General features: G+C 43.4%; 2 protein-coding genes across 5 annotated transcripts; one reads left to right on the top strand and one right to left on the bottom strand.

The window, feature by feature from the left end:
- Window positions 1-21,223: 21,223 nt before the first annotated feature.
- Window positions 21,224-50,536, bottom strand: ftcdnl1 (formiminotransferase cyclodeaminase N-terminal like 1). Of its 4 annotated transcripts, none has more exons than XM_055637726.1 (7): window positions 50,434-50,536; window positions 36,627-36,768; window positions 33,808-33,903; window positions 30,674-30,829; window positions 26,387-26,578; window positions 22,635-23,070; window positions 21,224-21,609 (listed from the first exon to the last, which is right to left on the bottom strand). In XM_055637726.1, the coding sequence occupies exons 2-7, from the start codon at window positions 36,739-36,741 to the stop codon at window positions 21,525-21,527; spliced, it is 1,080 nt and encodes a 359-aa protein (XP_055493701.1). In that variant the 5' UTR covers window positions 36,742-36,768; window positions 50,434-50,536; the 3' UTR covers window positions 21,224-21,524. The 4 variants fall into 4 exon arrangements, with proteins under 4 accessions (XP_055493701.1, XP_055493699.1, XP_055493702.1 ...); XM_055637724.1 differs by lacking the exon at window positions 50,434-50,536 and adding an exon at window positions 43,928-44,439; XM_055637727.1 differs by lacking the exon at window positions 50,434-50,536 and adding an exon at window positions 42,992-43,863.
- Window positions 50,347-59,067, top strand: c7h2orf69 (chromosome 7 C2orf69 homolog). Its single transcript, XM_055637729.1, has 2 exons — window positions 50,347-50,849; window positions 58,018-59,067. Exons 1-2 carry the CDS (start codon window positions 50,676-50,678, stop codon window positions 58,858-58,860), a joined length of 1,017 nt encoding a protein of 338 aa, XP_055493704.1. The 5' UTR covers window positions 50,347-50,675; the 3' UTR covers window positions 58,861-59,067.
- Window positions 59,068-72,089: the final 13,022 nt, after the last annotated feature.

Below are 72,089 nucleotides of genomic sequence, written 5' to 3'. Positions count from 1 at the left end.
TCATGGCTGTTCGTCCCAGATTAATAACCCGTGCCTGCCTTCTCCCCATATTCCTTGATTCCTTGAGTCATGGCCAAAAGTTACATAGAGTAGCAACCATTGATTTAATTATCCAAGCAAGAATTGATCTTCAAACCACTTACAAATGTAACTTACATGCAGGAATCAATGTTGAGATTTCAAGAATGGTACAATAATAAATAGCATTGCCTGTGAAGGGAGCAAGCTATCTTCTCAGAACAGGATGGCACTTTAGACCAATGCTAGAGAAACAGAAAGGAGTTGTATCTCAAGCATCTCCATGGGAAGATGAAGGGAGGCGGGGGGGGGGGGGGGGGGGGGGGGGGGGGGGGGGGGGTTTGTTAGTGAAGAGGAAGGAGTGAGTTCGATATCACCAGAGGAACAGGATCTGTCACAGAGAACCCAGGGGAACCACTGATTGTGGAAGGTTGAGAGCAGAAATTCAGGAAATCGAAGAAAGGGCAAGGCACATCAGAGACCTTCATTCCTAATACCAGTGGAGGGAGTGGAGCCCGCAGATCTCTGGTACGCACTCCATGACAACGTGAAGAGGAGAAGGAATAACACCTTTTATCTTTTGAGTCTGAAGAAGGGTCCTGACCCAAAATGTCACATCCATGTTCTCCAGAGATGCTGCTTGAGTTCCTCCAGCAGACTGTTTGTTGTTCCACATTCCAGCATCTGCAGTCTCTTATGGCTCCATGTCTATAACTTATTGATATTCCTGGGTAATTTCTTCTCTCCTCCTGATCAATACATGGTGGAATGCTGCGTTTCCAGACCCGAGACAAAATTCCTGCTACCTGCTCCATGATAAATCTGTGCTTCCTAGTTGTTGCCTCCAAAATCAGCTCAGACCAATTTTTAGACACCATTAATGCCGGTCGCTCTATCATTAGGTGAGCGGACCAGTGTGGAGTTCACTGGTTCAAAACATGTCTCTCGAAAAAATTATCCGACAAGAAGCCTGAAGCGTCAAGCAACATCTGCTTTGTTCAGCTGGACACAGCATGCCAGGGTAGAGTCCACATACTCAATTCATTTTAAGCCCTTAGGTGTTACATGGCTGTGTGTGAAGACATTCCTTTGATTCAATCTTTGCACGTGGCAAAATTCTCAATCTGGAGAGGAAATATAACAGACGGCGAGAGTCAGATCATGTTTTCCTATCCGCTGAGAGATTCAGAGTTCAATTTCCCTTCTTTCCACCCGAAGCATCGGAACAGAAAGCACCGCATAACCTACATGCACTCAAATATGGTCATTACTTCTCTGTGTATATTTCACCCTGGTGCAGTAATGCCAACAGTATAACCTCTGCCAAAACATACTTATAAAGTAATTGAACATATAATCCAAATTGTTTTGATTTCTACTTCATTTATTTTTCATGTAAATGTAAAACTGCATTGTAGAGATAAATCACCAGTTGTGTGTCAATGCTTGTGTGCATATGTGTGTCGACATATCCATATGCATGTCTGTGCGTGTATAGAAACATAGAAAATACGTGCAGGAGTAGGCCATTTGGCCCTTCGAGCCTGCACCGCCATTCGATATGATCATGGCTGATCATCCAACTCAGTATCCCATTCCTGCCTTCTCTCCATACCCCCTGATCCCTTTAGCCACAAGGGCCACATCTAACTCCCTCTTAAATATAGCCAATGAACTGGCCTCAACTACCTTCTGTGGCAGATCATTCCACAGATTCACCACTCTCTGTGTAAAAAGTGATTTTCTCATCTCGGTCCTAAAAGACTTCCCTCTTATCCTTAAACTGTGACCCCTAGTTCTGGACTTCCCCAACATCGGGAATAATCTTCCTGCATCTAGCCTGTCCAACCCCTTAAGAATTTTGTAAGTTTCTATAATATCCCCCCTCAATCTTCTGAATTCCAGCGTGTACAAACCGAGTCTATCCAGTCTTTCTCCATATGAAAGTCCTGCCATCCCAGGAATCAGTCTGATGAACCTTCTCTGTACTCCCTCTATGGCAAGAATGTCTTTCCTCAGATTAGGAGACCAAAACAGTACGCAATACTCCAGGTGTGGTCTCACCTCAAGACCCTGTATAACTGCAGTAGAACCTCCCTGCTCCTATACTCAAATCCTTTTGCTATGAACTGTGTGGTTGTGTGTGTTTATATGTGTCTGTGTGTGTGTGTGTGTCTGCATGTGACTCTGTGTATGTGTGTGTCAGGACTTGAATGTTTGCACACACACACTTACATCTGCATGTGCTATATGTGTGTGTGTGCATGTATGTCTGTGCCTGTGCAAGTGTATTTGCCTGTGCAAGTATATGCATCTGTAGAAACGCTCCGGTCAAGAATGATCCCAGGAATGAGTGGGTTAACCTATGACGAGCGTTTGTCGGCACTGGGCCTGTACTCGCTGGAGTTGAACCGAATGAGGTGGGCCTCATTGAAACGTACAGAATAGTGAAAGGCTTGGATAGAGTGGATGTGGAGAGGATGTTTCTACTAGTGGGAGAGTCGAGGACTAGATGTCATAGCCTTAGAATTAAAGGACGTTCTTTTAGGAAGGAGATGAGGTAAACTTTCTTTAGTCAGATGGTGGTGAATCTGTGGAATTCTTTGCCACAGAGGGCTGGTAGAGACCAAGTCAGTGAATATTTTTAAGGCAGAGATAGATGGATTTTTGATTAGAATGGGTGTCAGAGGTTATGTGGAGAAGGCAGAAGAATGGGTTTTGGAAGGAGAGATTGATCGCCCAGATCTTCTTCAGACTGATGTAGGAAGGGGAAATTGATCAGACTTATGTGTGCGTGCGTAGACTTGATAGGCCAAAGGGCCTAATTCTACTCCTATCACCTTTGACATGATCTACTATTAGATGGATAACTCACCCAATTATTCTTTTCGTCTTTTATTTTGATTTAAAAGGATAATTTACCTGGTATATTCATATTAAAGTATCTTCCAATTAAATATAAGGATGGATCCAATAGAAACAAAGGTAATGTGCAACATTTTACATTGTGGAGACTGCTGACTATGAGCCATTTTCATCACTTGATGGATGGCAAGATGGTGAGACAAAAGGGGATGAAAATGGGTTTACTTTCCAGCAGGATAATGTTCACAAGTTCACAAGTTCCAGGAGTAGACTTAGGCCATTCAGCCCGTCGAGTTTACTCCTCCATTCAATCATGGCTGATCTCTTCCTCCTAATCTCATTTCCCTGCCTTCTCCCCAATACCCTTGACAACCGTTCCAATCAATAAGGTTGCTCTGATAATGATCAGCGATGCTGCCAACTGGTGGATCACACTGCCTGGGCAGCTTACAACCCAGCGGTATGAATATTGATTTCTCCAGCTTCAAATAACCCTTGCTTTCCCTCTCTCGCTCTCGTCCCCCCCCCCCCACACACCCTAGTTCTCCAACTAGTTTCACTGTCCTCCTGATAAATGTTATTGTTTGTATGCCTCGTTGTCACCTTCATCTCTGCCAACATTCTCCATTTCCTTGATCATCGTCTGCTTTGATCTGTCGTTTTCACACCTTACATTTTCTGTGTTCCCTTCCATATCTCTCGTTTTACTCTCCCCGGACTTTCAGTCTGAAGAAGGGTCTCGACCCGAAACGTCACCCATTCTTTCTCTCCGGAGATGCTGCCTGTCCCGCTGAGTTACTCCAGCATTTTGTATCTACCTTTGTTTTTGGCTTTCATGAGTCAGGTGAAACTACTTCCCTGGTGATTTGGAGCCATTGTAATCACTTCTCACCACGCCCACAACACAATATCAATCCACAAATAAATTTGTCTGAGCTCATTCTAAAATAATACGTCATTTTATTCGAATATTCGGATTCTTGTTGATTAGTTTTAAATACTAAATGGTGGTTTTGATACAGATCCTGTAGCATTCTCCAAAGGATTAACATTGGGTTAGAGAGGATGGGATTTGTTTCCGATTTCACAAGATAATTTCTGCCATACAACTTCCTGTTTAGTTTAGTTTAATTTAGAGATACAGCGTGGAAACAGGCTCTTCGGCCCACCGAGACTGCACCGACCAGCGATCCCCACACATTAACACTATCTTACACACACTGAGGCCAATTTATAACTGTACCAAGCCAACTAGCCTACAGACCTGTGTCTTTTGAGTGTGGGAGGAAACCAGATATCCCATGCAAGTCACAGGGAGAAAGCACAAACTCCATATAGCCAGCACCCGCAGTCAGGGTCAAACAGGGTCTTTGGTGCTGAAAGGCAGTAACTCCAGAGTTGTGTCACCATACCGCCCTGTTATAAAGCTTTGGTGTAATATTTTATCCACACTGGATAGGATTATGATAATACCTCTAATCAGACAATTGATTTCCTTTGCTCTCTATCCTGCTCATGGTGGGAGCCAAAGACCAACCTTAACTTACTGGGATTAATACATCCTGAAGTCTACCCTCTTCAGAGACTGTGCAACAATGTTTGGAGATGCTTGTGGAACTGCCTTGTGTAGCAGTGAAGTCCAATTCTCAATTATCCATTTACAGATATAAGTTGTTGTTTCCATTGGAAATCTAAACCAACACAATTCAATGTTCATCTCAAGAAGAAAAAAAAGAAATATTTGTAAATCTTTGCAAAAATAGGAAAAGCTGGAATTGCTAAAGCAGATTTGTAAAAATCTGAAGAGAGACAATTTAATGTGCCAGGTGCAGGCTTTTCAATCATTTTTGATGAAAGGTCCAAGACTGAAATATTAACTTATTTTGTTACTGTACAGATGCTGACATGTGTGTTGTGTATTTCCAGCACTTTCTGCTATTTCATTCTGGGTGCAATTCAATCATTTCTGTATTTCTTTTTGACCTGAACAAATGTTATTAACACACAATATGTGCCTACCAGAGCTAATTACTTCAACATGAGGCGAGGAAGAGACATAAGGAATAGGTTTGGTTTCTGTTTTATCATGTATTGGAAATGTACTTCCAACTTTTGAAATCGCTCATAATACAAACAAAATGTCTAAATACATAAAGGCAAACCAGTCTAAGCATAGTGTGATTAGTAATAGGTCGCACTAGCAAGAAACCTACACAGCTTCCATTAATTGAATAATGCCTGGTTCTGCAAACATCTATGGCTCTTCAGTCTTAATTCAATACAATGTGCTTCCTCAATTAAGCAACTAATGTTCAATGGTCAGCATTAATTTGGCGATCAAAGTATGAATATAATGGGAGGTATATCAAATTATTTATCTAGATGTCAGCTGATCTACATCGGTGAGACCAAGCGTAGGTTTGGCGATCGTTTCGCCGAACACCTCCGCTCAGTCCGCATTAACCAACCTGATCTCCCGGTGGCTCAGCACTTCAACTCCCCCTCCCATTCCGTATCTGACCTTTCTGTCCTGGGCCTCCTCCATGGCCAGAGTGAGCACCACCAAAAATTGGAGGAGCAGCACCTCATATTCCGCTTGAGCAGTCTGCACCCCAGTGGCTTGAACATTGACTTCTCCAATTGCAGTCTCCTCCCCTTCTCAGCTCTCCATCAGCCCTCTGGCTCCTCCTCTTCCTTTCTTCTCCCTCAGCCCTCTGGCTCCTCCTCTTCCTTTCTTCTTCCCACCCCCCCATACTACATCAGTCTGAAGAAGGGTTTTGGCCCGAAATGTTGCCTATTTCCTTCGCTCCGCAGATGCTGCCGTACCCGCTGAGTTTCTCCAGCAGTTTTGTCTACCTTCAAATTATTTATCTCTTTCATCTGATCAATTAAGACAACTGCATCGAGTTTAAAAAATATAACAACAAACAGACCAATATTATCTCCTGTAAACGGACGGAATCGGATCCACTCAGAATAGTGACTGTAATAAATAGATATGGTCATTGGTATCTGAAACTCCAATTGCAAATGAACCTGTCACTGGATTGAAATAAAACAAGAACATTTTTTTCAGCATTAATGGTTGATAGAGGTACTAATGTGATAATGGTATGAATGAATACAAGGATAGGGCAACACGGTGGCGCAGCGGTGTTGCTGCTTTATAGCGCCAGAGTGCGGTGCTGTCTGTGTGGAATTTGTACATCCTCCCCGTGTAGTGCGTGGGTTTTCTCTGGATGCTTCAGTTTCCTCCCACACTCCAAAGACGTGCAGGCTTGGAGGTTAATTGCCTTTGGCAACATTGTAAATTGTCCCTAGTGTGTCCCTGGTCAGCACGGACTCAGTGGGTCGAAGGGCCTGTTTCCGCCCGGTATCTCTAAAACTAAAAAAACAAAATAAAAATCATTTTAGCCTTAAATACATATCTGAATGGATAATTACCTATCAACTTTCATAACCGAACCTCCCGTACACACAGGATCTATTGAATGTGCATCCCGAACGTATCTAAAACTGTATTAAACACCTTAAAAATGATACAACGTTGATCTAATTTCTAGTTTTAAACTGAACTATTCCACTGCCGTTGTAACCCGTGAATATCAACCATACAATATGATTATCATTTTGTTGGGATTTTTATGGGGCTTAATTAGAGAATGTTGTTTTTGTAAGTGGGTAGGATCGGGGAAGGACTCAAACATTGCTGGATGTGTATTTTTCAACTAAAATAAAAAGCAAACACCAGTGGAAAAATAAGAGGATGCAGCACATATTAATTAGCATACCTAAATCTGGGATGAAAATTATAACCATGGATAGAAATAAATACATTTCCTTGACCATATATTCGTGCTAGGCTACATTTGTGTCCATCAAAACATTATTTAAAAAATAAGAAGTATGTTACTGACCAAAAAAAACCCATTTAATTGTCCATTGTGGTTGTAGATCTTTTCTGGTTAACCCAACGTGTAGTTAGTGGCAAAGAGGAGGATAATGGTCTAACTAACCAACATATAGCATTCTGATGAAAGGTCGTCAACTTGATGCATCAACTCTACTTTTCTCTCGAAGATAGATAGATACAAAATGCTGGAGTGACTCAGCGGGACAGGCAGCATCTCTGGAGAGAAGGAATGGGTGGCGTTTCAGGTCGAGACCCTTATTCGGACTGAGAGTCAGGGGAGAGGGAGACTGTGGGATATGGAGGAGACCCTTGTGAGGGCATCATCTATGATGGAAACGAGGAACCCCCGTTTCCCTAAAGAATGAAGACATCACAGATATCCACTTCTCTCCACTGATACTGCCCGAACAGCTGCATATTTCCAGCACCTATTTCAAATTTCTGGCATTTTGCGTTTGGTGTCATCAATATAAATTCCTGTTTGCCGGGTGCAGCATTAATAGGACGAAGGAAAGGAGACCTTTTTCCAGCATCAGTCATCTCCTCTCCTACTGTATCTTCAGTCAATTAGTAGGTCAACGCGACAATCATACCACTACCTCAATCTGTCATGGTGAACTGACTTCAGCACAACAGCAGCATAGAAACATAGAAAATAGGTGCAGGAGTAGGCCATTCAGCCCTTCGAGCCTGCACCGCCATTCAATATGATCATGGCTGATCATCCAACTCAGTATCCCGTTCCTGCCTTCTCTCCATACCCCCTGTTCCCTTTAGCCACAAGGGCCACAGCTAACTCCCTCTTAAATATAGTCAATGAACTGGCTTCAACTACCTTCTGTGGCAGAGAATTCCAGAGATTAACCACTCTCTGTGTGAAAAATGGTTTTCTCATCTCGGTCCTAAAAGATTTCCCCCTTATCCTTAAACTGTGACCCCTTGATCTGGACTTCCCCAACATCGGGAACAATCTTCCTGCATCTAGCCTGTCCAACCCCTTAAGAATTTTGTAAGTTTCTATGAGATCCTCCCTCAATCTTCTAAATTCTAGCGAGTACAAGCCAAGTCTATCCAGTCTTTCTTCATATGAACGCCTGACATCCCAGGAATCAGTCTGGTGAACCTTCTCTGCACTCCCTCTATGGCAATAATGTCCTTCCTCAGATTTGGAGACCAAAACTGCACGCAATACTCCAGGTGTGGTCTCACCAAAACCCTGTACAACTGCAGTAGAACCTCCCTGCTCCTATACTCAAATCCTTTTGCTATGAATGCTAACATACCATTCGCTTTCTTTACTGCCTGCTGCACCTGCATGCCTACTTTCAATGACTGGTGTACCATGACACCCAGGTCTCGTTGCATCTCTCCTTTTCCTAATCAGCCACCATTCAGATAATAACCTACTTTCCTGTTTTTGCCACCAAAGTGGATAACCTCACATTTATCCACATTATAATTCTTCTGCCATGCATTTGCCCACTCACCCAGCCTATCCAAGTCACCTTGCAGTCTCCTAGCATCCTCCTCACAGCTAACACTGCCCCCCAGCTTCATGTGTCATCTGCAAACTTGGAGATATTGCCTTCAATTCCCACGTCCAAATCATTAATATATATTGTAAATAGCTGGGATCCCAGCACTGAGCCTTGCGGTACCCCACAGTCACTGCCTGCCATTCTGAAAAGGACTTGTTTACTCCTACACTTTGCTTCCTGTCTGCCAGCCAGTTCTCTATCCACATCAATACTGAACCCCCAATACCGTGTACTTTAAGTTTGTATACTAATCTCTTATGTGGGACCTTGTCGAAAGCCTTCTGAAAGTCCAGATATAACACATCCACTGGTTCTCCCTTATCCACTCTACTAGTTACATCTTCGAAAAATTCTATAAGATTCGTCAGACATGATTTACCTTTCATAAATCCATGCTGACTTTGTCCAATGATTTCACCACTTTCCAAATGTGCTGCTATCCCATCTTTAATAACTGACTCTAGCAGTTTCCCCACTACCGATGTTAGACTAACTGGTCTGTAATCCCCCGTTTTCTCTCTCCCTCCCTTTTTAAAAAGTGGGGTTACATTAGCTACCCTCCAATCCTCAGGAACTACTCCAGAATCTAAAGAGTTTTGAAAAATTATCACTAATGCATCCACTATTTCTGGGGCTACTTCCTTAAGTACTCTGGGATGCAGCCTATCTGGCCCTGGGGATTTATCGGCCTTTAATCCATTCAATTTACCTAACACCACTTCCCGGCTAACCTGGATTTCACTCAGTTCCTCCATCTCATTTGACCCCCGGTCCCCTGCTATTTCCGGCAGATTATTTATGTCTTCCTTAGTGAAGACAGAACCAAAGTAGTTATTCAATTGGTCTGCCATGTCCTTGTTCCCCATGATCAATTCACCTGTTTCTGACTGCAAGGGACCTACATTTGTTTTAACTAATCTTTTTCTCTTCACATATCTATAAAAACTTTTGCAGTCAGTTTTTATGTTCCCTGCCAGTTTTCCTTCGTAATCTATTTTCCCTTTCCTGATTAACCCCACCTCCTCTGCTGGACTGAATTTCTCCCAGTCCTCTGGTAGGCTGCTTTTTCTGGCTAATTTGTATGCTTCATCTTTTGTTTTGATACTATCCCTGATTTCCCTTATTATCCACGGATGCACTACCTTCCCTGATTTATTATTTTGCCAAACTGGGATGAACAATTGTTGTAGTTCATCCATGCAGTCTTTAAATGCCTTCCATTGCATATCCGCCGTCAACCCTTTAAGAATTAATTGCCAGTCTATCTTGGCCAATTCACGTCTCATACCCTCAAAGTTACCTTTCTTTAAGTTCAGAACCCTTGTTTCTGAATTAATTATGTCACTCTCCATCCTAATGAAGAACTCAACCATATTATGGTCACTCTTGCCCAAGGGGCCACGCACAACAAGACTGCTAACTAACCCTTCCTCATTACTCAATACCCAGTCTAGAATAGCCTGCTCTCTCGTTGGTTCCTCCACATGTTGGTTTAGAAAACTATCCCGCATACATTCCAAGAAATCCTCTTCCTCAACACCCCTGCCAATTTGATTCACCCAATCTATATGTAGATTGAAGTCATCCCATGATAACTGTTTTACCTTTGTTGCACGCATTTCTAATTTCCTGTTTGATGCCATCCCCAACTTCACTACTACTGTTAGGTGGCCTGTACACCACTCCCATTAGCGTTTTCTGCCCCTTAGTGTTTCGCAGCTCTACCCATACCGATTCCACATCCTCCAAGCTAATGTCCTTCCTTTCCATTGCGTTAATCTCCTCTCTAATCAGCAACGCTACCCCACCTCCTTTTCCTTTCTGTCTATCCCTCCTGAATATTGAATATCCCTGGATGTTCAGTTTCCAGCCTTGGTCACCCTGGAGCCATGTCTCCGTGATCCCAACTGTATCATAGTCATTAATAGCTATCTGCACATTCAACTCATCCACCTTATTACAAATGCTCCTTGCATTGAGACACAAAGCCTTCAGGTTTGTTTTAACAACACTCTTACAATTATGTTGAAAAGTGGCCCTTATTGATTTTTCCCCTGGTTTTGTCTGCCTGCCACATTTCACCTTACTACCTATTGCTTCTACCCTCATTTTACACCCCTCTGTCTCTCCGCTCAGACATTTAAGAAACACTGTCCCTTTAACTCCATCCTCCACTATCCCATTCGACACCCCACCCCCCTTATTCAGTTTAAAACCACCTGTGTAGCAATGGCAAACCTGCCTGCCAGAATGCTGGTCCCACACCTGTTAAGATGCAATCCGTCCCTTTTGTACAGTTCCCCCTTACTCCAAAACAAATCCCAGTGATCTAAGAATCTAAATCCCTGCCCCGTGCACCAGTTCCTCAGCCAGACGTTCAGGTCCCGTATCTCCCTGTTCCTGATCTCGCCAGCACGGGGAACTGGAAGCAAACCGGAGATAACAACCCTGGAGGTCCTGCTTTTCAACATTTTTCCGAGCTCTCTAAAGTCACGCTGCAGAATATTCATCCTCTTCTTTCCAACATCGTTTGTGCCGACATGCACTACCACTTCCGGATGTTCACCTTCGCCCTTGAGGATTTTCTGCACTCTGTCCGTGAGATCCTGGCACCAGGAAGGCAGCACACCATCCTCGAATCCCGTCTGTTGCCGCAGAAACCCCTGTCCGTACCTCTCACAATGGAGTCTCCCACTACAATGGCCTTGCCTGCCTTAGGCCTATTTGGTTTTGGCTCAACAGCCCTATTCGCATCGCAAGCCAGTCCGCCGCTCAGTGTAAACACGTCTTCTGTCCCAACAGCTTCTAAGTGGGTGAACCTGTTTACAAGAGGTACACGACCCGGGGACGTTGGCATTCCATGCTTCCCTCCCTTTCTCACTGTCTCCCACCTTCTCTCTTCCAGTACCTTAGGTGTAACAATCGTACTGTAGGACTTGTCGAGGAACGACTCCGTTTCTCGGACGAACCTGAGGTCATCCACTTGCTTCTCCAGTTCCCCAACACGGTCCTTCAGGAGCTCTACCTGGATGCACTTGTCACATTTGTAGCAGCCAGAGGCACCAGCAGTGTCCTTGACCTCCCACATACTGCTAGCATCACACTGAATCAGTTTGCCAGACATCTCCTTCTTTCGTCTCTCTATCTCCAGCATTTTGTGTAGCCTCCTCTCCTCAGCCCCCTCGCTGAAGACTCTCGAGCCAAAGACTCATACATTTCTCACAGTGTACTTCCCTCACAAGGCCACTCCCTCACTGCCACTCCCTAAGAACAGTCTTGTTTATATTGACTGATTTACCAATTTACAAACCAAATTCTTGTTTTCAACTGTTTTCCCCCCCTCTGACTCACTTCTAACTCTCCTCCCACTTGGGCTAGAGCCAATCAGTATTTTCTCTTGCTGCTCTTTGTTGCTGTTGCTTCCAAATTCACAGGAGCATGGAGTCATAGTGATAAAGTGTGGAAACGGGCCCTGCAGCCCAACTTGCCCACACCGGCAAATATATCCCAGCTACATTAGTCCCACTTGCCTGCATTTGGTTCATATCCCTCCAAACCTGTCCTATCCAAGTACCTGTCTAACTGTTTGTTAAATGTTGGGACAGTCCCAGCCTCAACTACCTCCTCTGGCAGCTTGTTCCAGCTTTGTGTGAAAAAGTTACCCCTCAGATGCCTATTAAATCTTTCCTGCTTGACCTTAAACCTATGTCCTCTGGCCCTCGATTCACCTACTCTGGGCAAGAGACTCTGTGCATCTACCTGACCCTCTCAGCAGCAATAGATCTTTGGACTTAAGTTGATATACTGACTCCAACTGCACTAAAGATAATAAGTGTAAGACCACTTACCATCGTGGAGCGTGCAATCCCTTCGCCAGGGGTCGACTGTGGAGAGCTCCAACCGCGGGCCTGTGGACTTTAACATTGTGGAGACATCATTCCCGGATTTGAGACCGATTCGGGAGCTCCAAGCCGTGGAAAGTTTCAACCACCCCGACGCGGGAGTTTCGATCACCCTGACACGAGGGCTTCGGATCGCCGGCTGCGGCAGCTTTCCTCGCCCTGACTGTGGATGGTTCGACAGCCATGACCGCGGGAAAATAAATAGGGAGAAGATTGGGCTTTATTACCATCCATCACAGTGAGGAATGTGGGGACCCGCTGTGGTGGATGTTTATGTTAACTTTTATTTGATGTGGCTCTGTGTCTTGCTTTTCACTTAGTATGGCTGTATGGTAACTCATATTATTAATGTTTAATGTTTTATGTGTCATTCCTAATTGTCACTGTATGTCAGGTTGTCACTTGCGGGCGGAGCACCAAGGCAAATTCTTTGTATGTGAATTCATTCAAATTTCACTGTACCTTAGTGGTACATGTGAAAATAAACAGACCGTGAAACCATGATCCAGTCAAAATGTTTGTTATGCATACTATCCAGGCAAACCTTATCAAAAATGATATTGTAAAAAGTAAAAGGAAACAGAGTACAGAACATATTGTTACAGCTACAAAGAAAGTGCAGATAAAAGAAGCGCGAGGACTCCAACAATGTAGATTGGGAGATAAGTAAAGGGCCTTCCCACTTGGCCGTTATTTGCGCGTAATTTACACAACATCATTTACGCGTCATGACACGCATGTGATGCGTGCACGGTGCGCATTATACACGCATGGTGCGTGGTGACATAGGCAGTGACGCGCAGTGACACGCGGCGTCCCAGGATTTTGTGATGTACAAAATCTTTGCGCGCCGTCTGCGTGACAGGCAAACGATAGCCATGTGGAATAGGCCCTTAATACATCCTTAGCATATGAGAGGTCTGGTCAAGTGTCTTATCACAGCAGGGAAAAAGCTCTTCTTCAATCTGGCAGTACCTGCTTTAAAACAGCAGCGACGTCCTTGTAACACCAATGAAATAATAATCAGATCATCTTCTGACACCGGTGAAGGAACCAGAACATTGAAGGAGAGCAAGGGTTTCCACCCCCCCCCCCCCAAATTAATAGCTAGAAATTGTTTGCACATCACCAAAACAAAACATTGCAGATTTGACACAAATAGCTGAAGTAACTCAGAGGGTCAGACAGCATCTCTGGAGAAAAGGAATATGTAACGTTTCGGGTCGAGACCTTCCTTCAGGTCTGAAGAAGGGTCTGGACCAGAAATGGGTCTGAAGAAGGGTCTCGACCTGAAATGTCATCCTTTTCTCCGGAGATGCTGTCTGACCCGCTGAGTTACTCCAGCTTTTTGTGTCTAACTTCGGTTAAACCAGCATCAGCAGTTCCTTCAAGATTCAAGAGAGTTTATTGTCATGTATCCCTGATAGGACAATGAAATTCTTGCTTTGCTTCAGCACAACAGAATATAGTAGGCATAAATAAATACAGAACAGATCAGTGTGTCCATATACCATTGAATATATATACGCACATAAATAAATCAACAGATAAAGTGCATTGGGCTATTAATGTTCAGAGTTTTGTTTGAGTTGAGTTTAATAGCCTGATGGTTGTGGGGAATAAGCTATTCCTGAACCTGGATGTTTCAGATTTCAGGCTCCTGTACCTTCTACCTGAAGGTAGCGGGGAGATGAGAGTGTGGCCAGGATGGTGTGGGTCCTTGACGATGCTGCCAGCCTTTTTGAGGCAGCGACTGCGATAGATCCCCTCGATGGTAGGGAGGTCAGAGCCGATGATGGACTGGGCAGTGTTTACAACTTTTTGTAGTCTTTTCCTCTCCTGGGGGCTCAAGTTGCCGAACCAAGCCACGATGCAACCGGTCAGCATGCTCTCCACTGTGCACCTGTAGAAGTTAGAGAGTCCTCCTTGATATTCCTGCAAATTGCTGAGTTGATGCTTTTCCCCCACACACACACATTTCCAATGGCTAATTGGTCCCATTTGGTCAAGATATTTGTGTTCACCCGTACAGTTTTTCCACCATCAGAGGATGTCAACAGTAGCTCTATGTCATTGACAGTGAAAGCTTTCAACCACATTAGCCTAAATAAGAATAGTTGCCAATCACCTGCAAACACATCAACACTGACTTGAAGGGGAACAGTATTTAAAGATCCAATCACAGCAGACTTCATCCACAGCTGGACTATTACATCCGACCGCACAAATACACAGTTCACTGCTCATGCAGCAGATTGGCCTATGCTAGACAAGGGGCAATTACAGTAGCCATGAACCTACCAACTGAGCTGGCAACTATGTATGCATCTGCTGTTGCTCATTTGCTGCCCTATTTTTGCCATGTATTCTGATTGTAAATATCTGAAAGATATTGAGGGTTATGGGTTACTGGTGCAGAAGAGGAACTGTGGGCAGCATAGAGCAGCCAGGATTACATAAGGCAGGACAACCTTGAGGGACCTGGTGCCTACTCCTGCTCCTATATTGTTTAAGAAGGAACTGCAGATGCTGGAAAATCAAAGGTAGACAAAAATGCTGGAGAAACACTGCAGGTGAGGCAGCATCTATGGAGCGAAGGAATTTGGTAACGTTTCGTGTCGAAACCCTTCTTCAGACTATATCCTTCGCTCCATAGATGCTGCCTCATCTGCTCCTATATTCTTGTGTTGTGGCTATTGATAGAGTTGGCATGGGACCAAATTCCAAGAGAAATACCAAACAAAGCTAAAACAAGGAAGGATTAACACAGTTCTTTAAAACTCAATGCCCTTGTTTAAGGAAGGTTACAGATCGAAGATAGATATGAACCACCTGATGGTAACACACACACACACCATAAATTCAGTTAATTATTATTAGCTTCAAGGAAGTAGTTAAACTTGCTTTAACCCAGGATGTACCCTATGCATCTAATAATGAGTTCAACAGATACTGTATTTTTCAGATTACAATCATATATAACTTTATAGACCAGAAATATGCAATATAATTTCAGTAAGTAGTCCTGCAGATCGATGGGATTAGGGGACCATTATACTTCAGTGATCAGATTTGGACCAGAACATGCAAAAAATAAAGTAAGATTTCAAGGTCTTATTACAACTCTGCTCACTGCAGGCAGAAACATGCATGTTAAAGCAGAGTTCCTCTCAACAACATGTACATTTGCACAGCAGCCTTGCTATGCCATGATTCTGCTAATATTAAAATATAAGTTTGCAATGACACTGCAGTGAATGTCAGTTTTAATCATGCAAGGCGACTTTCAAAACAACCAACCTCTCTAAAATGGGCAACATTGGATTGGCCATAACAAATCCTAGCGAGGTCAGGAAGGAAAAGACTGGTACGGTGTATAGTGGACAACCACTCCACACTTGGCCACCTCACAACCTTTATATAACATTGATTTTTAGCCCAAAAGTAATGTAATCTGGGCAGCAGGAATACAATGCAAAGGGGTCTCAGCATCAAATATTAATATCACTGAATCATTAAATATCCTAAAGTCATTTCAGTGAGTATTAATATCTTGTTTTTATTCAATGACTCAAGAGTAACAAATATTTATTGTGAAAATACAGATCAATATAATATGGCTTTGGTTGCCAACGTTGCTATAGTCGTTACAGAAACTTCTCAGTTCAAAGACATTCAGGTGTAAGTATCTATGCTCGGCCACATTCAAACATTGCGTATGAGAATGAGGTTGAACATCACTAAGCACATCAGTTCCTTCATGTCAAATGCACCAGGGAGTTAAATTTCAGCTATATCATTCAAAGTTAAATCCCCATTTTGTTATGTTTCAGTTTTCTGAAAGAACTGAACCACACTAACCACAAAACATTCGTTTTCACAAAATCAAGTTTCTTGGTTACCTTATCAGTTTACTTCTTCTGCCATTAATGTCCTAGTTATTCAGCAGAGAGCCCTCCGAGTCTGTGACAACCATCAGGCATTTACACTAACCCTGTGTATCCTTTATACTCACTACATTCCCCAGAATTCCCCCCAGATTCTACCACAACTACACCCTTGGGCCAATATTTAGTGGTCTATTAACTTATCGACCAATATGTCTTTGGGATGCAGGAGTGAACCCATGGGAATCACAGGGAGAATGTACAGAGTCCACACAGACAGCACTGAAAGCCAGGATTGAACCAGGGCCGCTGGTGCTGTTTAGGTTAAGTTTTAGACTCATTGTCACGTGTGCCAAGGTACAGCCAAAAGCTTTGTTTTCCATGCTATCCAACCAGATCAGATAATACAATACATAAATACAATTATGACAAAGTCAAGTACAATAAGCAGGGCAAAGGAGAAGATACAGAGTGTAGATTATAGTTCTCAGACCTATTGTAGTGCAGTAGTTCCTGGCACAAAGTCCAATATCTGCAATGGGGCTGAGGTGAAACGAACAGTATCAAACGAACACCAACTAGTGGACTGGTGCGGCAACAACAATCTAGCATTAAATGTCGACAAAACAAAGCAGATGATTGTCAACTTCAGGAGGTCGCAGCCAAAACATACACCCCTCAACATCAGTGGCACCACAGTGGAGAGAGTGGTGAGCATAAAGTTCCTCGGAGTGCAAATTACAGACAGTCTCACCTGGTCCAGGAACACCACTGGGATTGTCAAACGGGCCCATCAGCGACTGCACTTCCTGAGGAAACTCAAACAGGCCTCACTCCCCACCAACATCCTCAGGACTTTTTACAGGGGCACGGAGGAGTCTGTACTCACGTGCTGCATAAACACGTGGTACTCCAACTGCAACTGCTCAGACAGGAAGGCTCTGCAGAGGGTAGTGAGGGGAGCAGAGAGGATCATTAACGTCTCCCTACCCTCGGTACAAGAACTGTTCCAGAGCCGCTGTCTGAAAAAAGCTCAGAGGATAGCTAAGGACAAACTGCACCCCCTCCACACACACCTGGATCTCCTGCCATCAGGCAAGAGATATCGCAGCATCAAAGCCCGGACAACCAGACTGCTAAACAGCTTCCTGCCACAAGCTGTGAGGCTGCTAAACAGTCACTCTGCACTCACAGTCACCTGATTCTGCGGCTTTGCACTGACATTTTAATAACTCTGGCACTGGCCACTCAAATCAGCTGCCCTGGACATTTTAATGATTGTTTTTACTGTATTTTAATGTTGCTGTTTTTACCTGCTTTTAACTATTTATACTGTTTCATCAGGGACTGGATTATTTTTACTGTTATTATGTGTGAAATGTTTCAAGTTTCATGTGTGATGCTCCAGTATTCCCTGGGAAACGTCTTCTCATTTTGCACTGTACAACTGTTGCTTTGCAAGATGACAATAAAGGTTGATGTTGATGTTAGGTTATGGAAGGACCATTCAGATACAGAGGGGAAGAAGCTGTATCTGAGTCTGGCGATGTGCTCTTTCAAGCTTCTGTACCTTTTGCCCAATGGCAACAAGGAGACGAAGGAATGACCGAGGTGGGACAATTCTTTGATTATGGTGGCTGCTTTTTCATGGTAGAGTAAAGTATTCAGTGATGGGGAGTCTGTGCTGGACTGGACTACATCTACAACTCTGCAATTTCTTAGGGTCTTGGGCAGAGTTGTTTCCAAACCAAGCAGCGATGCAACCTGACAGTTTGCTTTCAATGGTGCATCTGTAGAAGTTTGTAAGAGTCATTGGAGACATGCCGAATTTCCTTGGCCTCCAGCAGAAGTAGAGGCATTGGTTTGCCTTGGATGCCACATCAATGTGGTTGGTCAACAATAGATCATTGGGAACATTAACACCAAGGAACTTGATGATCTCAACCCTTTCTGCTTCAGCACCATTAACGTTGTTTATGGCTTGTACTCCACCACCCTTCCTGAAGTCGATAACTAGCTCCTTCATCTTGCTGACATTGAAGGAGAGGCTAAGTTACTAAGTTTCCTACCTCCTTCCTATACATCATCTCGTCATTGTTCATAATTTGGCAAACCGCAGTGGCGTCAGCTGCAAACCTATAGATGGAATTAAGAGCCAAATTTAGCTGTACAGTCGTGAGTTAAACTCACCAGGAAGGCCGGCTCCACCCTGGGGACGGAGTTGGATTCATGGGAGGTTGGTCTTGGAAGGGAGGATGCTCCTCAAACTGCGGAGCATCCCGGACAATACAGCTCACCCCATCCATGACACATTGGTCAACCTGAGGAGCACCTTCAGCAACAGGCCCGATCTTTGCACATCCCAATCCTTTCCACTCGTCACTTTAATTTCATGTTTCATGTATTTTGTGTTTTATGACTGTTGGCAATTTCCCTCCTGGGTTAAATAAAATTCTATCATATTGTGCAGTATCATATATAGGCAGAATATTAGAACGCATCCTTGCAGGGGGCTGGTGCAGAGAATGATTGTGCTGGAGGTATTGTCAGCTATCCTCACTGAATGTGCTCCGTGGGTCAGAAAGTCAAGGATCCAGTGTCAGAGGGGGGTGCTGACTCTGATGTCCAACACCACAGTGCCTGTAATGGCAATTTCAAACGTTTCCAATGTCCAACTTTCCATTGCCATTACTACACGGGTAAGTGGGATTGATCTGATGCAGACTAGATGAGGGGGGATCTTCGTTATTTCCAGCTCAATTGGTTATTTATTGAAGTAGTAGAGCTTTTAAAGATAGCAGAGTCAGGGGATATGGGGGAGAAGGCAGGAACGGGGATGATCAGCCATGATCACAGTGAATGGCGGTGCTGGCTCGAAGGGCCGAATGGCCTACTCCTGCACCTATTGTCTATTGTCTATAGTTGTACAGACAAAAAAATGAACATTCCAGATCCTCTTCTTATACAAATTGTAGCTTTCCGTTCTTACTATCTGTTACGAACCGTTTTCTCTCCAATTCCTGTGGCTGGTCTGATCTGGTCAGTCCCTCTCTCCCTATAATATAGTCACGTCCATCTACACATCCAATGTCCACCCCCAAGCATTCATAATAATACTGCTAGAAATATCTAGACAAAATAATATACGCTAACAGTAACTATCCTAAGCATGAATGGCTCCTACAGTGCCAAACAACTCTTATGGAGGGTAGAATTTTAAATGGGCCTTCCAGTTACAAGGTCTCCAACAGGAGGCAGTTCACCAATATTAATAATTTCAAATCACTCCATTGAATTTGAAGATAGACAAAAAAGCTGGAAAAACTCAGCGGGTGAGGAAGCATCTGTGGAGCAAAGGAAATAGGCTATGTTTCGGGTCACAGAAACATAGAAAATAGGCGCTTGAGGAGGCCATTCGACCTTCTGAGCCAGCACCTCCATTCATTGTGATCATGGCTGATCATCCCCTATCAATAACCCGTGCCTGCCTTCTCCCCATATCCCTTGATTCCACTAGCCCCTAGAGCTCTATCTAACTCTCTCTTAAATACATCCAGTGACTTGGCCTCCACTGCCCTCTGTGGCAGGGAATTCCATAAATTTACAACTCTCTGGGTGAAAAAGTTTTTTCTCACCTCAGTCTTAAATGACCTCCCCTTTATTCTAAGACTGTGGCCCCGGTTCTGGACTCACCCAACATTGGGAACGTTTTTCCTGCATCTAGCTTATCCAGTCCTTTTATAATTTTATATGTTTCCATAAGATTCCCCCCTCATCCTTCTAAACTCCAGTGAATACAAGCCTAGCCTTTTCAATCTTTCCTCATATGACAGGTCGATTTGATGGTATTTTTTGTTGAGGCAGTTGCAATTATTCAATATTGGAGTTGTGGAATTTGAAGGGCTTGTTTAACTCTGTAATAGAACATCAATTAAACAAAGCAGTTTCAAATTAAACACATGTCCAATTAACCACAGGCTGGTCGGGCGCAGGTTTTTAATCTTAATTCCCCTCAGCAATTCCTTCACCCAACCACAATCCCAGTGAGGAGTGCCTCAGACAAGATGCACAGTCTCTTGCCCAGAGCAGGTGAATCGAGGAACAGAGGACATAGGTTAAAGGTGAAGGGGAAAAGATTTAATAGAAATCTGAGGGGTAACTTTTTCACACAAAGGGTGGTGGGTGTATGGAACAAGCTGCCAGAGGAGGTAGTTGAGGCTGGGACTATCCCAACATTTAAGAAGCAGTTAGACAGGTACATGGATAGGACGGGTTTGGAGGGATATGGACCAAACGCAGGCAGGTGGGACTAGTGTAGCTGGGACATGTTGGCCAGTGTGAGCAAGTTGAGTGAAAGGGCCTGTTTCCCCAATGTATGACTGGACTCAGTGCAAAAATACAACTGGGGAAGATCATTAGTTTAACCTCTAACCTGAGCAGATGTGCCTGGTGGCAGAATTTAAGACCGGGTATAGAGGCTGAATACAATAGGTTAAGAAAAGATTAGTGTACACAAGGGTGCTTGATGTAGAAACAAAAAACTGCAAATGCTGGATAATACACGAAAGGCCACCAAGTGCTGCAGTAATTCAGCAGATCAGGCAGCATCTCTGGAGAACATGGATAGGTGACATTTCAGGTTGAGACTTGTTCAGATCCGAAGAAGGGCCGCGACCCTGTGTCCTTATGGGTGTTTGCTGTTTGGTGTGCACGCAGTATATAGCACGTGTGCTATAGTTCTCTATGAATCTTATGACCTGTAGTACGGCAAGTTAGCGCGTCAGTTCTTCAGAGAGAGAGGAAGTAGAATCGGTGAGTCAGTGGTGAAGCAATGGTGCTTGGCACTGATCTCAAAGGAAGTTTCCTACAAAATTAATCAAGAGACACGAGGCAAGAACTTCCTCTGTTCACGTGTTGGGTCCTGCCAGGCATACATTCAAGTAGTCCAGCGGTTATGTCATCAGATTCGTTGAAAAGTCAACAACGCATTTACACAAAGGAAATCAGGAGTAAAATGATGCGCTCTTTAAGAAACTGTTTTAAATGTTTTACACAGTGTAAAAATAAGTCAGACCGTACTCAAGTTGAAAGCAGTTGAAAAACTTTTTAAAGATTTATTGAAAGGAATCCATGACATTTAAAAATCCATATTTATGTGAGGAAATAATATAATTATAATATCAGATTTTTTTAGGAAAAATAACTTGCTCAATAGTAAGCCAAGGCAGAGTATATTATTAAAATGTGATTTAGTCCTCGAAGGATAGCAGTCGCAGGGTATTTAACAGGAAGACTAATTTGTACATAGCTTATGTTAGGTGATTCCCTCGGTGCAGTTGGAGAAAACTGCAACAACCCAACTTGTGGGGACAGACAGAATCCCGGATAGTATCTTCACATTTCAGTGTAGGAAGGAACTGTGGATGATCATTACATCAATGATAGAGCCAAAATGCTGGAGTAACTCAGCGGAACAGGCAGCATCTCTGGAGAGAAGGAAAAGGTAATGTTTTGGGTCGAGTCTGAAGAAGGGTCTATATTGACTGGCTCTGTAAAGACTGTCGAGTTTATACTCAATACTCTGACCGGATGAAGGCCAATGTGCCAAACGCCTTTTTGACCACCTGCGGTTGTTCATTGTTTTCAGATTTGAGGCTTTCACTCCTCTTATCACTCCACCGCAATCCCCTCCCTCACAAATTCCTGCAGCCTTCTATTTCTGGCATCTTGGACATTCCTGACCGTGTGTAGGAAGGAACTAGTAAGATGCGGGTTTACACTGAAGATGCACACTAAATGCTGCAATAACCCAGTGGGACATGCAGCATCTCTGGAGAGAAGGAATGGGTGATGGTTTGGGTCGAGACCCTTCTTCAGACTGAAAGTCAGGGGAGAGAGAAACTAGATTTATGGAAAGCAAATTGGAGGAACAGCACCTCATATTTCGCTTAGGCAGCTTGCAACCCAGTGGTATAAGTATCGATTTCTCTAACTTGCTTTCCCTCTCTCTCTCCATCCCTTCCCCACCCTTGTTCTCTGACCACTTTCACAGTCCTCCCGTTTAATTTTTCTGATTGCATGCCTCGTTGTCACCTCCCCCCCCCCCAGCTAACAATGAACTATTCACATTTTTGTGTTTATTAAAATGGACACAGAAATCTCAATGTGGTTGTTTCATGAAATTCTTGATAATCCCATCGTCATTACTAATGCCAAATCTGGGTCAACTATCAGGCACACCTTCCCGGCAATGTCAAGAGGTGTCAAGAGTAATACAGGCATTGATTTAGAAATCCCATCCACCATCTGAGGGCAACTTTCTTCTTCTCCTGATGTCCATTCTGGCTGCCAGACCTCCATAAGTATTTCATCCCACTCATTGAACATTTATCTTCTTATCAATTGTCCCCAAGATCATAATTAGCAGACTGATAATCAAACCCACGTATAGTGCAATCAACACAATGTGATCAACACAACAGCATTAATTATGCCAACAAGCCCCACTTACATTGTAAGGACCTTGCGCTTCTTCCAAAACTCTCCAGTTCCTTCCCCTATGGCCTTTTCTGCCAAATTCTTGCAACGTTCAGGTGTAAAACCAATTAACGCAGTGCCCACTGTAGCAACTCCAAAGTTATTAGCCAGTTTTTTAATATGCTTCTCGATATAACTTGGGGAGAAATACACGTATTCTTCACCCTGAATGCAATAAGAAATGTGTTTCTCCTTCTCTTCTGTCAGAGGTGATGAAGTTTCACCTTTCCAGCTCTCCACGTTACAGGCAATCTCCACAGTACCCTCATGAGGAAAGGCCATCGCCTGGATACCCGCGAGGCCACCAACATTGGCTCCGCGGACCGCGCAGGCAATCTGTTGGCTGACGTTCAGGTCCTGCGTGTCTATGGTCACGTTGCAGTTCATAACATAGGGGCTGGCACCAACACCTGAAATGCAAAAAAAATACATTGACATTTTCAATAGATGCTACTTTTCAAAACAGCGTTTGCTTTCAATGCAAAGTTTGGTTTCAAAAATACATCTTGATCTTTCCCTGAATCACAGTAGTGCACAGTTATTGCTACTGCCTTAGTGTTCCCGGCTCGATCCTGATCTCTGGCATCGTCTATGTACATTCTCACCATGACTCAATGGCCTCTCTCTAAGTGCGGCAATTGTTTCAAACCAAAGGCACGCTTGTAGATTAATTGGCCGCGGTAAAATAAGCCTAAAAAGAATCAGAGGAGAGTTGATGGGCATGTGTGAGACAATAAATTGCAGAGATATAGATATATAAAGAGTGGGGAATGGGATTGATGGGATTATTCTCTGGAAGGCAGCATGCACCCAATGAGTATCTGTGTCATAAAATTAAAAACTTGCAAAGGGCTTTTTCAAATGCTCATCAATCTGAAATATTAAAACGGCTCATTTTTCTATAAATGTTGCCTGTCCTGCTGAGTAGCATTTTCAATTTTTTTTGTTTGGAAAGGGTAAGGACTTTATCATTATAGCTCAACAATAGACATTTCACAAATCTTCGTCAAAGAGGAAGATCCTAAGAAGCTTTTTTTTTTAAATGAGAGAGATGTAGAGTGGTGGCAAGAGAAGGAAATTTGGGGAGTAAAGATTAGGCCACAATAAATAAAGCAATGGAAGCCGGGAATATTCAAGATGACAGAAACAGGAATTTCGGAGGAGATTGCAGAGATAGGGAGAGTGAAAGCCTCAAATCTGAAAACATTGAACACATGCATTTCATTCAGTAAGTCAGGATGGAATATAAACCGTGTGCTGAATGAGCTCAGACTTAACCCGTGTTGCAAAGTGGCGATCAGGCAGGAATGCAAAGTATAATGGTCGCATCTAAAATTGGCAAAGACATGGTGGTGAATTTGCTCAGCAAACAGGGTGCAACCAGGAAGGAGGAAATGGCAGGTGACATTTTGAAATGACAGTGTGGACCATAGAGCCTGTTCCTGTACTGAACTGTTCCAAATGACGGAGCAAATGGTGACTGTGAAGCTCATCAGATGCAAATGGTCAGATTCAGAAGCTGAACAAAGGGAGAAAGACAAACTTTGAGAGAAGGTGCATGCAGTATACGGACTCCTTAAATTCCCCTTTCCTCCCTTAAAGTGAGTGCTCCAGACTATGACCAAATGAGAGTGGCCTAACTAATAACCAAAACACAAAATTTCCTTTTTTATTCAACTTTATTTCAGGAGAGCATTGCTTGGGATTCAACTGTCCTTCACTGAACCAAGTCTGCAGAGCATCACCTCTTCCTTGATTAAATGGTTCCGGTAACTTAATATGAAACTATAATCCCACTACATACCTTTTCAATTGACAATCCACTGATAAAAGCCCCAGAAAGGGTGCAGGTGAAGAACCTTTCTATTCTTTGGAATAAGGGAAAACTTTGTGTAGAACAACTTGTTGCAACTTTATTTTACAGGGAGAGTATTGCTTGGGATTCAACTGTCCTTCACGGAACCAAGTCTGCAGAGCATCACCTCTTCCTTGATTAAATGGTTCCGGTAACTTAATATGAAACTATAATCCCACTACATACCTTTTCAATTGACAATCCACTGATAAAAGCCCCAGAAAGGGTGCAGGTGAAGAACCTTTCTATTCTTTGGAATAAGGGAAAACTCTATAGAACAACTTGTTGCAAAAATTATGCTTTTAAAGTTTGAATGCGATATGCAATTATTCATCAAAATACAGGTGCACAACCTTTTATCCGAAAATCCGGAAACCGAAAAGCTCAGAAAACCGGACATTTTTTCCAGGATGTCATCTGCACACCAAAGCTCGTGTTTGCCGCCAAACTTGACCCGAAACGACCCACGGTCAACCCAGGTCTGTACTACTGTAGCGGCTGCCTCCTCCCCGGAGACCAGGGAGACACTTAAACATCTGTAAATCATTGCTAAATGTTAGTCAGTTAGTTTGGAGGGCTTAGTCAGTTGTTTATGGTGGGGGGGGGGGGGGGGGGGGGGGGTGAAGGGGGAAACTTTAATTCTTAGTCCCCTACCTGGTCGGAGAGGCGGGGAGGGTGCAATGCCTTACCGGGTCGCCGTGCGGTAAGCTCCGGAGCGCTGTGGCCGCCGACTCCCAACATCGCGGAGCTGGGGCTGCGGTCGTCCGGCCGTGGGCCGCGCTGGATTTGGAGCGCCGCTCAGCCAGAGGTAGAGTTCGCCGGTATCGGAGCTACAACCGGCGTCGCCCGCGGCCGGACGCCCGCAGCCCCAGCTCCGCGATGTTGGGAGTTGACGGCCACAGCGCTCCGGAGCTTACTGCACGGCGACCCGGTAAGGCATTGCCCGCTCCCCGCCTCTCCGACCAGGTAGGGGACTAAGAATTAAAGTTTCCCCCTTCACCCCGTCCCACCACATAAAATCCCTCCAAACTAACTGACTGACATTTAAGCAATGATTTACAATGATTCCACGGTCTCCGGGGGAGGAGGCAGCCGCTCCAGACTTTTCAAGCCGCCCGCGCTACCTACCTAATCTACGCTAAAAATCTTCCATTCCGAAATCCGAAAAATTCCGAAACCCGAGAAGTGTCTGGTCCCAAGGCTTGCGGATAAAAGGTTGTGTACCTGTATATCATTATCACTTTTGTACCAACAAGAAGGGTCTCGGCCCGAAACATCACCCATGCCTTCTCTCCAGAGATGCTGCCTGGCCCGCTGTTACTCCATTATTTTGTGTCTCTCTTAAGTGTAAACTAGTATCTGCAGTTCCTTCCTACACATATAGAGATTCTCACACAGTTTCTGCTTTGGAATTAAGATGACATGAGGTCCTGTACATAGACATTTAGTCTTAATTCCCTTTGTAGGAGTAAGTGGGCCTTTGGCTGGGTGACAGGATAAAATACATAATATGATCTGGCATATTTCAAGCGAAAATAGTATATGAATCAAACAATATTCCTGGAATCCCCTAAATCTCACGATGAAAATGGAGCTCTGATGTATTATGTACACGTCATAATCAACATCTAAAAGTTGCAAATCCACCTGACGAAGATACAGAAGCATTAATAACGAAGTAATTCAGTTCAATTAAGGAAAATGGAGGGAATTGGGGCAATTTCCTTGGACTAAGTAAGAACAGATGTCACATTAATGGTATGAATGGATTATGGAGATAAAGGCAGTGGTGGAAACCTAAATTTTCTGTGCAATTCGGACACTCACTTCTTTCAATCACACAATCATAGATTCCAATGCAGGATACCAACCTGTTAAACCACATCTGGAGGAAATCGCAGCTCCCACATCTGCCTTCCTTTCCGTGCCCTTCAAACTGCTCCGGTTAAACCATTTCAGTTCTTTTCTGCGTTGGACCAGGGTTCGTTTGAGAGGGTGATCAGCATATCCAAAATAAAAGAGACTGCAATCCGGCACATTGAGGGTTAACTTTTCAGCAACATCTGTGAGTAGGCAGTTAAAAGGAAAGCAAGTAAAGCAAGCCTTCCAGAGCAGACTCTGTTACCTGCCTCTTGGACCAACACATCTGGTAATCTTGTCAGATTATAGTGTGAATAATTGGATCAACAGAATACAAAATCAGAAGGGGGAAAAACAAAATTGCGTAACTTTTAGGAGGAAAGTTATTGGATTTTCGCATTCTGAAGTGAGCATTGGGAAAAGATACTGCAAACTTTGTCAAGGTTCACAAACTACTTCACCACCACAGCAGTCCGCTCCAGGAGGAGGGTCCCTCCTGAACTTGCCACTCCTTGCCTGGTGTATTACACTGCTGCATCTATATGCTGAACACATTTCACTTGATCATTTGTTACCTCCCTTTCACTCCCAAACGTTAAATCCTTACTGGGTTGCAGTTGCGCAAGCACCTGCCTGTTTTAGATACCTCAACCAAGAAACTGTTGTTGAAATATAAATAGAAAGTTAGCTTCTGGTCGCTTACAATGCCAAGCTTGTGCAATCAGTTTTAATTACTCCCGACTTCATTCTTACTTGTTTCACCTTTGGAGTTGCACAATGGACTAATTCTAACCCTTTACCTAGGCTACTCATATTAAACAGAATCCCCAGTTTTTAAACACTTTTTTTCCTTAAATCAAGTTTTTTCAGAGGAATCTTATCTTTCATATTATCTTTGAAAATTCAGGGCAATTCAGTGCTCTGATTCAAAGGTGACTCTCAGCAGCATTCAAATAATTCCCTCTCCTTCCTATTAAAATATCTCCATCAGTATATTTCATTGAAAATGTAGTTGTTATAGAAGGCTGTTGTTGTGCCATCTCACAACTTAAATGTAGAAGGCAACTTTCAAGCAGGGAAATGACCCGGGGCGCTTCACAGTAGTGTTATTCAATAAAATTGGGCATGAGATCACACAAGAAGCATATAGAAATGGCATAAAACCTGGTCAAGGAAACTTTAGGAGTACCTTAAATGATAATTTTAAAATCGAATCATTACTACACCAGGTTCCAACATGGACAAGAGGCCCAACTGGTTCAGCTTCCATCATCAAGGGTCCAGACGATATGATTGCAAGCAATCTGTAGATAAGAAAGAGGACGGGGCCAAGGATACATCAGAAGGAGGAGGAGGAAGAGAAGGAACATCAGAGGGAGAAGTATGGGAGCAGGAAGAGAAAAGATGTGATTTGCTGGCTATGATGAGATAGATAACAGTGGAGGAATGTCAAAAGTTGTCATCCCTTGTCAGATTATAGTGTGAATAATGAAATGCTCAACCATGGCAAGTGACATAGGCAGGTCTAGAATCCGGCATAACTTGCCTCAATCACAGTTATGTAGGGTGCCATTTACAAAAATAGCAACCAGAGTAACAAACTTCCTCCGAGTATGAGGCACAGTAACGCTCCCTGTGCGAATCCATAACACCTCCACTGCCTGCTTTGGTGAACTCATTTGGAGACCCTCGGACTATCTTTGATCGAACTTCACTGTCTTTATTTGGCACTAAATGTTTTTCCCTTATCATGTATCTGTACACTGTAAATGGCCCGATTGTAATCATGTATTGTCTTTCCGCTGACTGGTTAGCTTTTCACTGTACCCCGAAACACGTGACAATAAACTAAACTAAACTGCACTGTGTCCGGGAGGTTGCATATAATGCCAAGCTGGCAAGCAGAGGGGAAACAACAGGCACTATGACCTTGCTACTTACAGGATGTCGATTGTCCATTCAATCAAGTTACTGCACAACCTCTATAAATTGTTTGACATTACGTTAATAATAACTACATAGCACAATGAAATGAATGCAGAATCAAAGCTGGTCACCATATTGTTTATCAGTTGTCATTAAAACCACTCAGGAAATCTGCCATTTTTGGAGGTGGTCTCGGAAAGGAGGATGCTCCTCAAACTGCATCTTGGGTAATACATCTCATCCCCTCCATGACACACTGGTCAACCTGAGGAGCACCTTCAGCAACATGTTGGTCCCACCTAGATGCAGCACAGAACGTCACAGGAGATCCTTTTTCCCTGTGGCTATCAAATTGTACAACTTCCAATTAGCGAGAGGTACTCTTCAATAAAGGGCACGACATTTTAGGATGGACACCAAGGCATTGCAATAATGGTTTCCAGAGATTAGGGATTACAGATACAAGTTTAGACTGTAGAAACTGGGGTTGTTCTGCTTACAGGGGTAATACTTGAAAAACAAAAACTGCTGGAAAAACTGAAGGAGCCAAGCAGCATCTTTGGAGGTAAAGAGATGATTGGTGTTTCCAGTTGAGATTCTGCATCAGGGTTGGTGTCGGATCTCAACCCGATACGTCCGTCTCCATACAAGGTCCCAATGCAAACATCAACCACCCCTTTGCCTCCACACATGCCGTTTGACCTGATGAGTTTTTCATGCAGTTTGTTTTTTCCTCCAGATTTCAGCGCCTTGAGTCTCTTGTGTCTCCCAATGACTTGAAAGGATCAGGAAGAATGGATTATGAGAACCTGTTTTCAATGGCCGAGTGTGTAGGAAGAATCCGGAGATGCTGGTTTAAACCTAAGATAGACACAAAATGCTGGCGTAACTCAGCGGGGTCAGGCAGCATCTCTGGAGAGAAGGAATGGGTGACGTTTCAGGTCGAGACCCTTCTTCAGACTCAATGGCTGAGTGACTGCTACCTAGAGGATACTGATATGAAGCACCACGAGGGGAAATTTCCTCATTGCTGCCAAAGGTTAGTGTTGGCATTGGCTGATAAGGGCGGTGGAAACATGCCGTTCAAACTGAAAGAGGTAAACGTACAAAAACAGGAAATGTGGGGATATGGGTAGTGAACTGGTGAGCAGGGAGAACTGAATTAGTTTTCAAATGGTCCAGGTCAAATGGATCAAAATTCGCTCTCTTTAATACAGTAAAATGGCATGATTTTATGATGCATATAGCATTTACCATGGCTTCTGCACTTTCCAAAGTGCTTACAAACAATGAAGTATTTCAGAAGTGTGGTTACTGTTAAAATGCAAGAAATATAGCAGCCAATGTGCGCAGAGCAAGTTCCTACAAACAGCAATGAATTAACAGCTGCTGGTTGAGGGATAAATAAAAGACAGGCTTCTAGCAAGAAATCCCCTCCACCACTCCAATACACTGTGCCAATCCCATCTGCAATCTGGACTTTAGATTAATATCTCATCTAGAATATGGTACCTCTAACTCCTCGGCTCTGTAATGAAACACAGAGAGTCATGAGTCTGTGGAATTCTCTGCCTCAGAGGGTGGTGGAGGCTGGTTCTCTGGATACTTTCCAGTGAGAGCTAGATAGGGCTCTTAAAGATAGCAGAGTCAGGGGATAAGGGGAGGAGGCAGGAACGGGGTACTGCAACGGACTGTTCCAGCTTCTATGTTCAGGCAAACGCCTCCGTTGCCATGCTGTGAGAACGGAGAGGTTGAGAAGGAATTTCTTCCCAGAGGCCATTAGGATTGTAAACTCCTATCTCACCACTGTACTGTACCACTCTACTGCTTTTTTTTTTTTTAAATTGTTGTTTTTTTTTTCCCCTTTTTCCTTCCGCCCACAATATTTAATATGTAACGGAATATGTGGTTCTGTTCCATTCTGTTTGTAGTTTGTTTGGTTGTTTATTTGTTTGTCTTTTTGCACAAAGTCCACGAGCATTGCCACTTTTCATTTCACTGTACATCTCGTATGTGTATGTGACAAATAAACTTGACTTGACTTGATTGGGGGGTGATCAGCCATGATCACATTGAATGGCGGTGCTGTCTCAAGGGGCCGAATGGCCTACCGCTGCACCTATTGTCTATTGAAACATCACCCTAGATTTGATAAAAGATCATCAACCCGAAACATTATCTGTTTATCTCTGTCTACAGATGCTGACTGACCTGCCGAGTATTTCTCGCACTTCGTTGTTGTGGTTGTTGTGTGCTCTGAATTGAGGAGTGAGGGAGTAATCTGTGAATCAAGGCAGATGATAAGATACCAACCGAGCTGACAATTCAACGGCGAACGAAAAGAAGGAAAACCAACTGCAACGTCAACTCACCGCAAGCCACTCTGCCACACTCCTCGAGGCTAACGGAGTCCGAGAGAGGGTAGATGGGGACAAGGTCCACTGCTCCAAGGCAGGGGTGAATGCCAACATGACCGTTCATGTCAATTAAGTTAAATGCTTCAACGCATGCTGTCAAAACCGAGTTACCTGAAAGAGGAAAATGGCAGTGTATTTTCATCATCATTGAAACCGAGTGTAAAAATGCTGCCACTGTTCTAACCCTGCTCTATCCCATCTCCCTTCTCATGTCCAACAAGGACTCGCATCCTTACCCGGTGCCCCTCCCGAAAGGTGGGACATATCCTCAATGTTTAACTGATTTATTTCCAGGCATAAAGGAGATACTAAGCTGACAGGTCCAATGTTTTCTAGAGTTTAGAAGACTGGGAGGTGATCTCATTGAAACATATTGTCAAGTCTTCTAATGTTTTTGTGCAGATTCCCCGCTTGAAAGGGATCTGATTCATCCGCCCCGAAATGATGAACTGGATTTCACTCAATGACCAAACACTTCTTTTCCATTTTTTTCCCCCTTTTTTATTTTGGCAGATTCAGCAATTAATTTACATTTCCACTTGATTTATTGCTTCAGCCATTACTTTGAAGGCATTTGGATGTTGTAGGTCTTAAGGTATTTAACAGTTTAGTCTTCTAGCAGGTGAAACCGGCTGCCAATCGGGTGCTGTAGATAATCAGTCCTGCATGCCTTTGCTGGCGATCGCGGCAGTTTTTAGGACAGTCTCTTAGATTATACTGTTCAAGTTTTAGCCGCAAGTCAACTTCTCTCGCGGGCCTGTCCGCTTTTCTGTTCACGGTCGGGCTGACTCTGATCCCGACGGGGCTTTCTCTGTTTTCTCCCCCCACCGGGTTGACTGTTCCCGGTTGGGCTGAAGACTCAGCCTCTGTCGGTGCCTCTCTGGACCTGTCCGTGGCCTACACGGTACTAGGCCCTCACCTGACGTCTGTGGCTGCTACTGGGGCTGGCCGTGGGCTACACGGTCCTCTTGTCGGTGGCTTCTCTGGACCTGTCCGTGGCCTTCACGGTACTAGGCCCCCACCCGACGTCTGTGGCTGCTGCTTGGGCTTGGCTGTGGGCTGCACAGCCCTGGATACATTCCAGGTAAGCTGACACCGTGCTTGGTGACCCTTACTGCCCCTGCTTGTTTTCCTAGCTCTTCCCTGAGCTATTGCTTCCCGTTCCTACCTTTTTTCTTTTTGGCGCCAATTCAAAACCATTTGGCTTGGTGCTGTTCCACTTGTTTCCAAATACTACTTCTATTTTTAACTTTTGTTTTCGATTCTTCTTGCTGGCCTTGTTCTTATCTTCGTTCTTTTATCCTCGTCGCCAATTGTTGTGTATTCGGATGCTTTGAACAGTCTTGAATAAAGGCTCGGACACGGGAGGAATCATACAAGCTTCTTTACTGCGGGACGCCACCTCCAGTCTCCCCCTGCTCATGCGTACTTGCCCAAGACATCACAAGACACCAATTACTTATCCTAATTATCCCATACCTAACACTCCTCCCCCTTTAACTTGGAGGCAGGTAAACATAGAAACATAGAAATTACTTATCCACCGCCATTAATTATCATGGCATCCACCTAACACTCTCCATCCCCCTGATCCCCTTTAACTCCCTGGAGGCCAATGGGCCTAACATCCTCTTCTAAGCTACATATTCACCACTCCGCTTCTCTCCTCCCCTTTTCCTTAAGTCCATTTCAACCTAGCCTGTCCAACGGTATATGCTCCCCTCTCAATTTCCCACAAGTCTATAAACCATTGTGCGCTTGGTGATTTTAATTTAGCATTACACCGCACTCCTTTTTAAATCCATTTCAGTTTGACTTGACACATGATAAAGTTTGACTTATTATGGGGCTGACAGGTTAGATAGCTGCAGTGACAATGTTTCTCCTGCCCAAGGTGACTAGAACCAGGGATCTTTCTTTTGGTTCCAAAAATAAATCTTTATTCAGAAAGAAAAAATAGATACCAAACAAATACTCTCTAAAAACTCTTCAGACATTCTCAGCATCTCAACATTCGTTGGTGTCATAGCCAGTAATGTCCGCACCTACTTTTAAGCAAAACAAACCATCCTTGCCACTGATGTGACTCTGGGGTGATATCCTTTTCCCCAATTGAGGGGGGGTCCCCACTGGACTCTGCCCCTCAATGTCCAGCAGCGGAATGACCCTAGTTTGTTGGTGTTGGCTGCACCAAGCTTCAGTGAATCCCGCACCATCTCACAATTTGGGGTCAGGCATGCACCATGAGAAGAAATGCTTCACTCAGAAGAAATTCTCTACGTAGGAAGGCTGTGTAGACTCAGTCACCTAGTAAATACAAAACAAAAATGGATAGATTTTGGTATATCAAAAGAATCGAGGGATATGGGGCTAGTAGCAGCAAGTTACCTAGTGGTGTAAAAAGATTTGGTATGATCTGACCAAGTGGAAGGTGCAAGCAAATGGGCCAAAAGACCTACTCTGTTTATTTTCTCATATTATTTGTAAGAAGTGATTGAATTTGACGTTGTTGGCTTGCTCATGAGTTTCCCTTTCCTCACAAATCTTCCCTCAGAGTTCCACTGAGATAGTCCTACAACAATCATGACTTCACTAACAGGTTTCAATCAACGTGTAGGATGGAACTGCAGATGCTGGTTTACACCGAAGAAAGACACAAAATTCTGGAGTAAGTCAGCGGGACAGGCAGCATCTCTGGAGAGATAGAATGGGTGATGTTTCGGGTCGAGTCCCTTCTTCAGACTCACCCATTCCTTCTCTCCAGAGATGCTGCCTGTCCCGCTGAGTTACTCCTGCATTTTGTGTCTATCTTCAGAATCACCTCATCAGGACCATCCCACTGCCAATCAGTTGGTGCTGCCAGATTTTTTTTGTGACACAACCCCGGGCAAACATCTCCTTCATGATGAACTTGTAAATAACAAACCTAACACCCACTGAGGAACAGAATCTGAGCTTCAAAACAGAAGTTTGATTTTGGGGCCCTATCTTTGAGCACTTACGTCCTGGACCAGAAAACACTTAATTTCGTCTGTTTCTGGAGTTAAGAAAAACAATAACCTTAAGAACAAAATGTATTGAAATCTTACCCAATGTCTCAACTGGACCAGCAATAGTTATAACTGATCTGTTGTAATCATAATCTGAAAATATGTTCAGCACAGTTGTTTGTATTTTCTTCTCTCCTGTGATCAAGACAAAACACAAATATTTCCATTTTTAATTTTTACTCGGACTTTTAGCAGTAACTAGACTAAGTGGGACCCGTTGGGTCCCAGCTTCACACGGGAGGGCTGGTCTCCCGACGCAATATTCCACCTCTCCACCAATTCCAATATTGGTGGCCAGTGGGGGGGGGGGGGGGGGACACTTTCTGGAGCCCTAGTATGGATGTTGTGAGCTGAAGGGACTGGTTTCCAGAGAGCTAGTATGGACATTGTGGGCCGAATGGATTCTTGGGCTGGTGGCTCAGTCACTCAAGCCTGGTGTGCTGGTAGCTCACTCCCTCACGGCTGGTGGGCTGGCAGTTGACTCACGGCTATTCCTTGAAATACCACTTCAGGCAGGGTGCAAGGCCATTAAATTCGAGTGCAGTGTCATACCACTTCAAGCAGGGTGCAAGGCCACCAAATTCAAATGCAGTTTCATACCATTTCAAGCAGGGTGCTAGGCCACCAAATTCAAGTGCAGTTTCATACCATTTCAAGCAGGGTGCAAGGCCACTAAAGACAGTCATGACCTCTCCCTCCCCCTTCTTGCAGAGACTGTGCCACGCCCACACTTCCAGGGGCATGGCCTTCATGGCGTGATTGACAGGAGAGAGAATCTCAACATTTTTTAAACACTAATAACTTTTATTTTTCATCGATGGGAAAAATCCTCGGCACCTGATGAGCAGAGGGGGACTCTGAGTAAGATGGCCAAAAATCACAGCCGTACGTGGTAGCGCTTTTCCTAAAATCAATATACAACGCAAACTAGGAGCAGTCAAGATTAGACTTTTAATTATATAGACGGCAAGGCAATTTTTTGCATTCTCAAACCAACTTTTCAATTAGGCAAGGCATTTTCAAGCCAACTTTTCAATTAGGCAAGGCATTCTCAAATAAACTTTTCAATTAGGCAAGGCAACCTTAGCATTCTCAAACCAACTTTTCAATTAGGCACGGCAACTTTAGCATTCTCAAACCATCTTTTCTATTAGGCAAGACAACCTTTGCATTCTCAAATCAACTTTTCAATTAGGCAAGGCAACATTTGCATTCGTAAACCAACTGTTCAATTAAACAAGGCAACCTTTGCATTCTCAAATCAACTTTTCAATTAGGCAAGGCAACTTTAGCATTCTCAAACCAACTTTTCAATTAGGCAAGGCATTCTCAAACCAACTTTTCAATTAGGCAAGGCATTCTCAAACCAACTTTTCAATTCGGCAAGGCATTCGCGAATCAACTTTTCAATTAGAAGGCATTCTCGAACCAACTTTTCAATTAGGCAAGGCATTCTCCAACTTTTCAATTAGGCAAGGCATTCTCGAATCAACTTTTCAATTAGGCAAGGCAACTTTAGCATTCTCAAACCAACTTTTCAATTCGCTAAGGCAACTTTAACATTCTCAAACCAACTTTCAATTAGGCAAGGCAACTTTAACATTCTCAAACCAACTTTTCAATTCGGCAAGGCATTCGCGAATCGACTTTTCAATTAGAAGGCATTCTCGAATCAACTTTTCAATTAGGCAAGGCATTCTTGAACCAACTTTTCAATTAGGCAAGGCATTCTTGAACCAACTTTTCGATTAGGCAAGGCATTCTAGAACCAACTTTTCAATTAGGCAAGGCATTCTCGAACCAACTTTTCAATTTGGCAAGGCATTCTCAAACCAACTTTTCAATTCGCTAAGGGAACTTTATCATTCTCAAACCAACTTTTCAATTAGGCACGGCAACTTTAGCATTCTCAAACCATCCTTTCTATTAGGCAAGGCAACTTTTGCATTCTCAAACCAACTTTTCAATTAGGCAAGGCAACATTTGCATTCGCAAACCAACTGTTCAATTAAACAAGGCAACCTTTGCATTCTCAAATCAACTTTTCAATTAGGCAAAGCAACTTTAGCATTCTCAAACCAACTTTTCAATTAGGCAAGGCATTCTCAAACCAACTTTTCAATTCGGCAAGGCATTCTCGAATCAACTTTTCGATTAGGCAAGGCAACTTTAGCATTCTCAAACCAACTTTTCAATTCGCTAAGGGAACTTTAGCATTCTCAAACCAACTTTTCAATTAGGCAAGGCAACTTTAGCATTCTCAAACCAACTTTTCAATTAGGCAAGGCAACTTTAGCATTCTCAAACCAACTTTTCAATTAGGCAAGGCAACTTTAGCATTCTCAAACCAACTTTTCAATTAGGCAAGGCAACGTTTGCATTCTCAAACCAAAAGACACTTTTGCATTTTCAAACCAAAAAACACTTTCAAACGACAGGTCAGTAAAACCACAGGTCAGTAAAACCACTTAGTTTAGTAGGCATATGTTCAGTGCTATTCCCAACTCAGGGTGAGAATTGCAACCTTTCGCTTTCGCTTTCGCTTTCGCCTTCCCCCCCCCAATCTTGCAGAGAACTGAGGTACCTCCACACTTCTGTTTTTTATAGTCCCTCCGGAAGGGGCGTGGCCTTCAGGAGAGAGAATCTCAACATTTGTTAAACATTCATAAGTCTTTTATTTTTCATAGATGGGAAAAATCCTCTTGTCCTGGCCAGCGGAGGGGGACTCTGAGTAAGATGGCCAAAAATCACAGCCTTAAGTGGCAGTGTTTTTTCTAAAATCAATATACAGTGCAACAGGAAGTGGTCATGATGAGACTTTTAGTAATATATAGATAGATAGAAGAAATTAAATGTACCTTGGTTATTCCAGAGTGCAGCTTTAGCGACCCTTTCCACAACGTCTTTCTTTCTAGCTTCAGAAATATTCAGCAAACACACAGCCAAGCGGAGACTTAATTTTTGCGATGCCATACCTTGATTTAATCAGAAAGCCAAAAACTGCAGAAAGTAAAAATTCATTTTATTAATATTTTGCAGAATAATCTCCCCAATGACGCTTACAGCTTTTCAAGCAAGAGAACAGCATTCTCTGAACTCACGCACGGCGGCACAGTGGCTCAGCGGTAGAGTCGCTGCCTTGCTGTGCCTGAGACCCGTGTTTGATCCTGACTACGGGTGCTGTCTGTACGGAGTTTGTACCTTCTCCCGTGACCTGCATGGATTTTCTCAGAGAACTTCGGTTTCCTCCCACACTACCAAGGCGTACAGGTTTGTAGGTTAATAGGCTTGGTATAATTGTAAAAAATCGCAGAAATGTAAAAAGGAAAGTGTTAATGTGCAGGGATCGCTGGTTGGTGCAGACTCGATGGGCTGAAGGGCCTGTTGCCACACTGTATCTCTAAACTAAACTAAAAGTTCAAATGTACGAGGAACCACGGTGCAAGTTCTTTGCCAATTTTCCTCTTGACTGGGAAATGTCCTTATAGCCCTGTCCCACGGTATGAGTTCATTCCAAGAGCTATCCCTAGTTTAATAAAAATCTAATTCGTGGTAAGCACGGAGAATGAGCGTAGCAGGTACGTCGGAGCTCGGAGATGTCTCTTAGCGGCTCGTAACGCTGACGGCAAGTAAGCACGGGAAGACTCGTGAAGATTTTTCAACATGTTGAAAAATGTCCACGGGATCCCCGAGTACCAACGAGTGGCCATTACCGTAAATCTCCGAGTTCGAATCAGGGCAAACTCGGGAGAGCTCTTGGAATGAACTCGTACCGTGGGACAGGGCTTTTACTCTGCTTTGTATTGCTGCCTGCAGCTCTGCTGACTTTGGACATTTACCTATTAAGCTGCTGCCTGCTTTATTTTGCATTACATCGAGAATGCTCAGAGCCATGCAAGCACTTCACTGATCAGTCAGTACTGTACAAATCCAAATAAACTTAAAACTAAGGAGTTGCATTCTTGCAAGAAACACTTGTTAATGAACAATTAGAATATAAAATGAAACCAAAAAATTCTGGACACACTCAGCATTTAAGAAAGTGTTTCTGGAGATGTAATGTTTCAAAAATAGATCTTACGTTTCAGGTCAATGACCTTTCATTGTAAGAGAAGGAAATCGAGTCAGTGCTACTCTGAGTGGGTGAAACTGCCAATCCTGCAACTCTATGTACTGTAAGCAGCACAGAGCTAACTTACACAACAAGACAAAGACTTAACATATTTGATCTTCATACATGACAATACAATCACAGTTCAATCACATTTATTTCACACTCACATAAGCAATAACCTCAAATGGAAAATCAATTCAGATCACATTTATAAAAACGCCAACCAAAGACTCTTCTTTCTCCGTCAGCTCAAGAAGTTCAGAGTGAGGAAACATCTCCTAATCTGATTTTACACAGCCATCATCCAAAGCATGCTCACTTCATCAATAACAGTTTGGCACAGCAGCTTAGACACTCACTCCCGTAATAAACTACAGCGCATTGTCAACAAAGCATCCAAAATCATCAGCACTCCCCTCCCATCAATAGAATCACTCAATCTCAAACGGTCTGTGTCAAGGGTGAAGAAAATCATTTCTGATCCCTCCCACCCAGCTCACCACATCTTCCACCTGCTGCACTAAGGGAGGCGCTACAGCTCACTGCCTGCCAAAACATCACGATTTTAAAAAAGTTTCTATCCATATGCAATTCGAACTCTGACCACTCTATGATAATATCACAAAGCCACCTCGTGCATGTACTGTATACTGCATGTTGTTTGTGTTTCATGTTATGTTTGACGGGAATCAGCCTATTGTGTAACATCCTGTACTGAATATGAATTCCACCAGCTTGACTGTGTGGTCATTAAATAATCTGAATCTAAATAATCTGAATTTCAGAAATAATATTTTGTGGCTGTGTGGATTGTTTACAAATGCATAAGAAGTAACAATGACTCTGAGACAATAAATGGCAATAAATTAAGTGATTGGGGTTGTTACATTTTATGAGTACACAAAGGTTTCACATTGATGAGCACTGGGTAGAGGATGACCTTTGGAAATACAATATTGGTATCTTTAGTAGCTCAGGAGGTCATTAAACAAGCTCTTTATTATCTATCTTCTTGCTTTGGAGCAAGCCTATAAACTGAAAGTAATAATAATGCAATTAAAGGGCATATAGAACATATAGCACAGGGACAGGCATTCTGCCACATCCATTTGTACACCATTAGTTAAATGCACCCTGAACTCATGAAAGATCTATCCAGATGCAAATATCCAGTCAATTTCCCGGCTGGAGAACCTGCAGCCACTCACCGAGAAGTGTGTGGTCTCCCAGTAATCCAAGGGTATATTGTGGGTCCAAAGTACTGTGGGAGCTGGGTTCCTCCTGCAGAGACAAAGGTATCTCACTGGGCCGCCACCATCACTTAACACAAGCACACTCCAAACTAACAGACCCTCCATCTCCAACACACTGCACACTCTCACAGGACTTCTCTCTCTTTTGCTCCTCTTAAGTTCACACAACCTCCATCTCCTACACTCCTCTGAAATCAAAGGATGTTGTTTCTAAACTCAAAGGACCTCTGTTTCCAGTGCTACAAGAGTTGGGCAATAACTGATGCAGACCCTTTAACCTGAGGCTCTAGCTCCTACTTAAATTCTCCCCTATTCCACAAGATCCACATTGCCAAACACGTCCACAAACATCCATGTTTAAACAATATCACCTCTCATTCTTTTAAACTCCAACCAAATCGCAATCATTCAATCACTCACAGGAATCAATCTGATGAACCTCTGTCTTCTATGACTGTATAAAATCATGAAAGGAATCTACCGGCAGATGCACAGATTCTCTTACACAGAATAGGGGAAATCAAGAACCGGAGAGCGGTGAACGGGGAAAGATTTGATAGGAATCTGAGGGGTAACATTTTCACACAAAGGGTAACGGGTAGATGGAATGAGCTGACGGAGGGGGTAATTGAGGCAGGAACCTTTGCAACACTTAAGAAGCAATTAGATAGGTACATGGATAGGACAGGTTTAGAGGGATATGGTCCAAACACTATGCTATGACTCTATGACGTTAAGACTCTATGTTCCACAAGCTCAGCTCTTCTTTTTTAAATGCAGAGACTATATACAGGGCTTTAACTGTTCGTTAGACACCAGTGGATCAACTTTTCCATAGAGCTCTTAATTCCCAGATGATTGCTGTTCCCTTATTTATTGGCAAATATTTTAATTTCCAATTCTAAACCATTTCACCACTCGCACCTCTGTGCAATAAACAATCTTCTGGAGAAACCCAGTAGGTTAAGCAGCATTTGAGAATGGAAAGACACTAGAGACCCAGATTTGATCCTGAACTCGGATGCTGTCTGTGTGGAGTTTGCATGTTCTCCCAGCGACAGTGGCTTTCCCCCAAGTTCTCCGGTTTCCTCCCATATCCCAAAGACCTCCGGGATCTCCCGTTTCTTCCCACATTCCAAAGACATACAGGTTTGTAGGCTAATTGGCTTGCTATAATAGTAAATTGTCCCTAGTATGTGTGCAGGATCGCTGGTCGGCACAGATTCTGGGCTGAAGGGCCTGTTTCCGCATTGTATCTCTAAACTAAACACCTGTTGGTTTGTACTTTTAAATTGGCCACTGTTAAATTGCTCCTATTGTGTAGGAGTGGGATATCATAACTGTGAACAGGTGATCAGTGGTCATTGTGTACTTGGTGTGCAGAAAGGTCTCTTTCCATGCTACTCAACCCATTGAGTTTGTCCGGTGGATTGTTTGCTGCACCAAACTGCTGTCTCAGCAGTTCTTCGTGTCTCCACTCATACCTATGTAATTCATTTCTAATTCAACTCTACTTTTGATAACTTCATGCCCATCTTCGGCTGAATATTAAAAAAATTATTCTGATTACTTCTCTTGAAGATCATTTTGTAAAGATGACTAAAATTAACCATGTTTCATTAGAGTCAAAAATGTATTGTTCCTACACTTTTTCGATAATGCATTGCTCTTTAAAACTGAACCAACTTTATTTTATTCAAAAAGATAGACACAAAATGCTGGAGTAACCCAGCGGGACAGGCAGCATCTCCAGAGAGATGGGCGACATTTCGGGTTGAGACACTTCTTCCGACCCAAAAAGTTATCTCCATAGATGCTGCCTGTCCCGCTGAGTTATTCCAACATTATGCGTTTCTCTTTGCTGTAAACCAGCACTTGCAGTTCCTTCCGACATATTTATTTTATTAAAATTACTTTTTCCAATTTGATTGGCCTCGTCCGTATAGGATTGAAGTTTCTCGAAGATTTTACATTATTCTTGCTGCAATTCTCCCTATCTTTTGATCAATATTACAAACTATTAATATTTTCATTTGTGTTATTGGTGCTACTGTGCAGCCTACAAAACAATGCCATTGGTAACTTTGTTCCTTTGACTCTGCCCATACTGATTCTGTCTGGACCAGAATCAATGCACACTGCTGCCCTGACGTTATGCTTTATTGTCAGGGCTGCAAGCCCCTGCATCTCCCCTTTGTATTTCCCTTTTAATTATTGTGCCCTGCAATAATTAAAAGGCCATCTTGGCCACTGCAAAATCACCTTTCTGTGAGGGGCAATATAACTGTACTTCAGGTTTACCTTGGTGTTCATTGGGGAACAGATCTCAACTCTCTTTGCAGCACTGATTATTCCAACACTACATGATGCACATCCACAGCTAATGGCAGTCCAGGTCTTAAAAACATAGAGCTTTACTTCTTTATTTGGGCCAGATTAGTTCAGTACATAAGCAATTAAAAATGTGACCTGAGCATTCAAATATGTTGAAAAAATGTATATAAGCATATAACAAAGGAGAAATCAAACCGAGAAAAGGAAAAAATATTTACAATGTGCTATTTATTACATTTTCACACTACTATTACACAAATTTATATACACACACGCATGCATGTGTGATGTAATATATAGGGGGGTTGCACGGAAGGTCACTGGGTCATAGGGCTCGACGCACGGAGCCGCTAAATCCAACTGGAAGACATCCATCACTTCCAGTATATGTTATTAATGCTAGAAACGCGTACTTTCCTACTTGTTAAAATCCGGCAAAATGTTGAATGTTTACGCTGAAAAAATTTGTGGGAGTCGGGGTAAGTGTGAGAGACATGTACCCAACTTTAGAATTCCAAAAGTGAAGTGAAATGAAGGTATAGAGAAGCGAGAACTGAAGGGACTACAGCAGCTAAAGTGCTTGGTAAACATTGAAAATATTGGGAATTATCGCATTTGCTCACTGCATTTCATGAAGTAAGGCATTATTTGTGTTTTTTTCTTGATTCCTTTGCTATCTAAAAATTCTCAGAGTGATAAATCTGGCTGTAAATTTTTCTTCAGATGCGTTTTCATTTTGTATGTAAAAAACCACTTGAAAACCATGGGCGATTTAAAAAAAATTACAGCCAGATTTATCACTTCTGAAACTTTTTAGATGCCAAAGGAATCAAGAAAAAACACAAATAATGCCTTAGTTGATGAAATGCAGTGAGCAAACGGCCAATGTTCGCCAAGCACTCTGGCTGTTGTTGTCCCTTCAGCTCTCGCTTCTATCTACCGTCATTTCTCCTCACTTTTGGAATTCTGAAGTAGGCTAAATGTCTCTCACGCTTATCCCGATTTCCATAATTATTTACAGCGCAAAAATTGACAATTTCAGCGGGTTTTAACGGGCCCGCTACGCTGGAAACAATGGTAAGTGCCTACCTGCAGTTCATCGTGTGTACTCCATTTGGAGTAGCGTAGCAACAGTACGGGTCATGGGTCGTGACCCCACTGCCGTGAAACCTCCCTATACAGTATATTATATTTTATATTACATATCACATAATATATTGTTATATATTAATCAATGTATAATACATCACGCATGTGTGTGAAAATATATTAATATATATATTTGTGTATACACACACACACGCATGTGTGATGGATAATATATATTTTTATCGTGTTTTATAATATATTACATATAATATATTGTAATATATGAATCAATGTATATATTATACATCACAAATAAGTTTTTACAACATATACATACATGATGTATGATATATACATGTACACACGTGTGCGTGTGTGTACAAATGTAAAACATTTGTAAATATTTTCTTTTTTTCTCTACTTGATTTCCTACCTGGGAAATACAGACTGCAATGACTTGAACTCTCAAATAACAAACTAGTGGCAAGTGTAGTCTGAAAACCAAGCAATCCTCAGCCTTCACTGCACAGTCCAGTAAAAGGATGCAAACTACAGCCCAAAGATTTAGCATCTCGTTACAAAACTGCCGAGCAACTTTTCCCCCCACTGATGTGACAAAGAGCAATGGCGGGGGTGACCGCTTTCTGCATGGGCGGGAAGTACATTCACTGGCAGGATTGCTGCCTGCGACCAAATCCGCCCTGTGATCTTTGCCTACGACCTTCGCCGCCTTGTTAATCACCCTATCCCCGGGCTGGTGATGTGTCGCCACCTGAAACCGCCCACAAGGCAGGCAGGCAGGCAGGCAGGCAGCCGCTCGCCAGAGCACACCCGCCCAGATGTCTGACAGTCACACTGAATTAGCTCTATAATGTATTGCTCTTGTAGAAAGTTTTGCTCTATAATGTATTGCTAAAGGAATAACTGAACCAACTTTATTCGTTCCAAAGATAGACAAAAAAAGCTTGAGTAACTCAGCGGGACAGGCAGCATCTCTGGAAAGAGAAGGAATGGGTCGAGACCCTTCTTCAGACTGATTTTTTATTTTATTCAAACCACTTTTTCCTACTTAATTGCACTAGTCCACGCAAACATAACGTTTCTCGTAATGTTTGCATTACTCTTGCTGCAATCATCCATATATTCTGGTTAATATCACAAACTATTAATATTTTGATGACACACTCGCCCTTTGATAATTTAGTTCTCACTTCTGCCGGAGTGTTGTGATTTTAAAGTGCCACGTGCATCACTCGGATCAAATGATGTTGCCTTGCAAATATTTGAAAAGCATACCAACTTGATTAAGGCGCCTCTATGTATTTTTATGAATAAAGTCTATTTTTGACACTTAGATTTTAAAGCTCACCTTCAAATTGAGAAGGACGGTTCAGTTACTCGAACGTATAATGCGGAAGCAAACAGGAGACCTTTGACCATTGGCAGCAGACTCCGAATATGGCGAGTAACACAATCCAAATGTTATCAAATGGTGCCCTCCTCTGGCATTGATAAAGTATTGCTTTTCGAAATTCTGGGTTCCAGACAGATATGATTCAGGTTCAGATCAGATTCAAATTAATTAATTGTCATTTACAGCAAGGTGCAATGAAATTCCCTGTTTGTATGAAGCTCATGGAATAAACTGTATATATGTAGTAATGACAAATACAACTATAAATAAATGAGTGCAAAGCAGCAGAATAGTGCAAAGATTGCAATATGATCTGAAGTGGTGCAATAAAGACTAAAGTAAAATGTAGAAACAAGTAACTGCAGATGCTGGTTTACAAAAGAAACAATGTGCTGGAGTAACTCAGCAGATCAGGCAGCATCTCTGGAGAACATGGATAGGTGACTTTTCAGGTCAGGATGCTTCTTCAGACATGGATAATAATGGATAACGGATTGAGATAGTGTTAAAGTAAGAGTACTTGGCAGCACCTCAGGTAGACACAAAATGCTGGAGTAACTCAGCGGGACAGGCAGCATCTCTGGATAGAAAGAATGGGTGATGTTTTGGCTCGAGCAGACCATTTTCAGACTCACCACGAAACAGTGTCCAAATCCCATTCCTTCTATACCAGACATGCTGCAGGACTGTCCCACTGAGTTTACTCCAGCATTTTACAAAATTCTTAAGTGTCTATCTTCAGTGTAAAAGTCCACAAGGGGTCATCTGCAGTTCCTTCCTACAGATACCTCAAAGATTGGTTCCCTGGCGGGGATCTGATAGCATGTACGGGAGAGATGATCAGTAGTCATATTGAATTAAAGGGCCGAATTCTAGACGTCTGGGAGAAGTTTTTAAGTCTAGACCTGTATCAGTCCCCCAGAAGAAATAGCAGAGAAAAGCGAATGGCCAGGGTGTCAGCAACCCTTGATGATACTTCCAGCCTTCTTGGTGTAACACACCATGAAGATTCAATATTTAGATATTTATGATGGAACCTGGATTCCTCTTGCTTCGTATAACTAAATATCCCATAAAATGATGTGCTGTAGTTATAGTCATATTTAAATTGGTAAATTCACATTAGTCCCATAGTCCCCACCAACTCCATAATCCCCATCAGACTTGCTGATAAGCTGCTGGAACTGAACACCCCACTGTGTGCCTGGGTCCTAGACCTCCTGACCACTAGGCCCCAGGTGGCCAAGATGGGGAGATATACCTCCAACCCCTTCACCCTGAACACAGGATCCCCCCCAGGGTTGTGTCCTCAGCCCCCTACTGTACACACATGACTGTGTGGACAGGTGTAGCTCCAACTCCATCATCAAGTTTCTTGATGACACAGTGGTGGTGGGCCTGATCTCTGATAACGATGGGAAGGCCTACCTGGAGGAGGTAGCTGACCTGGCACTCTGGTGTCAGGCTAACAGCCTCCTCTTGAATGTCACAAAAACGAAGGAGCTGATTGTGGACTTTAGAAGGGCACAACAACCAAGGACGTACACGCCACTGGGGATTAATGGGACCACTGTGCATAGGGTGAGCAGCTTTAAATACCTGGGAGAACACACTGCCGCAGTGGTGAGTAAGGCAAGGCAGCGCCTTTATCACCTCAGGCAGCTGAGGAAATTCAGGGTCTCTCTAAGGATCCTTCAATCCTTCTACTCTGGTGCTGTAGAAAGCATCCTGACCGGAAACATCTCGATCTGGTTTGGCAACATCTCTGCCCAGGACAGGAAGGCTCTGCAGAGAGTAGTGCGTTCGGCCGAACACACCATGGGAACTACACTCGCCACCCCCCTGCAGGACCTATACACCAGGAGGTGTAGATCCAGAGACAGCAAGATCATGAAGGACCCCTACCACCCTAGCAATGGACTGTTCCAGCTGCTGCTGTCAGGCAAGCGCCTCTTCTGTCACGCTGCAAAAACAGAGAGGATGAGACGGAGTTTCATCACACAGGCCCTCAGGACTGTAAACTCTGATCTCACCAGGGCATAAATACGGTTGCATCTTCTTTTTTAAATGTAAATACTGGTTCAGTTCTATTCTGTTGTTTTGAACAATCCCGCAAGTATTGCCACTTTCATTTCACTGTACATCTTGTACGTTTATGTGACAAATAAAGTTGACTTGACTTGAATACTCCATAAGATAGTTACTATAATAGGAAAGGTAGGAAGAAGAAAGCAAGGCACATGATAAAAGGGTTCATTTGAAAGTAGCTCACACATGGAAAAAGCAACATTGTCTTAGTTTCATCAGAATTTATGTTGAAAGGTTATTGACCCAAAACAGGTTTTATCTCAGCACGTGAGCAACAGCATTTGCTGTTTAGTTTAGATTGTTTACAACATGAAAACAGGCCCTTCAGCCCACCAAGTCCATGCCAACCAATGACCACCCCTTTATCCTACACACTAGCGACAATTTATAGAAGCCAATTAATCTGCAAACCTGTATGTCTTTGGAATGTGGGGGGAAACCGGAGGACCCGGAGGAAACTCACAAGGTCACGGGGAGAACATACAAGCTTCATATATACAGTGCCCATAGGCAGGATTGATCCCGGGTCTCTACCTGGGAAGGGGATCAATTGACCTTATCCCTACTGACCTAACAATACTCCAAAACAACGTGGTTGAGTTTTAAATGCTGTTTGAAAACAGAAAAATAACACACAAGTATGCAATTTGGCCCATCATATCCATGACCTTTACAAAAACAATCCAGCTAATCCTGCTCCCCCTCAAAACCTTAAATTATTCACCATTCACTTACCTATTCATTTTTCTTTTGAACATCATAATTTATCCATGATCCTCTAACAGTGCCTTCAAGATTCTAATCACTCACTATATAAAAATATTTCTCCTAATGTCATTTTTAGTTGTTTTGGGTTGCCTTAATTCTATATCCTTTAGTTCTTAACTCTACTTTGCCTATACCATTCATGGTTTTAAATGTTGCTATCAGATCCTCTCTGAATCTCCTCTGGTGCCAAGAGAACAACCACAGCTTCTCCGATTGATCCCTGGAATAGTTGTAATTGATTCAAAGATACAGCGTGGAAACAGGCCCTTCGGCCCACCTAGTCCATACTGACCATTGACCACCTGTTCACATGAGTTCTACGTTAACCCATTTTTGTATCTACGTCTTACAATTTAGAAATACCAATAAACCTACAAACCCGGACGTCTGTGAGATGTGGGAGGAAACTGGGGCACCTGGAGGAAACCCACACAGTCACAGGGATAACTTCCAAATTCTTCAAGGTCAGCACTGGAAGTCAGGATCGAACCTCGGTCTCCCGCTCTGTGAGGCAGTAGCTCTACTAGCTGCGCCAATATGCCGTCCCTTAATCTAGTAATTTATTTTCCAAAGCACACACATTTTTAATAAAATATGTTGTAGCCTCCTTGCTCTAAATATTATATGCATCTATTTATAAAGAAAAACAAGGTGGATGAGTACCAAATGCCCGCATATTCAGGATGAAGTTTACAACTCCCCTCTTCAATACCATACACCTTGTCCTTGATGTTATATTTCAATTATATATGAAAGACTTTCAATGTCTTCATTTATAAAGCAAATTGTCCGTTTAAAATCATTGCAATCACCAGTCAATACATTGAGTAAAGGAATTAGGCCATTATGTAACAAGTGTCTATGTTGTTGGTGAGACCACACATGGAATATTATGTACAGTTCTGGCCAGCCAGTTAGGGGAAGGATATCACCAATCTGGAAAGAATATAGAAAAGTTTCATGAGAATGATGCCCAGGCTGATGGCTTCAATTTTAATGGCTAGTTAGGCTGGGGCTGTTTTTGCTGGAGGGTAGGAGGTTGAGCGGTGACCTTATAGAGGTACAAAGTGGATGGTCACAGTTTTTTTTTCCTCAGGGTAGGGGAGCTTAAAACTAGAAAGGATAGATTGAAGGGGAAATGGGAACAATTAAAAAAGGGCATGAGGGTGCAACATTTTCTACACAGAGGGTGGTGGGTATATGGAATATGCTGCAGGAAAGAACTGCAGACGTTAGTTTAAACCGAAGATAGATATAAAAAGCTGAAGTAACTCAGCGGGACAGGCGGCATCTCTGGAGAGAAGGAATGGGTGAAGTTTCGGTTTGAGACCCTTCTTCAGAGTGTATACTGTCAGTGGAAGTTTTTTTTAAGCGATGGTAGACAATTAGATGGATAGGAAAGGTTTAGAGAGATATGGGCCTAAAGCAGGTAATAAAGGACTAGCTTAGTTAAGCAACTTGTATATATCATGGACATGATGGGTCAAATTGCATTCTTATGTGCTGTCAGCATGTGCAAGCTGTGCCGAAAGTACATGTTTCTCTGCTGTGTCTCTTTGACACATCTTTTTATTATTCTCTGCAAAGGGTTCCTGACACACGTGTTATCTGCTTTCTCTTTCCGCAAAAGCTGCTTAACTGACTGAGGTTTTCCAGCATTTCTGTTCTTTTGTTTTAGATTTCAACATCTGCAGTTTTATTTGTTTTCCTCCACAGTTCTTTCATTTTGTTTCACAGACTAATCAGTAAACCTGTAATAGAAATGAACTGCGGATGCTGATTTATACCAAAGATAGACAGAAAATGCTGGAGTAACTCAGTGGGTCAGAGTCTCTACACAAAAAGTAATCTATGTATTTTCTCCAGAGATGCTGCCTGACCAGCTGAATTACACCAGACTTTTGTGTCTAATTAGTAAACCTGCATTATTATTCCAAGTCCACCGCTGCTTTGGGTTTATCTCCTACCTCAAGTAAAACTTCAGATGCAAATGTGAAAAAGCAGTGAACAGATAGATACAAGTTCAGAAGTTATTGGAGCAGAATTAGGCCATTCAGCCCATCAAGTCTACTCCACCATTCAATCTTGGCTAATCTATCTCTCCCTCCAAACCCCATTCTCCTGCCTTCTCCACATAATCCCTGACACCCATACTAATCAAGAATGTATCTACCTCTGCCTTTAAAATATCCATCGACAGCAGCCACAGCCTCCTGTGGCAATGAAGTCCACTGATTCACCACCCTCGGACTAAAGAAATCCCTCCTCATCTCCTTCCTAAAAGAACATCCATTTATTCTGAGGCTATGACCTCTGGTCCCAGACTCTCCCACTAGTGGAAACAGCTTCTCCACATCCACTCTATCCAACTCCAAGTCCACGCATTCAAAATTCTGGTACAGAAACCTCAAAAGTGCACCAAGACCTGGCTTGGCTGGCGGTGAGGGGAGCCCTCTCAGTTAGATCCTTCCTGCACCGTCGGAACCTCACTACCAGCTCACGCTGCCCCCGGGACGGTTGCGGTGGAGAGGAGACGGTTGCCCACCTCTTTGCAGAGTGTGGGTTTGCAAAAAGAGTCTGGAGAGGTATGCAAGGGTCCCTGGAACGATTTATCCCGAACAGCTCCGTCACAGAGGACTCTGTGATTTACAGACTGTTCCCAGGGACACATTCAGAGACTGACATCGAGTGCTGCTGGAGGGTCATCAACTCGGTGAAAGACGCTCTTTGGTCTGCCCGAGTGTTGCTCACCACCCAGCAGAGTGAGATGTCCGTCAGGGAATGTTGCCGACTGGCCCACTGCAGACTGCAGGAGTACGTGCTAAGGGACTCGCTGAAGCTTGGTGCAGCCAACGCCAAGGCTCGGTGGGGGAGGACCACAGTCTAGGGTCCTTCCGCTGCTGGACATAGGGGGCACGGTATGGTGGAGACGCCCCTCAAATTAAATTAAGGGAAGGAATCCCACGCCAGGGGGCCACATGAGTGGCACGGGTGGGGGACATTTTTTGTGGAAATGAAACTGTCAGATGGAATTTTCGCACTGTGTAAACATTGTATATATTTATTACTTGGACAGGGGCCAGAGTGGCACGGGTGGGGGACTGTTTGGTGAAATTTGACAAATGTAAAAAAATCGTACTGAAAAAATTTGTATAGTCTCCGAAAATGTCGGATGAATTTTGTTTGTTTGAATGGTTCAGGAATTGTATATATTTATCAATTGAATAAAGTTTATTTTGAAATAAAAAAATAAAAAAAGTATTTAATTTATAACAATCCATGGGTGAAATCCACCATGAAAGGCAGACTATTTAGGAAATCTATCGAAACATAACTCCCAGGAAAGCAAGCCGTGATGGTGGATGGTTAGTGGTTAAGTAACATTTGATAGTAGTTTATGGAGAGATCCTGTTTTAAATATATAAAGAAATCCCTCCTCATCTCCTTCCTAAAGGAAAGTCCTTTAATTCTGAGGCTGTGACCTCTGGTCCTAGACTCTCCCACTAGTGGAATCCTCTCCACATCCTCCCCATCCAGGCCTTTCACTAAATCAAAGATGATATATGATCTTTGGTTTCAATGAGGTCCCCAATTATTCTCCTAACCTCCAGCGAGTGCAGGCCCATGGGATGATTCGGGTCAAACCTCCTCTGGACAGGAGTAGTTGCGGCGTCTCTGTCTGTGTCTCAGTCTCTGTCTCTGTCTCAGTGCCGTTCACTGGTTTGGCGGGTGGCGACTGGCGACTGGCGAGGGTTCAGGGGGCGGGGATCTTGATGTTGGCTGCACGGCGCTAGGACGCCGCCAGCTCCCCGCTCTCCGGCCGCTCTGTGGCCGGGGCCTAGTGGCCATGAGCGGGCGGGTCGGGGCAGCAGAGGCCGAGGCCGCTGGGCCCGGGGTGGAGGTGCTGAAGCTGAGCGGGGTTCCGGGCTGGGGCCCGGGCAAGAGCAACGACCTGCTACTGGGGCTGGGCGGGCGCGGCGCCAGCCGGCACCACCTGCTCTACTTCCCGGGGGACGTGCAGGTGAGCGCCGGGGATGGGAGGCGGGCCTTGTCGCCCCGGACAGCGCTGGGCCGGGCCGGGCCGGGCGGGGAGAGGGTGAGGGGCCGCGGGCTGCGGAGGCGGGTGTCCGGCGGGCGGGCCCTGGTGCCCGAGCACAGGGAAGGGCGGTCAGGGCAAGGCGCACAGGGAGGGAAGCGAGAGTGGGAAGGGGGAAAGAAAGAGGGAGGGGAAGGAGGGAGAGAAGGAAAGGAAGAATGAAGGAAGGAAAAAGGGAAGGATGGAAGGAAAGAAAGAGGAAAGGGGGGAAGGAAAGAAGACGAAAGGAGGGAGGGAAGGAAAGAATGAAAGGAAAGAAAGAAAGAAAGAAAGAAAGAAAGGAAAAGAAAGAGGGAAAGGAAAAGGAAAGAAAGGAAAGGGGGGAAGGAAAGAAGACGAAAGGAGGGAGGGAAGGAAAGAAAGAAAGAAAGGAAGAAAGAAAGAAAGAAAGAAAGAAAGAAAGAAAGAAAGAAAGAAAAAGAAAGAAAGAAAGAAAGAAAGAAAGAAAGAAAGAAAGAAAGAAAGAAAGAAAGAAAGAAAGGAAGAAAGAGGGAAGGAAGGAAAGAAAGAAAGGAAGGAAGAAAGGAAGAAAGAAGGATGGAAGGAAGGAAAGAAAGGAAGGAGGGAAAGGGGAGGGAGGAGGAGGGAGGGAAAAAAGGAAGGAAGGAAGGGTAAATAACTGCAGGTGGTGGAAAATCGGACATCAAACCAGAAGAGTATGCGGGGAGGAACTGAAGGGAGTAAACAGACAGAGAAACTAAACAGGACAACAGTAAAACGTACGATGACCATGATCAGAGCGAGACAGAGTTACTTGAAGTTAGAGAAATCAAACCTCATGCCTCTAGGTTATAAGATGCCCAAGCGAAATATGAGATGCTGTTCCTCCTATTTACATTTGGCTAAACCAGAAGATGACCCTCGGTATAGGTCGGGTAGACCAACCCAGCAACTGCCTACTGTGGAAGCACCTTCCAGGTGCCATCTCAACGTTGTTGGAGCCCGTCGGTTATTCACATATTAATATTTAAAATAATGATTGTATCCCAGATTCAGAAACAATATGACAGTCCATTCAGACTGTCTGCGCTTAACGTTTATGGTTTTCAATGAAAAGAATCTGGGAGGGCAATCACACCTATTTTATCACCAATTTAAAAAATATTCCTCGGTTCTATTATTTTCTTGTCTCACCGAACCTGCCTTTATCCCATGAAGTGCACCTTCCAGCCCACATTACCACCTAACAGGACTCCAGATTGAATTTCACATACCAGTTATCAAACTGGAACATTAACCCATCACCTATTCCAGATAATTCAGCTGTGATTAACCAGTCTTCACCAACCTGTCTCAGCTGACATCACCAGCATTCAATCTCTCTCGGTCTCCATCCTATCACACATTCCCTTTGTTGTTTTCATTTCTCCTCAATTCCTGCAACTTAAACCTTGTTTGATTTCTAAGATACAATGCCCTCCATAATGTTTGGGTCAAAGACTCATCATTTATTTATTTGCCTCTGTACTCCACAATTTGAGGTTTGTAATAGAAAAAAAAAAATCACATGTGGTTAAAGTGCACATTGTCATATTTTAATAAAGGCCATTTTTATACATTTTGGTTTCACCATGTAGAAATTACAGCAGTGTTTATAGATAGTCCCCCCCCCATTTCAGGTCACCATAATGTTTGGGACACAACTATGTCTTGTAAATGAAAGTAGTCATGTTTAGTATTTTGTTGCATATCCTTTGCTTGCAATGACTGCTTGAAGTCTGCGATTCATGGACATCACCAGTTGCTGGGTGTCTTCTCTGGTGATGCTCTGCCAGGCCTGTATTGCAGCCATATTTAGCTTATGCGTGTTTTGGAGGCTAGTCCCCTTCAGTTTTCTCTTCAGCATATAAAAGGCATGCTCAATTGGGTTCAGATCGGGTGATTGACTTGGCCACTCAAGAATTGCCCATTTTTTTAGCTTTGAAAAACACTTTTGTTGCTTTAACAGTATGTTTGGGATCATTGTCTTGCTGTAGAATGAACTGCCGGCCAATGAGTTTTGAGACATTTGTTTGAACTTCAGCAGATAGGATATGTCTATAAACTTCAGAATTCATTATGCTACTATGTGTACTATGTCTCATCAGTCAACAAGACCTTTGTCCAGAACTTTGGTTGCTCTTTTAAGTACATCTTGACAAACTGTAACCCGGCCATCCTATTTTTGCAGCTAACCAGTGGTTTGCATCTTGCAGTGTGGCCTCTGTATTTCTGTTCATTAAGTCTTCTGCAGACAGTGGTCATTGACAAATCCACACCTGACTCCTTAAGAGTGTTTCTGATCTGACGGACAGGTGTTTGGGGGAGTTTCTCTATTATTGAGAGAATTCTTCTGTCATCAGCTGTGGAGGTCTTCCTTGGCCTGCCAGTCCCTTTGCAATTAGTAAGCTCCCCAGTGCTATCTTTCTTCTTAATGATGTTCCAAACAGTTGATTTTGGTTAGCCTAAGGTTTGACTGATGTCTCTAACAGTTTTATTCTTGTTTCTCAGTCTCATAATGGCTTTTTTGACTTTCATTGGCACAACTTTGGTCCTCGTGTTGATAAACAGCCATAAAAGTTTCCAAAGTGATGGAAAGACTGCAGGAAAGACTAGGTGCTGAGAACTGTCTTATACCTGCATTAATGAGGCATTTAAACACACCTGAACACTTCGAAATGCCTGTGAAGCCATTATGGTGCCATGAAATGGGGAGACTATATATAAAAACAGCTGTAATTTCGACATGGTGAAACCAAAATGTATAAAAACACCCTTTAATAAAATCTGACAATGTGCACTTTAACCACACGTGAATTTTTCTAGTCAAGAGTCAAGTCAAGAGAGGTTATTGTCATGTGTCTCAGATAGGACAATGAAATTCTTGCTTGCTGCAGCACAACAGAGTAACATGCTTTTATGCTTACACAACAGTGTAAGCATAAATACAGAACAGTTCAGCTTGTCTATATAGCATAGACCATATATATATACATATAAATAAACAGATAAAGTGCAAAAAGCTGTTATATTTGAGAGTTTGTTTGATGGCGAGTTTAATAGCCTGATGGCTGTGGGGAAAAAACTGTTCCTGAACCTGGATGTACCAGATTTCAGGCTCCTGTACCTTCTACCTGATGGTAGCGGAGAGATGAGTGTATGGCCAGGATGGTGTGGGTCCTTGATGATGTTTACAAATCTCAAATTGTGGAACATAGAGGTAAATAAATAAATGATGGGTCTTTGTCCCAAATATTATGGAGGGCACTGTACGGTGAAGGATCATGGACTTATCAACCTAAAGTGTTTTCCCCTTTGTTTTTTCTTTCTATACCACTTGACCTGTTCTATATTTCTAGTATTTTCTGTTCTAAATTTTGACTTTCAGAGGGTTGATTAAAAATTTGATTAAATAAATGTTTTAAGGTGCATCCATCTGTGCAGCTGAAGATATGGCTAATTAAAATTGCAGTGTTATTAGTTAGAATTGGAGGATTTCAAATGTTGTGTATGTTAGTACAGCACCCACTCTTTACAATCTCAGAACAAAGAATGAAATCACTGTGAAAAACTCTGCAACGTATTCACCAAACATAAAAGATTATTAAGGGTTTGGACATGCTAGAGGCTGGAAACATGTTACTAATGTTGGGGGAGTCCAGAACCAGGGGCCACAGTTTAAGAATAAGGGGTAATGCATTTAGAACGGAGATGAGGAAACACTTTTTCACAGAGTTGTGAGTCTGTGGAATTCTCTGCTTCAGAAGGCAGTGGAGGCCCGTTCTCTGGATACTTTCAAGAGAGAGCTTGATAGGGCTCTTAAAGATAGCGGAGTCACGGGATATGGGAGAAGGCAGGAATGGGGTACTGATTGTGGATGATCAGTCATGATCACATTGAATGGTGGTGTTGGCTCGAAGGGCCGAATGGCCTACTCCTGCATCTATTGTCTATAAAATGGCGAGAGATTTGGTTTAAAAATGGCAGAGTATATTTTGTGCAAGAAAGTGCTGCGGATGCTGGTTAAAATCAAAGGTAGACACAAAATTCTGGAGTAACTCAGCGGGACAGCCAGCATCTCTGGAAAGAAGGAATGCATGACGTTTCGTGTCGAGACCCTTTTTCAGACTGAAGTAGGGTCTCAACCTGAAACGTCACACATTCCTTCTCTCCAGAGATGCTGCGTGTCCCGCAAAGTATGTTTTGTTGGTTTGATGAAAGGAAGTATTATTGAAGATTTAATTTTTCATTATTTATGAAAAGGTTATTATAGCTGATTTGTATTGGGAAGAATACCTAAATTGATTGGTGATTTGATCTGGTGAATCAGGGTATTCACCAGATTATAACCATAATTTGGAAACAAATGCAGATAAACGTGCTTTAGAGAAAGTTAATTTGATCATCATTCAAAGTCGGTGTGGGACTGGAAGATTTATGTGAGGAAAGTTGGTTTAGTAAATTATGTGAGAGAGTTCAGCTGAACGCCACATGGAGAGGGGGAAGTATGTCGCCATAGGTGGGGAGCAAGAGATGGCCATAGCATGCTGGGTTAAAGTAGATCTATCAGTTTCCCAGTGCCAGCCTGCACCTGATCAAGCACATTGGGACAAGCTGGTAGAGTTGCTGCCTCACAGCGCCAGAGCCCCGGGTTCGATCCTGACCTCGGGTGCTGTTAGTGTGGAGTTTGTACGTTCTCTCTGTGACCATGTCAGTTTAAACAGTGCATCATTTTTTTTCCCACATCCCAAGGAGGTGCAGGTTAATTGGCTCTTGTAAAATTCCCATTAACATGTAGGGAGTGGATGAGAAAGTGGGATAATAGAGAACTGGTGTGAACGGATGGCCGAAGGACCATTTTCATTCTGTCTCTTTCCGATTAGAACTAAGTAGATCCCTCATGTAAACGTAGGAGCAGCTTTCACAGCTGTGTTAGAAGAGTTATAGGAATGAAGGAGACTGCAGAGAGTGGTAGACACTACATGGTCTATCACAGGCGCCAACCTCCCCACCATCTCGGGGATCTATAGGAGGCACTTCCTCAAAATAGCAGCCAATGTCATCAAAGACCCAGACTGCCCTGACCACACTCTTATTTCACTATTACCATTGGGAAGAAAGTGCAGGAGCCTGAAAATCATGACCACCAGCTTCTTCCCAGCAACCATCAGGCTCTTGAACACTACAAGCCACAAACCTCAGCAAACATGATATTCTATGGATAGTGTCTAGTTATACTGTAGACTTTGGTTACCCTATATTATGGTTATTAATCAAATTTTTGATGACTGTATGTTATCTGTCAGTTACTGTGCTTACAGGCCAGTAAAGCTGCAACAAATCATGAGAGGAATAGATGGGATCGAATCACAGTCTCTTGCCCAGAGTAGATGAATCGAGGGCCAGAGGACATAGGTTTAAGGTGAAGGGGGAAAAGATTTAATAGAAATCATTTTTTCACACAAAAGGTGGTGGGTGCATGGAACAAGCTGCCAGATAAGGTAGTTGAGGCAGGGACTGTCCCAACATTTAAGAAACAGTTAGACAAGTACATGGATATGGACCAAACGCAGGCAGGTGGGACTAGTGTAGCTGGGACATGTTGGCTGGTGTGGGCAAGTTGGGCTGAAAGGCCTGTCTCCACACCGTATCACTATAACTCTATCATTGTTGGTACATATGACAATTAAACAGTCTTGACTCTCTCTTGACTTGGTCTGCAGGCAGCTCAGCATGAAAATCGTAGCTGTGACACCTTATGGATGCCTGACTTTCGATGACCCTTTGCTTGCCCAGTCTTCCATGCTTTTATGGGATAGATAGAAAAAATTGGAAAGACTGAGCTCATTTAAGAAAACCTTATTTGGTGATCAGCCCTGGAACTTTCAGAGCTAAAGTTCTTTCCTACAGAAGTGGTTAGATTAACAGAAGGAATTCTGATTGATCATAAAAGCAGAAAACTACAGGAATAGTAGGTAAAACAACAGCAGTGGAAAGAGAAAGAGAGTTTCTCAGATTATTGTTTTGATGAGGTTGGCTTGACTTGAAATGTTAACTGTTTCTCTTTCATCGAATGCTGCCTGGCCTCCTGAATGCAACCAGCATTTTTAGTTCTTAAGTTTTTTACATCTGCCATAGTATGCTTTTTAAATTCTGATATTCTAGAATCCTATTTCCACTGTTTCAGAACTATAAACAAATGGATTTAAAAGGTAGACAAAACTAGCCTATTATGCTAAATCTATCAAATAATCTGTTTATATCTGAAAGAAACTAAGATGTGTGCATCAGTGGGTTGAGAAGGGAATGTAAGCAATTCTAAGTAATTAATTTTGCAAAAATGTAAATGGAAATATTTTCAAGTCAAAATAGGTTTGGTATGGATTTTCCGTGTGAAGGTCATGTTTGTGCTCTGACAGCCTAATAAGCAAATTGTGATGGCTGTTTTCCAACTTGAACCGCTTCCAAGCTTGGATATTCACCAGTTTCCACATGCAAGCCCAGGCAATAAACCATTACCAACTATTTCTTGGAAGTCTCTTCTGTGAATTGTTGAAACCTTTAAATGCTATTTGGTCAAAACAATTTTTTTTAAGAAGCTGGAGTGAATGTACAATAGTGTAGGTACCTGGGATTGACTGTGACTCAGAGTTTCAAAGAAGTCTAAATTAGTGACTAATATCAGTGGGGGAAAAAAGATTTGCCCACATTTGAATTCCGGATGTAATTATCTGGCTTTTACTGTCAACAGGTATTTCAGTTCAGTTTAGAAATACAGCACAGAAACAAGCCCACAGAGTCCACTCTGACCAGCGATCCCATACACTGGCATTATCCTACACACTAGGGATAATTTTACATTATTTCCGAAGCCGATTAACCCACAAACCTGTACGTCTTTGGAATGTGGGATGGTGCGGGACTGGTGATCCCGGAGAAAACTCACGGGGAGAACGTACAAACTCTGTACAGACAGCACCCATAGTCAGGATTGAAACTGGCTCTCTTGCGCTGTAAGGAAGCATCTCTACCGCCACGCCATTGTGCCTTCAAGTAATGTGAATATTTCGGTGTTTGGTGCGCAGTGAAACATGTATTTGCATTTTCTTTGCAGGATTATCATGAGCTGATGATACGCCATTCAGAAAATGTTCGCTGGCAGCAATGGAGTCTCGAAGAAGTTGCCATTTTACTATTCCATCGTTTTCCTAACAGTCACATATGGATCATAAAGGCTTCCCGGATGCATCTACACAAGTTCAATTGCTATGACAACTTTGTGCAAAGCAATTTGTTTGGTGTTCCTGAACATAGCTCTGACTGCAGGGCTTTCAAACACTTGTATTCACTGTTGATGAATGGGTTTAATGAAGCACGCACTGTTCTGCGCTCACGGACAAATGCTGATGGACAGTCTCACGATTCATTTACAGCTGCCCACGATGAAGCCTGTAGTGGTCATTCTAAAATTGCAAATGGCCTCGCTTCTAAGAATGACCTGAGTACTCCAAGTCTCTCTGGAAATTACACAGAGGTTGAAAACCAGAAATGCACTGACCCGTCATTGAAATTTACATTGATTGGTTTCAGCAAAGGTTGCGTAGTATTGAACCAGCTACTGTATGAATTGAATGAAGCGCAAAAGGACAAGGAACTAGCTGCCTTCATCAACAACATTACAGCAATGTATTGGTTGGATGGTGGCCATGCTGGGGGAAGTAATACCTGGGTCACTGATCCAGAAATCCTGAAGGGATTAGCCAAGACAGGTATTCCTGTGCATGCACATGTGACACCTTATCAAGTGCGGGATGGCATGAGGGCTTGGATTGGGAAAGAGCATAGGAAATTCATTCGACTCTTGGGGGAGTTTGGTGCTAAAGTGACAAACCAGCTTCATTTTGAAAATGAAACCCCTTCTCTGAATAATCACTTTAGGGTTCTTCAAGTGTTCTGATGTGCTGAGAATCGATTGTGACAGAAGAATCACTAATTGTTGTTCTGACTTGTTCTTAGTAAAGCCAAGTAGAAAAATGCGTACATGTGAAACTGGTACACTGGAGAAATCCATTCCATATTTTGAGAACTGAGTAATTGCATGTAATTTTGTCCATCTCACAACCCTAATGTTTCTGCACATTAAAATAGTGTTGTGGGTACTGTCTGAGTAGCCTTTACTTTGAATTCTATTCTCTTGCATTTTATGGACTTGCCCTAATTAAATATTTCATTTGTACATCTTCAATCTTCAAATTGAAAATGTTCCAAGTCAGTGAGGGACAATTGATTTTCTTTTGTCTAACCTAGACCGTGTTCTTAAATTGAGGTCTCCATCAACAAATTGAGGATGCTTGATTTGATTTTGGGAATTCATGCTTAATAGCTGAACTTATCAGCACTCTTGATTCTTAAAAGCAAACTTGAAAAATTACTCATTAGATAGTTACTAAAAGAAAATTTATGGTCATTGACATAGGGGTGGAAGATTGCAACCTTCACGTGGTCCGCCCTGTTTCGACTAATGCAATCAACTCGACATGCACAAACAGAAGATCAAATAGAACAAGTTGTCCAACAACTTTAGGCTGTGCACGCCACACAAAAGAAGAAGAAGAAGTCATTGATATAGCAGTGTAAACAGTCAGAACCTTTTTCCCAGGATGGAAATATGAAATACTGGAGGAAATGGCTTTGTTAGAAAGGTAAAGATTAAAGGTGATGTGCGGGTATGGTTTTTTTACGCGGAGAATGATTTGTGCCTGGAATACGCTGCCAGGAGTTGATGGTGGAGGCAGCTATAATAGTAATGTTTAAGAGGCTGTTAGATAGGCACATGGATAGGCAGGGAACAGAGGGATATGTATTATGTCCAGGCAGATAAGGGTTTGCCATGGCATGTTCGGTACGGACAATGTGGTCCAAAGGGCAAGTTCCTCTGCTGCACCGTTCAATGTTCTATGATGCTAATAAAGAGAAGGGAAGGGAACTCACATTGACTAGGTTAGTACATTCCCACAATCTTTCCATTCAATTGTTGTGGCTCATCTGATTCATAGTTGATGTGTCAAGCAGATGCCACTAAAATTAATTTAGATTCCCTTGCATTTAAAGCTATATTGGTGATGATAAGGGCATGGTCAAGTACATTTTAATCATGTATTTACGTAAGCATTTTTTTGGTTTATACCAGATATCAGACATTCAAAAAAGTAAACCTGATACTGCTTGCAGTTTGTATATGGGGTTAGCGACAAGAAAATATTATTTCACCACAGATAGGACAGGTTTGGAGGGATATGGACCAAGTGCAGGAAGGTGGGACTAATGTAGCTGGTACATGTTGGCTGCTGTGGGTAAGTTAGCCCGAAGGGCCTGTTTCCACGCTGTATGACTGATTTTCTAGTCAAAGGGAAAACTTAATCCACACCTATCAGACCAAGATTTCCATTCAGAATTTGTGTATGCTTTATATTGACTAGACAAATTCGAAGTTAGTTTCAATAGGCAAGTGTATTAAGTATTTCCTTTTCATTACATACGGATGTGTTGTAATAATTCACAGTTTACTATATGCTTTCAAAGTGTAGTCCTGTTGCGCTAAAACAGTGGATGCCACTTTCCACTACACACAAGTAACTCTGGAGTTTATCAGGTGCAATGAATGTCATTAAGTCAGCAGCATGCTAGGAGGATGTTTAACGCCAAAAGCACAATCTGTACATGGTCAGGAAGGTTGTAATTGGAGTGATTAAAAAAAAAATCAAAACTGAAAGTTATTTCAGGTTTAAAACATTAGATTTTCGGGATATACACCTTCACAGAAAAAAAAAACATGGCAACAAATAACACTTTCAGGAATATTAATGGAATGAAACATCTTCATAATCTTGTAAGAACCAAGAGAATGCTGAAATAAAATAGGTTGAGGATCTTCTAAGTAATATAGCCGCAGGCAGGCTGAATGGATCTTCTCATTGGTAACTTCCCTGTGATATATTGATACTTCCGACATCTGCAGTTTGAAATCAGCACAGACCCAAAAGCAAATACAAATGTCTCAAAACGGGCTTCTTGAGTAAAACCGATCTCCATTCCAGCACAATTGTAATCCCTGTGAAGCCATAGGAAAACAAAATATTGGATTACTGCAACCCATTGCTTCTTTGTAGTTACTGGCACTCAGAAGACTACAGTCAACATTGAAGGTGTAACCAACATTTGCCAGCGACAAAGGAAATTTAAAATGATGGCATTGGCCATTTAAAGAATTAACATTTCAGTCAACTCAGAGTGTTGTATTTTCTGTAGTAACTTGCCCCTTAAGTAGCCAATCAGTTGGCTTGTGAGTTGATAAATCATGTGTGACCTTGTATCTAAACTCGTGCATGCAACATCTAAGATTTGAAAGACAAAACTCCCTTAATTAATCACAGAGGATACAAATGGTCCTTAAAAGTTTGATGTTACGCCAGAAGTGTGTCGTAAAGAATAATATGACCTGAATGTGAAAATGCACAGCACGTTTCAATCTAGAAATGTAGTTCACCATGGACTGATGAAAGATGCAACAAAGGTGAACAGTCAATGATGTTTGGCACTGATGTTGCAGGATAACTTGTACTCCAAACACTGAGCCTTCAGGCAGTTCAGCTTCCTAACTTGCTGGAAAGCCTCAATGTAGGCTCACTTACCGGCCATGACTTAAACCAGCCTTGATGTGAGCTCTTGCGGAATGGTGTTCCCAGGTGCCCAACGATAAATTTCTAGAGTATAGGAAAGAACTGCAGATGCTGGTTTAAATCGAAGATAGACATAAATGCTGGAGAAATTAGCAGGACAGGCAGCATCTCTGGGGATGGGTGACGTTTCGGGTCGAGACCCTTCTTCAGACTGATACATTTCTAGAAGTCTTGCTTGATCTTGTCTCCGCGCTGGAGCTTCAGTGTTCCTCTGCTAACCCTAATACAAAGATGCACTTGAGAACTTAAGGTTTTAAGTAATCAAATCAATAATAAATTAACGATTAATGCTGGGTTATGTCAGAATTGAGGGCCACCACAGCCTTCTATGGCAATGAATTCCACAGATTCACCCACCCGCTAATTCAAGAAATTCCTCCTCATCTCCTTCCTAAAGGAACATCCGTTTATTCTGAGGCTATGACCTCTGGTCCCAGACTCTCCCACTAGTGGAAACAGCTTCTCCATATCCACTCTATCCAAGCATTCAAAATCCTGGTGCAGAAACCTCAAAAGTGGATTTAATTTAGAACAATCCATGGAAGAAACCCACCATGAAAGGCAGACTATTTATGGAATCTATTGAACCATAGCTCCCAGGAAAGCAAGCCATGATGGTGGATGGTTAGCGTTTAAGTAACATTTGATAGTAGTTTATATCGAGAGATCCCGTTTTAAGCCAACTGACAGAAATGAGTCACTACTGAGTCACTCGAGGCCGCCGTGCACTATGATAGAGTGCGTAATACTTCTGTTATGAAAATTTGGTTGGTACAGCATTCCAATAACATTAGCGAACAAAAGTAGCTTTGTTGCTTTGCTATTTCATTGGTCTGGAATTGATTGCACAAAATGCTTTTCACATGTAAAATCATTTTTAAATACTGTGATTTTCAGCTGAGAAGTTAAAGTTAATTTTGAAAAGTGTTCCATACTAACCAAACAATCCCACCAATTCTGTGAGCTAATATGTTATTGAGTTAAGTAAAATGGAAAAATCCTCTCATGGATCAAACAGTAATTATTGTCTTGTAACTGGCAACTGTGCTAAGGACAAACTCAGCACAAAGGCTAACTGTTTGCTCGTCACTCTACTGCAAATATTTAGAAATATCTTTGCCCTTATGAGTTGTCATGAACTATTTCAGCTGAAAACATTACCCTTGAATTTGCTCAGCAGTTCCCAGATAACGTTTGACATCGCCTCCAAATGTCGTTTTCCCACATCAGAATTTCCATGCAAAAGTGGAAATCCTAAAATTGCAGTCAGCTGCTCTTGGCTACTTTCCAGCCACTGCCCCAACGCTGACTGTGAAAGGGCAGCTGCATCTTCACACTCGCACAAGTGAGCAATCTGCATGCACATTCTGTGCTTGGCATGATCTCTTCCCCAGCTCTATGGGCGGCACGGTGGCACAATGGTAGAGTTGCTGCCTTACAGTGCCAGAGACCCAGGTTCAATCCTGACGACGGGTGCTGTCTGTACGGTGTTTGTACGTTCTCCCTGTGACCTCGTGGGTTTTCTCCGGGTGCTCCAGTTTCCTCCCACATTGCAAAGCCATACAGGTTTGTAGGGTTAATAGTTTTGGCAAAAATTGTAAATTGTCCCGAGTGTGTAGGAGAGTGCTAGTGTATAGGGATAGCTGGTCGGCACAGATTCAGTGGCCGAAGAGCCTGTTTCCACACTGTATCTCAAAACCTAAAAAGCACAACATTCATTTCAAAGGAGGAGAGTGCTGGCACAATAGATCCATTAGTTTTCCGGAGCTCCCGCAACTACAGCTGCGTCCGCTGGACTGGAGGGCGGCAGCTTCGACTGCCCCGGGCCGCGGAGTTTGAACCGGCCCGTTTGCGGAGCACGGATTCAGCCGCGGGACTTACTTACCATCACCCGGCGGGGCCACAACATCGGAGGCTTGGATTGCCTCAGCGCAGAGGGAGAGCAAGGAGGGAAGAGACAATGACTGGGACTTTAAACTGTGTTGAGTGTTTGTTATTTATTCTATGTTATGACTGCAGGCTGAATCAAATTGAATCAAATTAGTTAATTTAATATTGACAATTATCTTGAATCTCAGAAAGCATTTTAATGTTGCAATAGGAAGTTGTTGTGGACAACCGTACCTGACTCCAAACTCCTAAAATAACCCTGTTCCACACATGGGAAGTGAATACCTGATGGGCACATGATAAGGTTCAAGGACGACCTCCTTAAAAAATTGCATCAGCCCGACCTACTCCTAACTGCCTGACCCATTGAGTTGTTCCAGTTGTTCTCCGTAAGATCCCAGCATCCGCAGTTTGTGGAATTCCTTGCCACAGAGGGCAGTGGAGGCCAAATCACTGGATGGATTTAAGAGAGAGTTAGATAGAGCTCTAGGGGCTAGTGGAATCAAGGGATATGAGGAGATGGCAGGCACGGGTTATTGATTGGGGACGATCAGCCATGATCACGGGGTGGGAGATTGCAACCTTCACGTGGTCCGCCCTGTTTTGACGAATGCAATCAACTCGGCGTGCACAATCAAGTAAGATCAAATAGAACAGGTTGTCCTACAACTTTAGGCTGTGCATGCCATACGCAAGAAGCAGAAGCCATGATCACAATGAATGGCGGTGCTGGCTTGAAGGGCCGAATGGCTTCCTCCTGCACCTATTTTCTATGTTTCCTTGCAACTCTTGGGAATTTCTGGCCTATGACCACACATCAGGGAGAAGAAGCAATCAGGATTCAGGATGAAGTAGAGGATCTTAGCTCTGTATATCGACGGCAGACGGAAGCCCTTTGTAAGCAGAAGATGCAAACCACGGCATAACCTACCCTCCAACCCACCCCACTCACCACCACCTGCCTCATCTGTAAAAGAGTCTGTGGGTCCCATATTGGCCTCAGAGCCCACAAGCGCAGAGTGGATGTGAGGCATCCTTGATTCTGAGGAACTGTCACAGAAGAACTTGGAAAGGTGCATCAAAGAATGATGACCATTCCCACAACTGGTGGTGTTTTGGCTGTTTCACTTATAAGCAGGGGCGGACATACATTTTGGGGGGGCCTGAAGCTTGAACTGTTATGGGGACCCCTTCGTAACCAACAACCAGGTCTGGGTAACCACTGTTATCTTCTTCAATGGGGTTGTACCACGACAGGCTGGCTAGGCCCCCGGTGTGGTCCAGGGGCAACGCTCCGGGGGGGTTCAGGGGGTCTACCCATATTGAAAGCGATTCTCAAGCTTTCTGCTGGTAGTTTACATTACAGAAGCTTAGAAATGTTCTAACACATACTGTAAGCAGTAAAATAACCCCAAAAGATATATATTTCATTAAATAGACAATAAACATTTCTATGATAATCTACAATCAGTACCCCATTCCTGCCTTCTCCCCATACCCCTTGACTCTGCTATCTTTAAGAGCTCTATCTATCTCTCTCTTGAAAGCATCCAGAGAATTAGTCTCCACTGCCAATCCACTCTTGAAGATAGTGGAGTCAGGGGATATGGGGACAAGGCAGGAACGATGTACTGATTGTTGATGGTACACAAAAATGCTGGAGAAACTCAGCGAGTGCAGCAGCATCTATGGAGCGAAGGAAATAGGCGACGTTTCGGGCCAAAACCCTTCTTCAGACTGATGGGGGGTGGGGGGGAGAAGGAAGGAAAAAGGGAGGAGGAGGAGCCCGAGGGTCAGCCATGATAACATTGAATGGTTTGAAGGGCTGAATAGCCTACTCCTACACCTATTGTCTATTGTCTATTCATGAGTATTTACTCATCTCCGTTCTAAATGACCTACTCCTTATTCTTAAACTGTGGCCCCCTGGTTCTGGACTCCCCCAGCATTGCAAACATGTTTCCAGCCTCTAGCGTGTCCAAACCCTTAATAATCTTATGTTTCAATAAATGGCCTCATACAGCTAAAAAAAATCTTTACAAAAAAATTGTTACCTGAAATGTCTCTTTGCCTAGCACTGAGATGAGAAAAAAGGTTTTCGCCCATGAAATTGTGAAAACTGAAAAAATTGTGAATTTTTGGAATTCTCTGCCACAGAAGGCTGTGGTCTCGTCTCCTCGGTCTCCCTTCCTGAGCTCAGACACCCACTTCTCCTCACCTCACCTACGCTCACTTCTCCTCACCGACACTGTGTAGATGTCGGCAACCTTCTTGTGGTCTCTCCTGTCAGTCCAGTTAGTCTTCTCTCGTGGAATACTTCGTGGAGACAGATGCTAATAACACAAAACCAAGCCAAGGATTGGACAAAGACTGAGTGTCGCAGCCCTGAGCCAAGCTTCACGCTCGTTTTGCAGCGGATGGCAGTTGCCATCAAAGGCAAGGATGCTGGGATACTACAGCTGAATGTCGACCATCTCACCAGTAGACGGTTGAATCGATCAACTTCACCCACTCGAGCCGTAAGGCATGGCACACAGTCAACCGCCTGACCGGCAGAGCTACATCCAAACCCGGCAAATGCCCACTGACCGCCAAGGCAATCGCATCTCAACTAGTCAAGAATGGTCGATTCACAAACTCTGACCGTGATTTCTCGCGCAAAGAGGTGGCCGAGTCATGGAAAACTGACAGGGTGGATACGGACCGAACAATGGCTTTCACCTCCGAGGAAATGGCCACACCACGCAAGATGTTGACAGCAGGAAAGGCCCCCGGATCTGACAGCATACACCCGTAGTTTCTACTACATTCTGGAGACGCTGCTACCAACTGCATCCGACAGTGCCTGTCGACCTCCATGGACAAGTGCAATATACCAAAGATCTGACGTTGTGCAACAGGCATCACTCTCCCGAAGCCGAACAAGCCAAAGGATGATCCTAAAAGCTACCGGCCCATCTCTCTCCTCTGCATCCCATATAAACTCCTTTTCTGTAAAATCGCTTCTGTCTTGTCTTGATGACATTAAGTCCTGGTTGGCCCTAAACTTTCTTGGATGTAATGAAAAGAAGACAGAGGTGATTTTATTTGATCCCAATGGCTGCCGTGAACCTCCATTTGTTGATTTAGGTCCATTGTCAAGGTACGTGAAGCCAACAGTTGTGAACCTGGGTTTTAGGATGGACAGTGACTTTAAATTAGATCGCCAAATATGCGTGGTGGTTAAGTCCAGCGTCTTTCACCTAAGGAAGCTGGCAAAGGTGAAGCCCATTCTCGAGCGGCAGCATTTTGAGACAGTAATCCATGCCTTTATTACATCTAGGCTGGATTACTGTAACGCGCTCTATTTTGGTGTTGCTCGTTCTTCACTGGCTCGTCTCCAGTTGGTTCAGAATGCTGTTGCTCGCCTTTTAACAGGGACTCGAAAGAGGGAGCACATATCGCCAATTCTGGCCTCCCTACACTGGCTCCCGGTGCACTTTCGAGTTCATTTTAAGATACTGTTATTTGTTTTTAAATCTCTGAATGGGCTCGCCCCGCCTTACCTCTCTGAGTTGCTCCACCCATACGCTCCTGCCCGGTCCCTCAGGTCAGCTGGTCAGCTGCTTCTGGAGGTACCGAGGTCTAGTCGGAGGCTCAGAGGGGATAGAGCCTTCTCTGTTGCTGCTCCGGCACTCTGGAACACCCTGCCGTTGCACGTCAGACAGGCCCTCTCACTGTCCATCTTCAAATCCAGTGTTAAAACACATTTGTACTCCCTGGCTTTTGACCATGCCTGAGGCTTTGCTTCTGTTTGTGGTGTTTTTGATGCTTCTTTAATTTGCATGTCTTTTCCTACTATTTCTTTTGATTGTTATTTTTGGTGTGTATTAACTTTTTTGTCAATGATTAGTGATGTACAGCACTTTGTTGCAGCTATGTTTGTTTTTAAAGTGCTCTATAAAAAAATTATTATTATTATTATTATTATCATAGACCCTCAACTACGTCACGAGCAGGCTGGTTTCTGTCAGGGTCGATCAACTGCGGACCAGGTAACCCTCCTCACCCAAGACATCGAGGACTGCTTTGAGGCAAACGAGAAGGCAGAAGCTGTTCTTATAGATCTGACAGCTGCCTATGTCATCGTGTGGCACCAGGGACTAACTGCAAAGCTACTTCGGGTGCTGCCAGACAAGCGCATGGTACGCTACATCATGGAACCGATACCAAACCGCAGCTTTGTGCTTAAGGCCAGTGATGGACAGCAGAGTAGGCTACGTAGACTGAAGAATGGTGTCCCACAGGGATACGTCTTGGCTCCGCTGCTTTTCATCGTGTACATCCATGACCTCCCAGAGACCATCGATGGAAAATATGGGTATGCTGACGATTTAGCCATCCTGATGAGACACAAAGAGTGGAAGACAAGCAAACGCTCCTTGAGTCAAGACATGGGGACTTTGGCAGTATACCTAAGACTGTAGAAGCAGACATACTAGCCTGGTAGACACGAGCCTGAACAGCACCTTGCGAACCATCACTGGAATCCTTCAACCTACTCCAGTCGAGCAGCTCCCTATACTTGCAGGCATTCTGCCTACAGGGATCTGAAGGCAAGCAGCAACTCTGGCACTATCTCATCATGCCATAGGCCCAGATCACCTCCTCCATCAGGCTATCAGCGGAGAGCAGAGGCCACCCCGACTGAAGTCCTGTCACCCCTTTGCTCCACATGGAAAACAACTCCTAGCATCCATCCAGCCAACACTGAGACAAAAGCAACACTGGATAGCCACCAAGTGGTCATAGGAGTGGAAGGCAACCTCATCTCCATTACACAGCTACATCTCTTCACCAGATAAAAGCTGTCCAGGGTCTGACCTCCCCAGAGGAGCATGGGTGAAGCTCAACAGACTTGGTACTGGAGTTGGGCGTTTCAATGCCAGCGTGTGGAGATGTGGGCTCCGCCAGAGCCCAGCCTGTGGATGCGGAGCAGAACAACAAACAGCCAACCATGTCATCTCTGGGTGCCCGCTCCACCACCCACCAAATGGAGCTCAGGGCCTGGCAGACATTGACGCAGAGTCAACAACCTGGCTGCTCAACACCCGGCTTGAGATGTAACTATTCCTTTGGTTTATGTTTCAATCGCAAGACCTACACACCTACACCTCGACTAATCCCCTCGCCGGTGGGTGGGGTGGGGAAGTGCGCACACGCACTGACGTTGATGTCAAACCCGAGCCCCCCCCTCTGATTCGCGATTTAAATGGGAAGAATGTGCTTCTGGGGCCCATCCGGGATTAGAGGCCCTGCAGCTTACGTTTCATTAGTTTCACAGTAGATCCGCCCCTGCTTATAAGTGTCCGATTATTTCACTTGTACATTAAATAATGTTTCTCCAGTCCATACACATCCACCCCCATTTCTCTCTTGAAAGGTTGAGGTTACTGATCCTCACGGGGATACAGTTCCAATGACTTTATGCTCTTGTCCATTTGTGATTCCCCTACCATACTAAACAGACACCAACCACCTATATACGCCTCTCATCATTTATATATCTCTACTATGTCACCATTCAGCCTTATAATTGCTCCTGTGATGAAAGACCTAGCCTCACCAATCTCTCCTGATGTTTAAGCTCTCCAATTCTGACACCATCATTTTGAATTTTTATCTGCAAGCTCACCAACTTCATCACCAACTTCTTACAGTGTGACCAGAATGCACACTCTATCCAACATGGCATCCTAACTCTTATACCCAATGCTTTGGCTGATGAAGGTAAACCACCACCCTGACTCCATGGGTTCCAGGAACTATATACTTGTACCCAAAAGGCAGACTCAAAATGCTGGAGTAACTCAGCAGGACAGGCAGCATCTCTGGAGAGAAGGAACGGGTGATATTTTGGTGCGAGACCCTTCTTCAGACCCGAAATGTCAGCCATTCCTTCTCTCCGGAGATGCTGCCTGCACCACTGAGTTACTCCAGCTTTTTGTGTCCACCTCCGATTTAAACCAGCATCTGTAGTTCTTTCCGAACACTACTTGTACTCAAGGGTCTCTGTGTAAAACAACACTCTCCAGGGTACGGCCATTTACAGTGTATGTCATGCCATCGCTTTAACTTCATGAAATGCAAAAGTTCACACTTGTCCAAGTTAAATTCCATCTATCATTCTCTTGCCCAGTTGATCCTGTGGTAAACCAGGCCAACAATCCTCACAATTCATATCATCATCAATTTTCAAGTCGTCAAGTCACATTTATTTATATAGCACATTTAAAAAACAACTCTCGTTGGCCAAAGTGCTTTACATTTATTATAAGAATAGTATAAACAAACAATCTACATACATATATACATGTAACCCTCGCTCAGTGGACGTCAGGAAAGGCTTGGGAGTATAGATAAGTCTTTAGTCTTGACTTAAAGGAGTCGATGGAGGGGGCAGTTCTGATGGGAAGGGGGATGCTGTTCCACAGTCTAGGAGCTGCAACCGCAAAGGCACGGTCGCCCCTAAGCTTAAGCCTAGACCGCGGGATATTCAGCAGCCCCAAGTCAGCCGATCTGAGGGACCTGGAGGTGGAGTGGTGGGTGAAAAGATTTTTAATATAGGAGGGGGCAAGCCCATTGAGGGCTTTGTAGACATAGAGGAGGATCTTGAAATGTATACGGAACCACACAGGGAGCCAGTGGAGAGAGAGGATGACACTTTTGGTGTCATCCACAAACTTTACTAATAATGCCACCGACATTCTCATCCAAATCATTGATATATATGCCAAACACCAGTGGACCCAGCACCAATCCCTATGCCAAAAGAATCAATTTTTGCAAAGTGCTACTATCTTCACTGGGATCAGTTGATCAAATGCAGCTTAGGATCTAAACCTCTCCTGTCATTATAGAACGGAAAACTTCAAAAACAGGACGCAAACTTCACAGGAACGAGCCCACAATGTTTGCGCCAAACACGATGCCAAGTATAACTGATCATAACTCTCTGTACGTGACACATATCCCACTAATCCTTGCATGTCTATGTGCCTATCTAAAAGCCTCTTAAACACCACTAAGACATCTGCCTCCACCAGCACAATGCAATGCAATGCGTTCCAGGCTCTGTAAAAAACTTCATATCAAACAGTGAGATTAGTTACTGCATGTTTATTTGGATTTAAAGATTTCACATAGAACATACATAAAGTTAATATACTTGAAAATCTGGTTTTCTCTATCAATAACTTTGGCGTTAGTCTATAAGAATGGCTAGACTAGGTCTGTTTGAATATCCAGGAAGACCTTACGAGGCCACTCTCTTCCATCCCTTCACAAGCAAAGGTGGGCAGAAACTTCAATTCTTGTGGTGCTCCAGGCTTTCACAGTGTATAATAGGCAGAAATATGTTAGCTGATGGTCCTGGGCTCTGATTGAAACCCCTGGCTAAGTTTGAGATTGCTGGAATTATCCATCGACCACCGAGGACTTGAAGACGTTGGAAGAGGGGAATCCGGACTGCTTGGGCACTGGCCTTTTTACAGACTGTTGTAGCAATTGTCTACTGTTGTAGGATCTTTGCTGGGATTAGCACCAGAGCTTCTTGACAGGTACAATTGCAGGGTAAATGCTGGGATTGATTTTCAGCACCAATCTTTTTTATAAATAAAAAAATTGCTATTTCAGTCTGGTCTTTCCTACCTTGTTCAAGGTTTTGATTTTCTAGAGGCAGTGGAGAAGAGATTTTGTTTGGGTAGAGACATTGCTTGTAATGTGAAGTGAATACATGGTGTACAATTACGTTCTCTAGCCAGAGAAATTAGGGGGAATGTCAAAATGAATCTGTGGGAAATCTGCCACAAAGTAACTCCAGTTGGTCTCAAGTCAAGTCAAGTCAAGTCAAGTTTATTCGTCACATACACATACGAGATGTGCAGTGAAATGAAAAGTGGCAATGCTCGCGGACTTTGTGCAAAAAGACAAACAAACTACAAACAGTATGGAACAGAATCACATATTATTTTACATATTAAATATTGTGGGCGGAAGGAAAAAGGGAAAAAAACATCACTTATCAAAAAAGCAGTAGTGGTACAGTAAACGTTACTCCCTGGTGAGATAGGTGTTTACAGTCCTAATGGCCTCCGGGAAGAAACTCCTTCTCAACCTCTCCGTTCACACAGCAGGGCAACGGAGGCGTTTGCCTGACCGTAGCAACAGGAACAGTCCGTTGCAGGGGTGGAAGGGGTCTCCCATGATTTTATTGGCTCTGGAGTTGCACCTCCTGATGTATAGTTCCTGCAGGGGGGCGAGTGAAGTTCCCATAGTGCGTTCGGCCGAACGCACTACTCTCTGCAGAACCTTCTTGTCCTGGGCAGAGCAATTCCCAAACCAGATGGTAATATTTCCAGACAAGATGCTTTCCACAGCCGCTGAGTAGAAGCACTGGAGGATCCTCGGAGATCTTGAAAAATGCAAGAAAAAGTGAATATTGTGGACAGAATAGAAAACATATGAAGAGTGAAGAGGAGGATAATATCTATGGATTTACAGTGTTAAAATAGAAGCT

The sequence above is a fragment of the Leucoraja erinacea genome, chromosome 7 (assembly GCF_028641065.1).
Source record: "Leucoraja erinacea ecotype New England chromosome 7, Leri_hhj_1, whole genome shotgun sequence".
Classification (NCBI taxonomy): Eukaryota; Metazoa; Chordata; class Chondrichthyes; order Rajiformes; family Rajidae; genus Leucoraja; species Leucoraja erinaceus.
The sequence above is the reverse complement of the archived record's forward strand: the minus strand, read 5'-3'. Positions and strand labels throughout refer to the sequence as shown.

Bases quoted from the DNA above. Each gene is read 5' to 3' on its own strand.
- ftcdnl1 (XM_055637726.1), bottom strand. From the start codon at position 36,741: ATGGCATCGCAAAAATTAAGTCTCCGCTTGGCTGTGTGTTTGCTGAAT. The intron at 30,830-33,807 runs GTAAGATTTCAA...TTCCTCTTTCAG, and splicing joins TGGTCCAGTTGAGACATTGG to GTAACTCGGTTTTGACAGCA. The intron at 23,071-26,386 runs GTTGGTATCCTG...TTTGCATTTCAG, and splicing joins CTCCAGATGTGGTTTAACAG to GTGTTGGTGCCAGCCCCTAT.
- c7h2orf69 (XM_055637729.1), top strand. From the start codon at position 50,676: ATGAGCGGGCGGGTCGGGGCAGCAGAGGCCGAGGCCGCTGGGCCCGGG. The intron at 50,850-58,017 runs GTGAGCGCCGGG...TTTTCTTTGCAG, and splicing joins ACTTCCCGGGGGACGTGCAG to GATTATCATGAGCTGATGAT.